Consider the following 72,089-nt stretch of genomic DNA (forward strand, 5'->3'; position numbering starts at 1 on the left):
AAACTAATGACTAAAGGGTTTAGACTTGTTAAAATGAAAATATTAATCAAAATAAAAAAACTTAAAAAAGAAAAGCATTTAAGCCTTGGGCTAACAAACCAAATATTAAAAACATCGCAATATCGAAAAACAAAAGAATTCAAAAATATAAAAACTAACTACAAAATAAAGAAAACAAAGTCTTAGCCGTTATAGTCATCATGTTTTTGTTTGTTAAACTCAATTTTGAATCTGATTACACTCGCCCTCTTGTATTTTTGCAACCAAAAAAACAAGGTGATGACTAACAGGTTTAGACTTTTTAAAATTAAAATTGTAACAAAAATAGGAAAACATGGTAAAAATCAACAAAAAAAGCTATAAAGCGTTGGGCATGTAAACCAAATATTAAAACAAAAAAACTCACAATCATTAAAAGAATACATGGTGATGATAACAAGTTTAGACTCTTTAAAATGAAAATTGTAACAAAAATAAGAAAACATGGTAAAAATCAACAAGTTTAATCAAAATGAAAAAAAAAAGCTACAAAGCCTTGGACATGTAAACCAAATATTAAAACAAAAAAGCTCAGAATCATTAAAAGAATACACGGTAGGAATTATTAAAAGAATACATGGTGATGATAACAGGTTTAGACTCTTTAAAATGAAAATTGTAACAAAAATAGGAAAACATGGTAAAAATCAACATGTTTAATCAAAATGAAAAAAAAGCTATAAAGCCTTGGATATGTAAACCAAATATTAAAACAAAAAAGCTCAGAATCATTAAAAGAATACATGGTGATGACTAACATGTTTAGACTCTTTAAAATGAAAATTGTAACAAAAACATGTTTAATCAAAATGAAAAAAAAAAGCTATAAAGCCTTGGGCATGTAAACCAAATATTAAAACAAAAAAGCTCAGCATCATTAAAAGAATACATGGTGATGACTAACATATTTAGACTCTTTAAAATGAAAATTGTAACAAAAATAGGAAAACATGATAAAAATCAACATGTTTAATCAAAATGAAAAAAAAAGCTATAAAACGTTGGGCATGTAAACCAAATATTAAAACAAAAAAGCTGAGAATCACTAAAAGAATACATAATTATATGGAAACAAAGTCTTAACCGTTAGAATCATCATGTTCTTGCATGTTAAGCTCAATTTTGAAACTTATTACCCTCACCCTCTTGTATTTTAGCAACCAAAAACAAACTAACGACTAACGAGTTCAAAATTGTTAAAATGAAAATATTAATCAAAATAATAATACTTAAAATAAAAAACATTTAAGCTTTGGGTTAACAAAACAAACATTAAAAAAATCTCAAAATCAAAAATCGAAAAACAATAAAACATATAAGCCTGGGGCTAACAAACCAAATATTAAAAAAATCTCAAAATCATGTTTTTGTTTCTTAAGCTCAATTTTGAATATGGTTACTCTCGCCCTCTTGTATTATTGCAACTAAAAAAACAAAGTGATGACTAACAGGTTTAGACTCTTTAAAATGAAAATTCTAACAAAAATAGGAAAACATGGTAAAAATCAACATATTTAATCAAAATGAAAAAAAGCTATAAAGCGTTGGGCATGTAAACCAAATATTAAAACAAAAAAAGCTCAGAATCATTAAAAGAATACAGAATTATAAGAAACAAAGTCTTAACTGTTAGAATCATCATGTTCTTGGTTGTTTAATTTAATTCTGGAACTTATTACACCCACCCTCTTATATTTTAGCAACCAAAATAACAAACTAATGACTAACGGGCTTAAACTTGTTAAAATGAAAATATTAATCAAAATAATAATATTTCAAAAAAAAACATTTAAGCCTTGGGCTAACCAAATATTTAAAAAAATCTCAAAATCGAAAAACAAAAGAATTCAAAATTATAAAAAGACTAACTACAAAATACAGAAAACAAAGTTTATAGTCATCATGTTTTTTTGTTAAGCTCAAATTTTGAATCTGATTACCCTTGCCCTCTTGTATTTTCGCAACCAAAAAAACAAAGTAATGACTAACAGGTTTAGACTCCTTAAAATGAAAATTCTACCATAAATAGGAAAACATGGTAAATATCAACATGTTGAATCAAAATGAAAAAAAGCTATAAAACGTTGGGCATGTAAACCAAATATTAAAACAAAAAAAGCTCAGAATCATTAAAAGAATACATAATTATAACAAAAGAAAGTCTTAACTGTTAGAATCATCATGTTCTTGTTTGTTAAGCTCAATTCTAGAACTTATTACCGCCACCCTCTTATATTTTAGCAACCAAAAGTAAAAACTAATGACTAACGGGTTTAGACTTGTTCAAATGAAAATGTTAATCAAAATAATAATACTTCAAAAAAAACATTTAAACCTTGGGCTAACAAACCAAATATTAAAAAAATCTCAAAATCGAAAAACAAAATAATTCAAAATTATAAAAGACTAACTACAAAATAAAGAAAACAAAGTCTTAGCCGGTATAGTCATCATGTTTTTGTTTGTTAAGCTCAATTCAGAATCTGAATACCCTCGCCCTCTTGTATTTTTCGCAACCAAATAAACAAAGTGATCACTAAAAGGTTTAGACTCTTTAAAATGAAAATTCTAACAAAAATAGGAAAACATGGTAAAAATCAACATGTTTAATTAAAATGAAAAAAAGTTATAAAGCCTTGGGCATTTAACCAAATATTACCCCCACCCTTTTATATTTTAGCAACCAAAAGAACAAAACTAATGACTAACGGGTTTAGACTTGTTAAAATGAAAACATTAATTAAAATTATAAAACTTTAAAAAAAATCATTTAAGCCTGGGGCTTACAAACCAAATATTAAAAAAACTCAAAATCGAAAAACAAAAGATTTCAAATTTATAAAAAACTAACTACAAAATAATAAAAAAAAGTCTTAGCCATTATAGTCATCATGTTTTTGTTTGTTAATCTCAATTCTGATTCTGACTACCCTCATCCTCCTGTATTTACGCAACCAAAAATACAAAGTAATGACTAAAAGATTTAGACTATTTAAAATGAAAATTCTACCATAAATAGGAAAACATGGTAAAAATCAACATGTTGAATCAAAATGAAAAAAAAAAAAAAAACTATCAAGCCTTGTGCATGTAAATCGTTAGAATTATCATGTTCTTGCTTGTTAAGCACAATTCTGGAACTTATTACCCCCACCCCCTTATATTAAAATAAAAAAAGACTACCGGGTTTAGACTTGTTAAAATAAATATATTAATCAAAATAATAATACTTAAAAAGCATTTAAGCCTTGGGCTAACAAACCAAATATTAAAACAAAATCTCATAAGATAGAAAAACAAAAGAATTCAAAATTATAAAAAACTAACTACAAAATAAAGAAAACAAAGTCTTAGCCGTTATAATCATTATGTTTTTGTATGTTAAGCTCAATTCTGAGTCTGATTACCCTTACCATGTTGTATTTTCGCAACCAAAAAAACAAAGTGATGACTAACACGTTTAGACTCTTTAAAATGAAAATTCTAATAAAAATATGAAAACATGGTAAAAATCAACATGTTTAATCAAAATGAAAAAAAAGCTATAAAGCGTTGGGCATGTAAACCAATTCTGAATCTCATTTCCCTCGCCCTCTTGTCTTTTCGCAATCCAAAAAACAAAGTGATCACTAACAGGTTTATACTTGTTAAAACGAAAATATTAATCAAAATAATAATACTTAAAAAAAGCATTTAATCCTTGGGCTAGCTAAAAACCAAATATTAAAAAAATCTCAAGATCGAAAAACAAAAGAATTCAAAATTATAAAAAACTAACTACAAAATAAAGAAAACAAATTCTTAGCCGTTATAATCATTATGTTTTTGTATGTTAAGCTCAATTCTGATCACCCTCGCCATCTTGTATTTTCGCAACCAAAAAAACAAAGTGATGACTAACACGTTTAGACTCTTTAAAATGAAAATTCTAATAAAAATAGGAAAACATGGTAAAAATCAACATGTTTAATCAAAATGAAAAAAAGCTATAAAGCGTTGGGCATGTAAACCAATTCTGAATCTTATTTCCCTCGCCCTCTTGTCTTTTCGCAACCAAAAAAACAAAGTGATGACTAACAAGTTTATACTTGTTAAAATGAAAATATTAATCAAAATAATAATACTTAAAAAAAAAGCATTTAATCCTTGGGCTAGCTAACAAACCAAATATCAAAAAAATCTCAAGATCGAAAAACAAAAAAATTCAAAATTATAAAAAAACTAACAACAAAATAAAGAAAACAAAGTCTAAGCCGTTATAGTCATCATGTTTTTGTTTGTTAAGCTCAACTCTGAATCTGATTACCCTCGCCCTCTTGTCTTTTCGCAACCAAAAAAAAAAAAACAAAGTGATGACTAACAGGTTTAGACTTCTTAAAATGAAAATTTCTACCATAAAAAGGAAAACATGGTAAAAATCAACATGTTGAATCAAAATGAAAAAAAGCTATAAAACGTTGGGCATGTAAACCAAATATTAAAACAAAAAAAAAAGCCCAGAATCATTAAAAAAATACATAATTATAACAAAACAAAGTCTTAACTGTTAGAATCATCATGTTCTTGCTTGTTAAGCTCAGTTCTTGCTTGTTAAGCTCAATTTTGGAACTTATTACACCCACCCTCTTATATTTTAGCAACCAAAAGAACAAACTAATGACTAACAAGTTTAGACTTGTTAAAATGAAAATATTAATCAAAATAATAATACTTAAAAAAACATTTAAGCCTTTGGATAGCTAACAAACCAAATATTGAAAAAATCTCAATATCGAAAAACTAAAGAATTCAAAATTATAAAAAACTAACTAAAATAAAGAAAACAAAGTCTAAACCGTTATAGTGATCATGTTTTTGTTTGTTAACCACAACTCTGAATTTGATTACCCTCGCCCTCTTGTCTTTTACCAACCAAAAAAACAAAGTGATGATTAACAGGTTTAGACTTTTTAAAATGAAAAATTCTAACAAAAATAGGAAAACATGGTAAAAATCAACATGTTTAATCAAAATGAAAAAATGCTATAAAGCATTGGGCATGTAAACCAAATATAAAAACAAAAAAAAACTCAAAATCATTAAAAGAAAACATAATTATAAGAAAAAAAGTCTTAACCGTTAGAATCATCATGTTCTTGCATGTTAAGCTCAATTCTGGAACTTATTACCCCCACCCACTTATATTTTAGCAACCATAAGAAAAAACTAATGACTAACGGGTTTAGACTTGTTAAATGAAGATATTAATCAAAATAATAAAACTTAAAAAAAATAATAATAAATAAATAAATAAACATTTAATCCTTAGGCTAACAAACCAAATATTAAAAAAAATCTCAAAATCGAAAAAACAGAATAATTCAAAATTAATACAAAAAAAACTAACATAAAAATATAGAAAACAAAGTATTAGCCATGATAGTCAGCATGTTTTTGTTTGTTAAGCTCAATTCTGAATCTGATTACCCTCACCCTCTTGTATTTTTCGCAACCAAAAAAACAAAGTGATGACTAACAGGTTTAGACTTTTTAAAATGAAAATTCTTACAAAAATAGGAAAACATGGTGAAAATCAACATATTTAATCAGAATGAAAAAAAGCTATAAAGCATTGGGAATGTAAACCAAATATTAAAACAAAAAAAGCTCAGAATCATTAAAAGAATATAGAATTATAAGAAACAAAGTCTTAATTGTTAGAATCATCATGTTCTTGCTTGTTAAACTCAATTCTGGAACTTATTACCCCACCCTCTTATATTTAAGCAACCAAAAGTACAAAGTAATGACTAACAGGTTTAGACTTGTTCAAATGAAAATATTAATCAAAATAACAATACTTCAAAAAAGAAACATTTAAGCCTTGGGCTAACAAACCAAATATTAAAAAAATCTCAAAATCGAAAAACAAAAGAATTCAAAATTGTAAAAGACTAACTAGAAAATAAAGAAAACAAAGTCTTAGCCGTTATAGTCATCATGTTTTTGTTTGTTAAGCTCAATTCAGAATCTGAATACCCTCGCCCTCTTGTATTTTTCGCAACCAAATAAACAAAGTGATCACTACAAGATTTAGACTCTTTAAAATGAAAATTCTAACAAAAATAGGAAAACATGGTAACAATCATCATGTTTAATTAAAATGAAAAAAAGATATAAAGCCTTGGGCATGTATATCAAATATTAAAACAAAAAAAGCTTAGAATCATTAAAAGAATATATAATTATAAGAAACAAAGTCTTAACCGTTAAAAGGAAAACATTAATTAAAATAAGAAAACTTAAAAAAAGTCATTTAAGCCTGGGGCTTACAAACCAAATATTAAAAAAATCTCATTATCGAAAAACAAAAGAATTCAAAATTATAAAAAACGAACTACAAAATTAAAAAAAAGTCTTAGCCGTTATAGTCATCATGTTTTTGTTTGTTAAAGCTCAATTCTGATTTTGATTACCCTCGTCCTCCTGTATTTACGCAACCAAAAATACAAAGTAATGACTAAAAGGTTTAGATTCTTTAAAATCAAAATTCTACCAGAAATAGGAAAACATGGTAAAAATCAACATTTTGAATCAAAATGAAAAAAAGCTATAATTCATTAAAAGAATACATAATTATAAGAAACAAATTCTTAATCATTAGAATCATCATGTTCTTGCTTGTTAAGCTCAATTCTGAAACTTATTACCCCCACCCCCTTATATTAAAATAAAAAAAGACTACCGGGTTTAGACTTGTTAAAATAAAAATATTAATCAAAATAATAATACTTAAAAAATAGCATTTAAGCCTTGGGCTAACAAACCAAATAGTAAAAAAAATCTCAAAATCGAAAAACAAAAGAATTCAAAATTATAAAAAACTAACTACAAAATAAAGAAAACAAATTCTTAGCCGTTATAATCATTATGTTTTTGTATGTTAAGCTCAATTCTGATCACCCTAGCCATCTTGTATTTTCGCAACCAAAAAAACAAAGTGATGACTAACACGTTTAAACTCTTTAAAATAAAATTCTAATAAAAATAGGAAAACATGGTAAAAATCAACATGTTTAATCAAAATGAAAAAAAGCTATAAAGCGTTGGGCATGTAAACCAATTTTGAATCTTATTTCCCTCGCCCTCTTGTCTTTTCGCAACCCAAAAAACAAAGTGATGACTAAAAGGTTTATACTTGTTAAAATGAAAATATTAATCAAAATAAAAATACTTAAAAAAATAGCATTTAATCCTTGGGCTAGCTAACAAAATATTAAAACAATCACAAGATCGAAAAACAAAAGAATTCAAAATTATAAAAAACTAACTACAAAATAAAGAAAACAAAGTCTAAGCCGTTATAGTCATCATGTTTTTGTTTGTTAAGCTCAACTCTGAATCTGATTACCCTCGCCCTCTTGTCTTTTCGCAACCAAAAAAAACAAAGTGATGACTAACAGGTTTAGACTTTTTGAAATGAAAATTCTACCATAAATAGGAAAACATGGTAAAAATCAACAAGCTGAATCAAAATGAAAAAAAAGCTATAAAAACGTTGGGAATGTAAACCAAATATCAAAACAAAAAAAGTCCAGAATCATTAAAAGAATACATAATTATAACAAAACAAAGTCTAAACCATTAGAATCATCATGTTCTTGCTTGTTAAGCTCAATTCTGGAACTTATTACCCCCACCCTCTTATATTTTAGCAACCAAATGAACAAACTAATGACTGACGGGTTTAGACTTGTTAAAATGAAAATATTAATAAGAATAATAAAACTTAAAAAAGAAAAAGCATTGAAGCCTGGGGCTAACAAACCAGATATTTAAAAAATCTCAAAATCGAAAAACAAAAGAATTCAAAATTATAAAAGACTAACTACAAAATAAAGAAAACAAAGTCTTAGCCATTATAGTCATCATGTTTTTGTTTGTTAAACTCAATTCTGAATCTGGTTACCCTCACCCTCTTGTATTTTCGCAACCAAAAAAACAAAGTGATGACTAACAGGTTTAGACTATTTAAAATGAAAATTCTAACAAAAATAGGAAAACAATATAAAAATCAACATGTTTAATCAAAATGAAAAAAAACAAAGCTATAAAGCCTTGGGCATTTACACCAAATATTAAAACAAAAAAAGCTCAGAATCAATAAAAGAATATATAATTATAAGAAACAAAGTCTTAACGGTTAGAATCATCATGTTCTTACTTGTTCTTATATTTTAGCAACCAAAAGAACAAACTAATGACAAAAGGGTTTAGACTTGTTAAAATGAAAATATTAATCAAAATAAAAAAAAAACTTAAAAAAGAAAGCATTTAAGCCTTGGGCTAACAAACCAAATATTAAAAACATCTCAAAATCGAAAAACAAAAGAATTCAAAAATATAAAAGACTAACGACAAAATAGAGAAAACAAAGTCATCATGTTTTTGTTTGTTAAACTAAATTCTGAATCTGATTACCCTCGCCCTCTTGTATTTTTGCAACCAAAAAAACAAGGTGATGACTAACATGTTTAGACTCTTTAAAATGAAAATTGTAACAAAAATAGGAAAACATGGTAAAAATCAACAAAAAAAAAGCTATAAAGCCTTGGGCATGTAAACCAAATATTAAAACAAAAAAGCTTAGAATCATTAGAAGAATACATGGTGATGATAACAGGTTTAGACTCTTTAAAATGAAAATTGTAACAAAAATAGGAAAACATGTTAAAAATCAACAAAAAAAAGCTATAAAGCCTTGGGCATGTAAACCAAATATTAAAACAAAAAAGCTTAGAATCATTAGAAGAATACATGGTGATGATAACAGGTTTAGACTCTTTAAAATGAAAATTGCAACATAAATAGGAAAACATGGTAAAAATCAACATGTTTAATCAAAATGAAAAAAATGTTATAAAGCATTGGGCATGTAAAGAAAATATAAAAACAAAAAAAAAACTCAGAATCATTAAAAGAATACATAATTATAACAAAACAAAGTCTTAACCGTTAGAATCATCATGTTCTTGCTTGTTAAGCTCAATTCTGGAACTTATTATCCCCACCCTCATATATTTTAGAAGCCAAAAGAACAAACTAATGACTAAAGGGTTTAGACTTGTTAAAATGAAAATATTAATCAGAATAATAAAACTTAAAAAAGAAAAAGCATTGAAGCCTGGGGCTAACAAACCAAATATTTAAAAAATCTCAAAATCGAAAAACAAAAGAATTCAAAATTATAAAAGACTAACTACAAAATAAAGAAAACAAAGTCTTAGCCATTATAGTCATCATGTTTTTCTTTGTTAAACTCAATTCTGAATCTGATTACCTTCGCCCTCTTGTATTTTCGCAACCAAAAAAACAAAGTGATGACTAACAGGTTTAGACTATTTAAAATGAAAATTCTAACAAAAATAGGAAAAAATATAAAAATCAACATGTTTAATTAAAATGAAAAATAAAGCTATAAAGCCTTCGGCATTTACACCAAATATTAAAACAAAAAAGCTCAGAATCATTAAAAGAATATATAATTATAAGAAACGAAGTCTTAAAGGTTAGAATCATCATCATGTTCTTACTTGTTAAGCTCAATTCTGGAACTTATTAACCCCACCCTCTTATATTTTAGCAACCAAAAGAAAAAACTAATGACTAAAGGGTTTAGACTTGTTAAAATGAAAATATTAATCAAAATAAAAAAAAACTTAAAAAAGAAAAGCATTTAAGCCTTGGTCTAACAAACCAAATATTAAAAACATCTCAAAATTGAAAAACAAAAGAATTCAAAAATATAAAAGACTAACTACAAAATAAAGAAAACAATGTCTTAGCCGTTATAGTCATCATGTTTTTGTTTGTTAAACTCAATTCTGAATCTGATTACACTCGCCCTCTTGTATTTTTGCAACAAAAAAAACAAGATGATGACTAACAGGTTTAGACTTTTTAAAATGAAAATTGTAACAAAAATAGGAAAACATGGTAAAAATCAACATGTTTAATCAAAATGAAAAAAAAGCAATAAAGCCTAAACCAAATATTAAAACAGAAAAGCTCAGAATCATTAAAAGAATACATGGTGATGATAACAAGTTTAGACTCTTTAAAATGAAAATTGTAACAAAAATAGGAAAACATGGTAAAAATCAACATGTTTAATCAAAATGAAAAAAAAAAAAAAAAAAAGCTATAAAGCCTTGGGCATGAAAACCAAATATTAAAACAAAAAAGCTCAGAATCATTAAAAGAATACACAGTGAGAATTATTAAAAGAATACATGGTGATGATAATGGTGATGATAACAGGTTTAACTTTAAAATGAAAATTGTAACAAAAATAGGAAAACATGGTAAAAATCAGCATGTTTAATCAAAATGAAAAAAAAAAACCTATAAAGCCTTGGGCATGTAAACCAAATATTAAAACAAAAAAGCTCAGAATCATTAAAAGAATACATGGTGATGACTAAGAGGTTTAGACTCTTTAAAATGAAAAGAGTAAATTACTGAAATCGTCCATGTGGTTTGGTCAAAATTGCACGTTTGGTCCCTAACTTTTTTTTTGCACTCGGATCGTCCCTGTGATTTGCTTTTGTTGCGTTTTTCGTCCCTATGGTTTGGTAAAAGTTGCATGTTTGGTCCTTAACTTTATGTATGTAAGGGGCGAAAAATGCAACAAAATCAAACCATAGGGACGAAAAACGCAACAAAATCAAACCACAGGGACAATCCGAGTGAAAAAAAAAAGTTAGGGACCAAACGTGCAATTTTGACTAAACCACAGGGAAGATTTCAGTAATTTACTCAAATGAAAATTGTAACAAAAATAGGAAAACATGGTAAAAATCAACATGTTTAATCAAAATGAAAAAAAAATAAAAAAAGCTATAAAGCCTTGGGCATGTAAACCAAATATTAAAACAAAAAAGCTCAGAATCATTAAAAGATTATGGTGATGACTAACAGGTTTAGACTCTTTAAAATGAAAATTGTAACAAAAATAGGAAAACATGGTAAAAATCAACATGTTTAATCAAAATGAAAAAAGAAAAAAAAGCTATAAAGCCTTGGGCATGTAACAAAATCAACATGTAAACCAAATAAAAAAAGCCTTGGGCATGTTTAATCAAAATGAAAAAAAATAAAAAAAGCTATAAAGCCTTGGGCATGTAAACCAAATATTAAAACAAAAAAGCTCAGAATCATTAAAAGATTATGGTGATGACTAACAGGTTTAGACTCTTTGAAATGAAAATTGTAACAAAAATAGGAAAACATGGTAAAAATCAACATGTTTAATCAAAATGAAAAAAAAGCTATAAAGCCTTGGGCATGTAAACCAAATATTAAAACAAAAAAGCTCAGAATCATTAAAAGAATACATAATTAATATGGAAACAAAGTCTTAACCGTTAGAATCATCATTACCCTCACCTTCTTGTATTTTAGCAACAAAAATAACAAACTAACGACTAACGAGTTCAAAATTGTTAAAATGAAAATATTAATCAAAATAATAATACTTAAAATAAAAAAATATTTAAGCCTTGGGTTAACAAAACAAACATTAAAAAAATCTCAAAATCAAAAATCGAAAAACAATAAAACATAAGAAACTAACTACAAAATAAAGAAAACAAAGCCATAGACGCTATGGTCATCATGTTTTTGTTTCTTAAGCTCAATTTTGAATCTGGTTACCCTCGCCCTCTTGTATTATTGCAACTAAAAAAACAAAGTGATGACTAACAGGTTTAGACTCTTTAAAATGAAAATTCTAACAAAAATAGGAAAACATAGTAAAAGTCAACATGTTTAATAAAAATGAAAAAAAGCTATCAAGCTTTGGGCATGCAAACCAAATATTAAAACAATAAAAGCTCAGAAACAATAAAAGAATACATAATTATAGGAAACAAAGTGTTAAACGTTAGAATCATCAAGTTCTCGCTTGTTAAGCTCAATTCTGAAACTTATTACCCCCACCCTCTTGTATTTAAGCAATCAAAAAAACAAACTAATGACTAATTGGTTTAGACTTGTTAAAATGAAAATATTAATCAAAATAATAAAACTTTAAAAAAGAAAACTAAATATTAAAAATATCTCAAAATTGGAAAAAAAATCAAAATTATAAAAAACTAAATATAAAATAAAGAAAACAAAGTCTTAGCCGTTATAGTCATCATGTTTTTATTTGTTAAGCTCAATTCTGAATCTGATTACCCATGCCTTCTTGTATTTTTGCAACCAGCAAAACAAACTAATGACTAATAGGTTTAGACTCTTTAAAACGAAAATTTAATAAAAATAAGAAAACTTAATAAAAATGAACATGTTTAATCAACATGAAAAAAAAGAAGCTATAAGGCCTTGGGCGTGTAAACCAAATATTAAAATAAAAAAAAATCTCAGAATTGGTAAAAAAAATACATAATTATACGAAACAAAGTCTTAACCGTTAGAATCATCAAGTTCTTGTTTGTTAAGCTCAATTCTGGAACTTATTACCCTTTTATATTTGAGCAACCAAAAGAACAAATTAATGACAAACGGGTTTAGACTTGTTAAAATGTAAATATTAATCAAAATAATAAAACTTAAAAAAAAAAAAAGCATTTAAGCCTTGGGCTAACAAACCAAATATTAAAAAAATCTCAAAATCGAAAAACATAAAAATTCGAAATTATAAAAGACTAACTACAAAATAAAGAAAACAAAGTCTTAACCGTTATAATCATCATGTTTTTGTTTGTTAAGCTCGACTCTAAATTTGATTACTTCGCCCTCTTGTATTTTCGCAACCAAAAAAACAAAGTGATGACCAACAGGTTTAGACTCTTTAAAATGAAAAAACTAACAAAAATAGGAAAATATGGTAAAAATCAGCATGTTTAATCAAAATGAAAAAAAAAAAGCTATAATGCGTTTGGCATGTAAAACAAATATTAAAACAAAAAAAGCTCAAAATAAATATTTTTATATATAATTATAAGAAACAAAGTCTTAACCGTTAGAGTCATCATGTTCTTGCTAGTTAAGCTCAATTTTGGAACTTATTACCCTCACCGTCTTATATTTTAGCAACCAAAAGAACAAACTAATGAGTAACGGGTTTAGACTTATTAAAAGAACAAACTAACGACTAACGGGTTAACTAACCAAATATTAAAGAATCTCAAAATCGAAAAACAAAAAAAATTCAAAATTATAAAAAACTATTTACAAAATAAAGAAAACAAGGTCTTCGCCGTTATAGTCATCATGTTTTTGTTTGTTAAGCTCAATTTGGAATCTGATTACCCTCGTCCTCTTGTATTTTTCCCAACCAAAAAAATAAAGTGATGACTAATAGGTTTAGACTTTTTAAAATGAAAATTCTAAAAAAAATAGGAAAACATGTTAAAAATCAACATGTTTAATCAAAATGAAAAGAAGCTATAAAGCGTTAGGCATGTAAACCAAATATTAAAACAAAAAAAGCTCAGAATCATTAAAAGAATACATAATTATAAGATACAAAGTCTTAACCGTTAGAATCATCATGTTCTTGTCTGTTAAGCTCAATTCTAGAACTTATTACCCCCACCCTCTTATATTTTAGCAACCAAAAGAACAAACTAATGATTAACGTTTTTAGACATGTTAAATGAAAATATTAATCAAAATAATAATACTTCAGAAAAAAAAAACAAAAACCGAAAAACAAAAGATTTTAAAATTATAAAAGACTAACTACAAAATAAAGAAAACAAAGTCTTAGTCGTTATAGTCATCATGTTTTTGTTTGTTAAGCTCTGAATCTGATTACCCTCGCTCTCTTGTATTTTTTGCAACCAAAAAAACAAAGTGATGACTTGTTTAATCAAAATGCTAATTCTAATAAAAATAGGAAAACATGGTAAAAATCAACATGTTTAATTAAAATGAAAAAAAGCTATAAAGCGTTGGGCAAGTAAACCAAATATTAAAACAAAAAAAGCTTAGAATCATTAAAATAATACATAATTATAATAAAACAAAGTCTTAACGTTAGAATCATCATGTTCTTGCTTGTTAAGCTCAATTCTGGAACTTATTACCCCCACCCTCTTATATTTTAGTAACCAAAAGAGCAAACTAATGACTAACGGGTTTGGACTTGTTAAAATGAAAATATTAATCAAAATAATAATACTTAAAAAAAAAAACATTTATGCCTTTGGTTAACAAACCAAATATTGAAAAAATCTCAAAATCGAAAAACAAAAGAATTTAAAATTATAAAAAACTATTTACAAAATAAAGAAAACAAAGTCTTAGCCGTTATAGTCATCATGTTTTTGTTTTTTAAGCTCAATTCTGAAACTGATTACCCTCACCATCTTGTAGTTTTCCCAACCAATTATTCAAAGTGATGACTAACAAGTTTAGACTCTTTAAAATGAAAATTCTAACAAAAATAGGAAAACATGGTAAAAATCAACATGTTTAATAAAAATGGAAAAAATCTATAAAGCGTTGGGCATGTAAACCAAATATCAAAACGAAAAAAGCTCAGAATCATTTAAATAATACTTAATTATAACAAAACAAAGTCTTAACCGTTAGAATCATCATGTTCTTGCTTGTTAAGCTCAATTTTGGAAATTATTACCCCCACTGTCTTATATTTTAGCAACCAAAAGAACAAACTAATGACTAAAGGGTTTAGACTTACTAAAATGAAAATATTAATCAAAATAAAAAAAACATAAAAAAGAAAAGCATTCAAGCCTTGGGCTAACAAAACAAATATTAAAAACATCTCAAAATCGAAAAACAAAAGAATACAAAAATATAAAAAACTAACCGTTAGAATCATCATGTTCTTGCTTATTAAGCTCAATTTTGGAAATTATTACCCCCACTGTCTTATATTTTAACAACCAAAAGAACAAACTAATTACTAACGAGTTTAGACTTGTTAAAATGAAAATATTAATCAAAATAATAATACTTACAAAAAAATCATTTAAGCCTTGGGTTAACAAACCAAACATTAAAAAAATCTCAAAATCGAAAAACAAAAGAATTTAAAAAAAAAGCTAACTACGAAATAAAGAAAACAAAGTCTTAGATGTTATAGACATCATGTTTTTGTTTGTTAAGCTCAATTCTGAATCTGATTACCCTCGCTCTCTTGTGTTTTCGCAACCAAAAAAGCAAAGTGATGACTTACAAGTTTAGACTCTTTAAAATGAAAATTCTAACAAAAATAGGAAAACATGGTAAAAATCAACATGAAAAAAAGCTATAAAGCCTTGGGCATATAAACCAAATATTAAAACAAAAAAAGCTGAGAGTCATAAAAAGAATACATAAGTATATGAAACAAAATCTTAACCGTTAGAATCATCATGTTCTTGCTTGTTAAGCTCAATTCTCGAACTTATTACCCCCACCCTCTTATATTTCCGCAACCAAAAGAACAAACTAATGATTAACGGGTTTAGACTTGTTAAAATGAAAATATTAATCAAAATAATAATACTTAAAATAAGAAAACATTTAAGCCTTGGGTTAACAAACCAAACATTAAAAAAATCTCAAAATCGAAAATCGAAAAACAAAGTCTAAGCCGTTATAGACATCATGTTTTGGTTTGTTAATCTCAATTCTGAATCTGATTACCCTCGCCTTCTTGTATTTTTCGCAACCAAAAAAACAAAGTGATGACTAATAGGTTTAGACTTTTTAAAATGAAAATTCTAACAAAAATAGAAAAACATAGTAAAAATCAACATGTTTAATCAGAATGAAAAAAAGCTATAAAGCATTGGGAATGTAAACCAAATATTAAAACAAAAAAGCTCAGAATCATTAAAAAATACATAGTTATAAGAAACAAAATTTTAACAGTTAGAATCATCATGTTCTAGCTTATTAAGCTTAATTTTGGAACATATTACCCTCACCCTCTTATATTTTAGCAACCAAAAGAACAAACTAATGACTAACGAGTTTAGACTTGTTAAAATGAAAATAATAATCAGAATTAAAAAAAAAAAAAAAAAAAAAAAAAAAAAAAAAAAAGCATTGAAGCCTGGGGCTAACAAACCAACTAATGACTAAGAAGTTCGAACTCGTTAAAATGAAAATGTTAATAAAAATAACAAAACTTGTTAAAAATCAACAACTTTAATATTAAAAAAAAAAATCTTCGAATGGGTATGTATTCAACTACATTATTGAAAGAAACAATAAAGAAAAGAAAGTCATAGCCATTAAATTCATTATGTTCTTAATAATTAAGCTAAATTTGAAATGGATTTACCCACGCCTTTGTGTACTTCCACAACACAAAGAACAAACTAATGAACAATGGAGTCAAACTTTTTAAAAAGAAAATCATCAAATTTGGTATAAAACAATCTGGTTGAGTAGAATGAAAAAACTAAAAAAACAAAAAAAATAATAATAATAAAAAAAAATAACCAAGTTCTTAAGAAGTTCTAAAGTCATTTCAGCAGCTTCCCGTAGATGCCAATGTTCTTTTGAATTTCCAAACTAAACTCGAAAAAATTTGTGAAGAAAAAAAAAAGTATTCCATAAAGTCGTCAAGAAGGTGCAAAATTAAATCAACCGAAAACTCTTGCAATGAACCAAGCTCAATAAAATTGTAAAATAAAATGAAGATTAAACTGTTCTAAAAAAGGGCCCAAATGAGTTTTAAACAAATCCATTAAATTGAAAGAAATAGATGTTAAGATTCTTTCCATTATCCCTAAAATCAATTTAACAAAATCACAGAATCCTAATCTGCTAACAAACAAATTAAATATTCTAAGAAATCAATGGCGCATCAAAAAGGTAAATCTCTAATTTAAATGATGTTAAGAAATCCATTATTCAGGAACTTCAATGATTTATGTATTATATCCCCTTACCAGAATATGGCACGATAAATGAAATCAATTAAACAAAATGTGTATTGAAATAAAGATATAACGTTTTTTCGCATTAAATCCCTAACAGGAACTTCCTAAACCCTAAATTCTGGAATCACATCAAGAATATTGTGGGGAAACATAAAACAATCAAACCTTTTCAACAAATCATTTCAAGATATAAAGGCTGGTATTTAACAGATAGTTCCAATTATGAATGGGTATTCCACAATCTAATTCATCATAATCATAATGAAGTAAGAGATTAGGAAGAACTTACCTGTTGTTTCCATAGCAACAAGAATGGAATCGCTTGATACTGCCATGGCCGTCGACTTCCTTCCTCCCTGCTTCCCACTCTGTGTAACTCTTCTTTTTTGAGTAAACTTTGTGAAGATTTTCCAGAATCACAAAAAGAAAATTGGGGGAATTAGTGTGACCCAAATGACTATCTAGCAAATATACTAAAATCACATACAAACACGAAATAAACAGACCATTCCCATAAACTATTTCAACAACACTGGGTATTTAGTTCATGATCTGTATTCGACTATCGATTGTATCACACTAAAAAATAACTAAAATAACAGGAAAAAATTACCTCTAAAAACTCTGGGCTGTTTCGTTTGACAGAGGCAGGCGATGATACGAAGTCGGTGGGAAAACAGTTGGCCATTCAAATTTCAAGCACGTAATCCAGATGTTGTTTGTGAAATTCTCGACGTGGGAGAAGAAACTGAACGTCACTGTGATGTCCAGGCGGAGGATGTTTTCGTTTGAGCCGGTGAATTGGTGAAGTTCTTGCCGGAGATGAAGGCGAGCGTTACGGGGGAGTGAGGGAGAGAGAGGAACGCTCAGTCGTTAAGGGGTTTTTTTGACCGTTGGAGCCTTGGAGGCCACGTAACTTTTGAGTTTCCATTTAATAAAATAAAAATATTTAGAATAACGGTGTCATTTATTGCGATATTGGTCAAATCTTTTAGCCAATGGTCAATGCTGAGACTTATTTAGAGTGTTATTTATTTATTTACTAGGTTACAACCTGTGGAAATCACGGGTAAAATATTTACAAAATTTTATTAAACTAATAAGATATAACTCTTGTTTAAATTTTTATATTGATCATTTAAAATTAATATATAAATTTATTTGAATATTTGAAAACATGTTCTATATGTAAAGACATTTAACTAAAATAAACGAAAGATAGTTATAATCATAAATTTGTAAAATAAATAAATAAATAAATAAGTATATATAACATTGAGCTAAAAATAAAATTCTGTTATTGTTTGAGTTAAAATATAAGTACATTTCCTTTTTGGATTTAAAATAAAAGCATATGCTTGTTGTAACTAAAGGATATAAATATATTGTTCTTTTTAATTGAAAGTAAAAATTTGTAGTTTTTTTAGTTACAAACAAAAGTATGTTACTATTTTCAGTTGAAAATAATATATGGTTTATATTTTATTAATCACGTTTGCAATATGTAAAAATAAGTATTTGATTATAATTTTAATTGTTTAAACTTCACCAATACCACTGTTGAATTACTTAACGATGCATTGTCCATTTGAAGCATATACATACTGAGTTAACATAAGAATAAAATATGTTTTTAAAGAACACAAAGAATACTTGGTCCTCAGACCTAAATAAAACCATATTCATAGTTGGTATATTCCTAGTTATTTTAAACATTGCAAGATCCCAATTCACTAATCTCTTCGGTTGCTAAAAAAGCATTCACTTATGATCCCACCACAAACTTTTTTTCATATAGAACTCTATAATACCTAATAAATAAAATTCTAACAATAAGAAAATTTAATAATAAAAAATTAAACCTTAATCACTTTTAAAACCAACACCACATGCTTAAGAGTTTGATTGTCTAAACCAAAAATATGCTCTGTAGGCGCATTTGAATCCACTACGTCAAACACTACTTAGCAATGATGATTTCCTGAACTTGATAACAGACCAAAGGTTCTGTTTTGAGCACTATCATTCATCCTTTATTTCTAGCGGCAACAAAGTTTCAATCTTTCCTCACCTCCTATCAAAGTAAATCAGTAAAGCATAATTTATTCTCTATTTTTTTAATCTCCAGGTGAGAATACAAAAATATTATCAAACAAAAAGAATAAAACATGATGCGACAAAAATAATATTAGACAAAAAGAATAAAACATGCATGATACCATGGCAGTCGAACAAAAAATGAATGAGTTCAAATATCATAGTCTTCATTTAGACATTTGTGATATATTTAGCTATAATATAACAATCAATAGGAAAAAAATCACTATTAAACTAAGTTCAACATAAAAAGAAGAATCACTCATAACCTATTTCCAGTGGTTGCTTAGCAAATATATTTTTAGGTTGTACGATACCCCCAGGATTGATGCAACATAGTAACAAAAGATAGCTTTTTACAGTATGTATAATTTAAGAATATTACTTTAAAATATAAGCTTATTATTATGACATCCTTTGAACAAAATGAGAAACTTCATGTAAGAAAAAACATTACCAATAACAAAATCATGATGCATACCTGATTCTAGAAACAACATGCCACAAAATGCCATCTTACCAGCAACATAGAGAGGTAAGATGACACTATCAACAACATAGCAATGTAGTATCACACTGTTAACCTTCATTTCAAAGAAGAAAAACATTAAGATTCAGTAAAAAGACATAAATATGGGTATAAAATGAAGAAAGGACTTCGTATGTATGTATGTATGTATGTGTGTGTGTATATATATATATATATATATATATATATATATATATATATATATATAATGAAATTAGACAAAATCAAACATTAGATTAGCAAAAACAGAGAATGATGAAGTTATGACAATGGTGGTGTAGGTCGATTTCAAAAAAGCAATATATTTATACATTTACATATACCCAATATGCCGCTTCCTGCTGCCATTAGGGTATCTGGACATATCAGATAGAAACAGATGGTGAGATGGTTAAGGGGTTACATGGTGTGCTAGGGTGTAGTGGTGGTTACGGTATCAAGCCAGTGGTGATTGTTGATTTAGGATTGTAAGATTTAGGGTTTTCGTTGGAGATGATGGAGACGGTGGTATGGAGACCAGCGGTTCAGCTTAACCCACCTGTAGTTTTGTTGGGTTTAATCGAGAATCAATTCAAAATGAAAACCAAAATTGCAAACTATTAAAGAAAACATACCTATCTTCGATGTATCTGCTTCAAATCTTTGAGGAAGCAACATTGGTCGTTGCTTCATCCTGTAAACGAAGAGGCGCGGAAGGGAAGAGAGGGAGACGATCGATGTTTTTTCGATGTGATTTTATTGAATACCATAAAAAGCTGCTATTAATCGGGTATGTATTTCAAACATGGACAACTGTTATGTTTTAATCTAATGACGTGATTTTATTGAATATAGCTGAAATAAAATAGGGGCAAAAAAGATATTTAACTTTGGAAGAAATGAGTGTGTTTGAACGTGGATTATGGTTTCTTTTATTAAGAAGGGAGATTTATTTTTATTTTTATTGTATTGTTTGTTGTCTATGTGAAAAAAAAAAAAACTTCCAATTAAAAATAAAATATAATTGATTAAAGGCACATTAAAGAAGAGAAGAAAAGAACAACTGTATATTCAATTTCAGTATAAGATTTTATTAACTTAATGTATAAAAGAATCATGTTATAAATCTAGAATCAAATAAGATATCATTTACGTAAAAACAAAAATCGACTTGGCAATCAACTCAATATTATCTTATATTCGGTTCTCAAATTTCATCTTTAGATAAAATATTTAGTATAAACGTTTTAATGAATTAATGCAATGTCCTAACAAACATACAAGGTGCATTTAAATATTGCTTTTTAGTTGAAAATAATCAATTAAAATGTAACATTTTTTTATAAATAACATTAACTCCATCTCAAGTAATCGACACAATCAATGTAGTAGAACTCATGCAAGCCAAGCTAAGTACTCGACGAGTTAGTCGAACTTAGGCCCCGTTTATTAGACATCTTTTTAGGTCCAAACAGATTTTTCAGGCTGAATGGACCGCAAAAACCGTTTGATATGCACAAAAAATAGGTTTTTCCCGATAAGATATGTCTTTCTCAGAAAGCTTCAAAACCATATCTTTTTGGTTGATTAGGCTGGAAAGACAATTGTGCCCTAAACTTTGTCTCTTTCTTTTTTGTATTATTAATTTCTTTTAAATAGTTTCTTAAATTTATTTTTTATTGAATTATTATATATTAATAAATATTATTTTTAATATATAATATTTATGTATTTATTAACATTATTTTATTGGATTATTAATTTATTTTAAATAATTCTTTTTTTATTTCTTTTTAATGGATTATTATATATTAAAAAATATTATTTATAATTATATAATATTTACATATTAATAAATATTACTTTATTAGATTATTAATTTCTTTTAGTTAATTTTTTAATTCATTTTTATTGGAATAATTCTTATTGTTATTCTTATTATGGTTATTATTATTATTATTATTGTTATTATTATTATTATTATTTTGACAACACTACCATCATTCTAATATATTTTGAAAAAAAAATTCGTCCATTCCTCCACTATCGTACATAAACAGAGTCAATAATCACACGTTGAGTTTAGAAAATATTTAAATTTCTAGAAAGAATAACGGCGTAATCTTGTCATTTTTCATTATTCATTTTTCATTATTCTATGACAATTTATATGTTTTTATAATTATTCAGCAACTTCATCCATCACAGTATAGAACAACAGGGTAATCTTGTCATTTTTCATTATTCAACACAGTCAATTAGATGTACAATCAAACAACGTGGTTTCTTTTCCAGACAGAAAACTTTCTCATACAACACTTTTCCAGATATCACTTTCCCGAACAAAAACTATCAAACGTGGACCCCTTTATCTAGGGAGTTCTATTAACTCAGCAAAAACTCAAAAATCATTCAAACTTAATCCAATTCAAACCAAATAATATTTTTATTAAATGACTACCTTAACCATCACTTAATCAATCTTGATTTTAACCAAGTATTTCACGTTTTAGGATTGATAAAGCTTGAAACCTAAATTTGCAGAGAGCAACCCATGAAACCAAACGGGGACGGATGCTTTAAGGGGTCAGGGAGACCATGTCTCCTGTTTTTTAACCTTCTAATGACGAACACAATTTATTATGGTGAGAGTCAAATGGTGATACATATGAGAAGAAAAGAAGTTAGAATTTGGTAACATAAAGTGATAAAAATAGGAAACTATTTGGTGCTGGAAAAAATTTGACAAATTTAACGATTAGTTATTTGCGATATTTACAAAAGGTAAATTGAAGATATTTTCAACACCGTTGGTAAAATTCACCGATTTTAAGAAACCCTGCAATCTGCATCCTTTCTTTGATCTTTTGCTCCCTCCATCCCCATGTACCAAAACAACAAAAAAAAAATGACAGTTATGTATTTGTATTTTGTAGTGGGTTTGTATTCCTGAGCTCTTTGGGCTAATTCCATTGATTCTAGTAGTGGGTTACCATTGCTTTATTAGATTTTGTTTTAAAAAAGCTTTTTTTATGCTTAATTTAATAAGTTACCTTATTTTATTTTTATTTAAAGGAATAAAGGCTATTTGTTTTACGTTGGTTAATTTTTTTCGTTTATTGTTAGTTCATTTGCTTTATTTTTAAAATTTTTAGGAGTTATTAAAAATAATTTGTTTATTATTGTAATTAGGAACACAACACATATAAATGTTTCTAGAAAGTTAAAATACACTTGCTCACCGTTAGAAAAAAAAATCTCCTTAAATCAAGTTTGAGTTTGTCTCTTGTTTTAACAATTGGTATTTATGGACGAAAAAATGCATTATATATATATATATATATATATATATATATATATATATATATATATATATATATATATATATATATATATATATATATATATATATATATATATATATATATATATATATATATATATATATATATGAGAGACGTCAGTTTTGCGGTTTATTTTATTTGTTTATTATTTTTTTACGAGGAACCCGGAACAATAACAAAGTATTTTGTGTTTTGAGTCATGGATTTTGACTGAAATAGAAATTGTAATTTATTAGATTATTCCAAATCAGATTTTGTGTTGTAACATGCTATAGAGTCGAAATTACACATATTAGAAAATACATGCACATAATTCTTGTTATATCTATTGATCTTCTAACATAAATTTGAAAAGTACTTTGAAGTCCTTTGTGTTAGCGTATGTTTTATGATCCATATGCTTTGTATGTATAGATTCGGTCTATCTCATGTTTGGCATGTTTTTTGTTTTGTATTGTACATGTATATATACATTGGCTATATGGAATGAAAGGTTTTGAGGGGAAAATACGAAACATTACATGGTATCAGAGCATAATAAAGTCTGATTGCCATAAACCCTAGCCGACGTCTCTCTTCTCATCATCTTTACGTATCTGATCTTTCTTTCAACCTTTCCTCTTGACTTTTCTTTCTTCCCCCCCTCATCATGTCAATCACAGACAAACCCTCCTCTACAATTAATATCAAACACGCAGTCCCATTCTTTCTAGATTTGGATCAAATGAATTACGATATTTGGCGAGAACTATTCGAAATTCACTGTATCGGGTATGGTGTCGATGATCATCTCAAGTCCTCTGCTCAAATAACGACTGAAAAAGAAAAAGAAAAAGACAAAGCAACAGAAGAATCAATGTCTGCGAAGGATGCATGGGTTCGCAAGGACTCTATCGTAAAATCATGGCTATATGCCACTCTCTCTATCCCTCCTCTCAATATGATCTTTAAGAAGCAAACAACAGCTTTTGAAATATGGGAAAATCTTGAAAAAGTTTTTCGAGATAACAAAGCCTCGAAAATCATTCAGCTTGATCGAGAATTGAAAAACATCTCTCTTGGTAACTCTTCCATCATAAAATACTATAACAAATCAAATCCCTTGTTGATAGATTAGAACACATGGATGCTAAGGTCTGTGAAACTAACCTGGTGGCATATATGATCAATGGACTTTCTAAGAAATTTCAGTACATAGCCATTAATATCCGACACAGGGACCCACCTCCATCTTTTTGGGATGCTAGATCCATTCTCCTTTGTGAAGAGCAACATATGCTTCTCGATGAACAGAAGGAATCTCTCCACAGACATGCCGACAGTTCATCCTCCCCACACGCTCTCACTGTTCAGAACTCAAACACCAGCTCATCTCAATGGCGTAATAACTTCACCAATAGTAGTAGTAATAGAGGCGACTATCATGGGGGACGCGGTGGCCGTCGTGGTGGTCGGGGAGGAGGGCGCTATGGCGGTCGGTACAACAATGGCGGTGGCGAAACTTTTTTGAGTGGAAGTCAACAACAACAACACAATCAGCGATAGGGTAATTGGGTGTAGACCTATGCCCCTCAACCACATCACATATTAAATCAGCAAGGCCTCCTGCCAAGCCTAGGTGTTTTTCAGAATCACGAAAATGGGCCCAGAACACATCCAGCTCAACAGAACAATAACCAACAACATCAGTTTTTTTTCACAAGCCCAACAGCCTTTTTCTCACCAGCAAGCATATCAAGTTCAACAGCAAAATACCGAGCACACTGCACTTCCACAAATGTTCAATACTATGACATTAAATGATCCGGGCTTAGCTGAATGGTACATGGACACTGGTGCAACCTCGCATCTTCACTCAAATGCAGGTATACTCAAGTCTGTCTCAGATAAAATTAGTAATTCTTCTTCATTTGTATTAGTTGGTGATGGATCTTTAATACCTGTGACTAAAACTGGTCACACTACTCTTGTACTTCTTAATCCTTATCGTACTTTGACTCTTCGGAATGTTTTATTTACCCCCTCTATAATTAAAATTTTAATTTTTTGTTCGTGAAAATGATTGTTCCATTGACATTGACACTTTTGGTTTTTCTGTGAAGGATTTTCGCACCAAACAAATTCTAATCCGATGTGATAGCCACGGTGATCTATTTCCCGTCACTTCTCCAAAAAATCAAGCCCTCGTTTCTGTTGCTCCATCCATTTGGCATCAACATCTTGGCCACCCCGGTCACCACATTTTCAAGCATTTAGTTCACAATCGCTATATTTCGTGTTCATCTAATAAAACCTATACTTTATGTTATGCATGTCAACTGGGCAAACATGTTAAATTGCCTTTTAGTTCATCTATTTCTGTTTCTCATTTTCCTTTTGAATTAATACACTCTGATGTTTGGACTTCTCCTATTGAAAGTTTGAGTGGTATTAAATATTATGTCATATTTTTGGATGATTTCTCTCATTATGTCTGGGTCTATCCTATTCGTGCCAAATCTGATGTTTTTGACAAATTTGTGCATTTTAGGAATTTTGTCAATAATCAATTTAAAATTGATATCAAGTCTTTTCAATGTGATAATGGAGGTGAATATGACAATCAAAAAATTCATCAACTTTTCTCTCAAACGGGTATCCAATTTCGGTTTTCGTGCCCTTACACATCATAACAAAAAGGAAAATCCGAACGCATGCTCCGTACTTTAAATAACGCCATTCGTACTCTTTTATTTCATGCTCGGCTTCCTCCAACTTATTGGACCGAAGCTCTTCATATGGCGACTCATCTTCTAAACATTCTTCCCTCTACCACCCTCAATAATGACACCCGTTTTTTTAGATTACACAATAAACACCCGTCTTATGACCACCTTCGTGTGTTCGGTTGTCTCTGTTTCCCACATATTGATGCTCATCACAAACTTTCCCCAAGATCAACTCCATGTATTTTTCTTGGATACCCAACCAACCACAAAGGGTATCGTCGCCTCAATCTTGACACAAATCAAATCATCATATCTCGCCATGTAGTATTTGATGAAACTATTTTTCCATTCGGGTCAATGACACCAAACAAAGCTCCTTCCTACACATTTCTTGATGATCTCGACTCCTCTCACCCTCTCACTTCAACACCCGTTCCAACTCATATCGGTCCGACCATGGCCCCCCCTATACTGTCACATATGAACCCACCACCCCAAAGCTCTCCTCACCTTCAATCCTCAGACCCATCTCCTCCAACACCCACAAGCTCATATCAACCTACTTCACCTTTCTCTATCAGCCCTAACAATTATCATGACTCTCCTTCTTCCCCTATATCGCCGACCATTCCTCAAACCTCTACTCACTCACAGCATCCAATGCTTACTTGTGCTAAACAAGGCATATTTAAACCCATTCGAAAACTAAATCTTCATGTTGACACCACTGCTTTAGTTCCCAAACATTATTTACAGGCTTTTAAGGATCCCAACTGGCTTAATGCAATGACTGATGAATATATTGCTCTCATCTCTAACAAAACTTGGGTACTTGTTCCGAGACCTCCTGCTGCTAACATCGTTAATTGTATTTGGTTGTTTAAAAAGAAACTTAATGCAGATGGGCCATTATCGCGCTACAAGGCGCGTCTTGTTGCTAATGGTACTGTGACGAAACCTTTAGTCCAATTGTGAAGCCAGCTACTATCCGTATAGTCCTCAACATTGCCATCACCCATAGGTGGCCTATCAGACAACAAGATGTGAAGAATGCATTTCTCCATGGACATTTGCATGAGACAGTATATATGCACCATCCACCGGGTTTTCGGGATCCTTCTCGCCCTAATTACGTTTGCGTACTTCAACGATCGTTGTGTGGTCTCAAGCAAGCACCAAGAGCGTGGTTTCAACGCTTTGCCACTTTTATCTCACATATTGGCTTTGCTCATAACAAACATGACTCCTCGTTATTCATATACATACAGGGCACTCATATAGCATATATGTTACTATATGTAGACGACATTGTTCTTACAGGATCCTATTCTCAGCTTTTGGCTCACATCATTTCTCTATTAAGTGCAGAGTTATCTATGACCGATCTTAGGGATCTTCACTATTTTCTAGGTATCTCTGTCACTCATTCGTCTGACGACTTGTTTTTATCTCAACACAAATATGTCATTGAGATTCTTGATCGGGCATCTATGAAAAATTGCAAACCTGCATCTACGCCAGCCGACTTTGATGGGTTTTGGTCATAAGACATCCTATGTGCTCATACAAACCCTAATGCTTGGATCTAGGTTTCTCTATTGTACATACTTTGAATCCAAGACTTTGAACCCTAATTCTAGCATATGGAAATCAGAATTCACATGTAATTAGGTTTAAGAACATACCTTGATTGTTATATAGCAATAACAATCCAATTCCTCCTTGAATTGACCTTGGAAAGCTGAGAGTCACAAGTGTCACTCCTCTAATGGCTTACAAACACCATAAGCAAGTGGAGAAGGTATAAAGAGAGAGGAGAGAGGTTAGAATTCGTCCTTAGGACTTCTTGGGAAGGGTTCCACGAATTCATGAGCCAAGGGGTGTTTATATAGGTGTAGAGATAGGGTTTCAGTCATTATCCTTATCTAGTTGCTTATCCACAAAGCAACCTATAAGATAATCCTTGAATCCTTATCATACTCGAATTCTAAGGCTCTATATCCTTAAATTCGTCCAAACTAATAATAAGATAACTCTTACCATATTTTATAACTATCACATAATTACAAATCAACCCCTCTAGTTTAATTAATTACACTTGATCACAAAATTAATTCTTAATTAACTATTGACCAATATTAATTAAACAAATATGATTTCTCCTTTAATATATTATTCTTATAACATATTAATAAATCATAATAACCTCTCTCTCTTTATTTATTTCTCCAATCAAGTTGCTTTGGTGAAGGCAACCCAAAAGGACCATGCACCATCGGGTCAAGTACATACCAAAATAGTTATGGACTTAGACACTAATCCAACAGTCTCCCACTTGGATAAGTCTAACAACTATTATGCGTATGACTTTGGATCCCGATCTGCAATCGTAGCTTTCCAAAGCCGCTGTCAACTCTGATCATATCAAATACGTGTGTCCTTAGATAAGGGATCATATATTCCTCCATTCTAGATATCATATGAGATATGATTTCAAATCATTCTCTTTGTACTATATCTCGATTTCCGATTTATGACGACTGACTAATTGAACAAATCAAATTAGCCCTAGCCCGGCCGAGCATTTACGTTTGTCATCACTAAACCATTGAGGGGCCCAAAGATATCGCTTTTATCCTACTTTGGATAAAAGGAACGGATAAACTTTGATACAATGCTTGCTTGTACTCACGCACCAAATCACACACAACAATATGTTTTATAACACCAAGTTACTGGTGTGTTTACATATTATCAATGTGCAACCGATTTGCAAGATACAACTCACACATCTCGGTCTCAAGAATATAAGATGTTATCGTCTCACCAATCACTCGTGATACAATCCATGGGGTGATCCAAGTGAGCGTGGGTTTAATCCAATGCTCAAATCATATTCGTAAGCACTCATGAACGTTGCAGCAAACATTTGCTTATGTCTAATACTTTTCTAGACATTCCACACACCAATTCATGACAGTCTTCATTCATATCTACTTCCAACATATGAACGACTGTGGCCCGTTCGAATAATTCGATTATTCTTAATAAACTCAATTATTCTGGAAGTCAAAACATGCAAATGTGAAACACAAGAATAATACTAATCCCATATGGCCTCAACCCTTTGAGCATAAATAAAACACCTTTTATTTATCACCATATTGATTACTCATTATTTGTAGTTTCGGGTAATCAACTTCTTACTTGAATTACAACACTTGTCCCATGCTCCTAGCATGCACACAATGTTTACCTATGGTTCTTACTTTGTGAAATAGATCACACATTTCCAATCATTCTCATTTCACAACTCCAAATCCTTTTCATAAGTGAAAGAATATCAAATTCTTGCTACTTATAGAATATGCTAGATTCTAACATTTTATGCAATGATCTCTTTTGTAATGTCACTACACCAAAGTCACAAAGACTGTTGCCAATGATATTACAAAGTCTTCTATCGGAGATTGTTACAAGACAATTCCATAGATGTGATGTCTCTCACTTAAAGTACTTTCTTTGAACATCCTTTTGCATAGAAGTTTCTAATCTAGTCATAGATTTCTCAATATTCAATTCCCAATATGGACACACTTCCATATGTTCCATATGACAACTCATTCTTAATAGAATCTTATCTATTCGTAACGATGTCGATATAGTCCATCCAATATGGAAACATTTCCATATTTTCCAATACTATACTTCCAACTACTCACAAGCGACCAATCCTCGTCGAACTTGGATTGTCCTTTGATAGTTGTTTAATTATTTTAGTCCAAACCGATTCTAGTCCTTTTTCCCTCTAAATGTGCTCGACATTTGGAAAATTTTAGAATGGTCAAACATTAAAGCATTTGCAATCGATCCTATACCCGAAGCGTATGGGACACGACGCATAATGTTTTATTTGCTATGTTCTCAAAATTCGAATTGTGAAGAGGGATGCCGTAATCATAATCGAATTTTTAAGAACACACTTTGTACCTTTGACTAAATTTTATTAACATTTCTCAACCTAAACCTTTAGATTTGAAATGAAGCATAATATTCTCTCCCTTAATTATAGCAAAACAACTCTTCAACTATTGCGACTTTGCAAAGTATGACTCTTGTTTTCTATAATTAATATTGCTAATCTTGCAATACTTTCCTTAATAATCATACAATCATAACTTTTATGCTCCCACTATCTTGATGATTATTATAAAACATAACACTTATGCTCCCACTAGCTTCGACATGTATTCATAAACATCTTAACTTTCAGAAAAACAATGCTTATTGAATTTCTTAAGTTCATGTTTCTAATACTTAGTGCTTTGATAATCTTTCATCAATGTTTCTTGAACTTATACACATTTGCCTTTGATAGTTCATATGTGTGTCTAAACAATTAAGACTAATTGCCGAACCTCACAATTCAAATTATGGAAAGGGATGCCGTAACCATAATTGAATTCGAGAATGCAATTTTACAATCACTATCTTCTTAAAATCTGTCTTAGTGAAAGCATTTCCTCACAATCATTTTCATGAAGGAGGAAATCTTATGACACTTAGATTTAAACAGTGTATTTGTTCCTATCCATGTGAATTTGTCAAAACCAAGGTTTACGAAAAATTCAAACTCTTATGGATCGAACTTTCTTGATCTCGATTTCTTGCCTTTATGGTAGCACAGCTGCCCACCATGTCTTGCAAGTAGTTAAGCAGCTCACCCTTTCCTATCAATGTACCTTTCATTGATTAAGGTGCTTTGCCTTTTATGCGTTCAAAATGAGAACTCATAGAACTCACATGCATAATTAACTCGATTGGATTGGCACAGAATCAAAATAATGTCAACACGATAGGTTGTAAACCTCAACTCGTGTGCTAGTGATGATCGATAAGGTTTATTTGATTTGTTCTTGAAACCTTTCAAGACCATTAAGACTCCCACTGACTCCTTGACATATAAGATTCTCTTGTCAAAAACCATTTATTGACAAACAAATATTCAAGAGTTAGTGTAGCTTTTATCAAAAGACTTCATAAATTGGTCCTAGTTGGTCTTTGTCTTATCCAAGACATCACAACTTTCCACATTTAATGAAAGTTACAAACCTTCTTAATACCTTTCACTCAATGTCACAATCTTAACTTTAAGACTTGTTATTGGAACGAAGTATGATTGACTTATTGATTTAACCATTTCTTCAATTCTTGATTCCTCTTCTTAGACATTCAATTGTACTAAGACTCGCTTAGAGGATCAATTGAGATATGGTTCTTAATCATTAAGACCTATCATAAAGCATAGAAGGTACTCTCCCATCTTCTTAGAATGGAGAAACTTTTATCTTTCTGCCTACTTGATTCTTCTTATTCGTTCTGCTATTGATCTAAACCCTTTAATCAATTCAAAATTACACTTAATCTTGTAAGTATAATCATATTTACTAAACCTTTAGTAAATCATGACGAATATCATTGTTACTCTTATGGTGGTCTTGATCAACACGCAACATTGTGTGCTCGATCTCGTAGTCCTTCACTTGACGCTTTGTCAATGAACTTGTCTAATTTCCAAATATGAAATTTCTCATTCATCGTGCAACCAAGTTGCGTGATTCCAAATTTCTGTCCAATTGAAACTTTGGGCGATGAGAAACTCTCCCTATTTGGTAAATTCGTGATTTTTCCATAAACACCATAAATAAGAATCATATCCGTTTGTTGTAGAAATATTCAAACACCAATTTTCATAACGATTTTATTGCAAGGAGATAAACAAATAAATAAATAAGTCAAACGAAAATTTATTTTATTTATAAAAGCAGCGGAAAACATTTGTCCTTACAATGCAAAATCCATTGAAAACTATGTATTTCAAAAGAAAATTTCTAACAACTCTATCATAACTATCTAAGCTCAAAATCTAATCTTCAAGTCCATGCGATCAAGATCCATTCCTTGTGATTAGATTCATCTTGTTCTTTCACCAAGCTTCCTTTCTTTTCACCGATCCTGTAAAACATTCAAATGCAATCTTATAACATTATGTATCAATGAATAGGAACTTAATGGAGTTAGATAGTGGATTTTACCTGAAGCACAGCCATACTCTTTGACTCTCCCATCTTCTGGACTCTTCAGGCTCTTTGGGCAGACTTGTATCCAACGCCCTTTCTTTTGGCAGCAAACGCAGGTCAGTTCTCCTAGAACGTCCTCGGAAGCATGGTTGGTTGACCTTTCCAACAAATACGCTCCATTGCTTCGCCAAATCATTTCTGATTCAGCAGCAATGAGCATGTAAGTTAGGTCAATGAGGTTGTCGTCATGATTCATCATATAATACTTTCTTTTGAACTCATTATATGATTCAGGAAGTGACTGCAAAACCCAATTCACAGCCAACTCATCTGGGAATGACACACCCAACATTATCAACCTATCAATGTGTGATTTCATTCCTAGAACGTGGGCACACACGGGTTTACCATCTTCATGTTTCATTTCCAATAGGGCTTTAGTGATATTGAACCTTTCAATTCTTCGATCTTGTGGGTTGGGGAGAACAATAGAAGGAGGAGGAGGAAGTGAAACATGATTTCTTGTTCCTCGATTGAATCGTGGAATACCATCTTCATGTGGAAAGCTTGTTCCACGGGATTTGGGAAAACCATAGTTGTCGAACTTTGACATCTAATAAATGGGAGAAAACGAATTCAAGTTAGTTGATAGATTGAGTCCTTAGTAAATCATCCAAATGAGATACTAAGGCTAGGACCCAACACAATATTCTACAACTCGGGAGAGGGATGCCGTAACCCAAATTGCAGAACATTTGAAGGTAAGTGAATGACGATTCACTAATTTCCACCACGAAAAACGAAAAGACATTTAAGTTTTAAATCTATGAAAACTCCTAGATCCTTTGAGATACCTTGAACTTTCAATGACATGTTTAAATCTCGATATGCCCCTCTTGTTTGTGACTGGGATGCCGAGGATCACAAAGCGGGTGTGAATAACCATGCAAACTACATGGTCCCCTCACATGTTACAGTCACCTATTCGATGTGCCGGTAAACCACACACGCTCCACCGAACTATGACAAACATTGAGTCACCCTTTGCTACCTTTGCTTAGACCCATTTAGTGTGCCGGTAAACCACACACGCTCCACTAACGTCTTCGCAAGGGCACAAAGTGTAATTTCATGGAATTGCATCAATTCACTTTTGCCTAAGTAACTAAGATTGGGAATTTTGAAAAACATTTAGTTACTTTTATAATTCATTATACTTATAATGGAAGGTTTCGTCCTATCCTACCCGTTCGGCTAACGACCCTCCACTAGTCAAGAGTGCGGTGGGTAAGAGTGGATACCCATTCAATCGCCATTTTATAGGCAATTTCCTTAAACACCCCTTATAGACCAGCTTCGTGAATGAGGCCTACTAACGGTAAGACTGACTTTTACTCATACATATATATAATGTTAGACTTTTAATGTTATATATATAGTATAGGGTGTATTTTAACACTTTTAAAATACTATGTGGTCTAATTTAACAATTATACTTTTAATTCAATTAAATTGTAAACCTAAACTTTTATGGATTTATTAAATCTCTTTTAATTATACACCTTAATTAATTAATAAAACCATAAGGGTGTGATTTGAACTTTTTCAAAACTATACTAGAGTTTTAGAATTTAACATTCCTAATTAAACTTTTAATCAACTTTTAAATTCCAAAACTTGAGGGCAAGTTTTTAAAACATTTCAACACATTAGGGTTTAGAATTTAAATATACATCAAGATTAAACTATTTAATCAAAATTTAAATTCCAAAATTTGAGGGCAAGTTTTGAAACCTTTTTCAAAACATTAGGGTTTCAACTATTTAAATTTCAAAACAACAAAACTTTTGGGGTTCAAATTTAAAACTATAAAACCTAAAGGGCCAAATATGAAACTTTTCACAACAACAAGGATCAAATAACAAATAATTCAAATTAACATTTAATCACATAATTATCCATATTTGATGATTTCTTGCAAAATAATTTATCAATTTACTTAAAATAATTAATCAATTATCTTATAAGGAAACAATTATCTTATTAATTGATAAATATCTTCAATTAGATTAAAAATATAGTCAAATATATCATATAATCGGATTAATATTAATCTAACATGATAAGGTAATTATCCCAATGCAAAAACAGCAAGAAATCCCGAGATAAGCACTATCTGACGCACCGACTCGCCGAGTCACCCTCTGGAACTCGCCGAGTAGGGCTGACTTGCCGAGTCCAAGAGTGACTCGCCGAGTCAGGTCGAACAGTGAGGCCAAAACACGATTTTTAGTTACATCAAGCATCAATACAATAGAAACCAATCATGGCTCTGATACCACTGATGGGTTTTGGTCATAAGACATCCTATGTGCTCATACAAACCCTAATGCTTGGATCTAGGTTTCTCTATTGTACATACTTTGAATCCAAGACTTTGAACCCTAAATCTAGCATATGGAAATCATAATTCACATGTAATTAGGTTTAAGAACATACCTTGATTGTTATATAGCAATAACAATCCAATTCCTCCTTGAATTGACCTTGGAAAGCTGAGAGTCACAAGTGTCACTCCTCTAATGGCTTACAAACACCATAAGCAAGTGGAGAAGGTATAAAGAGAGAGGAGAGAGGTTAGAATTCATCCTTAGGACTTCTTGGGAAGGGTTCCACGAATTCATGAGCCAAGGGGTGTTTATATAGGTGTAGAGATAGGGTTTCAGTCATTATCCTTATCTAGTTGCTTATCCACAAAGCAACACATAAGATAATCCTTGAATCCTTATCATACTCGAATTCTAAGGCTCTATATCCTTAAATTCATCCAACCTAATAATAAGATAACTCTTACCATATTTTATAACTATCACATAATTACAAATCAACCCCTCTAGTTTAATTAATTACACTTGATCACAAAATTAATTCTTAATTAACTATTGACCAATATTAATTAAACAAATATGATTTCTCCTTTAATATATTATTCTTATAACATATTAATAAATCATAATAACCTCTCTCTCTTTATTTATTTCTCCAATCAAGTTGCTTTGGTGAAGGCAACCCAAAAGGACCATGCACCATCGGGTCAAGTACATACCAAAATAGTTATGGACTTAGACACTAATCCAACAGACTTGTCCGCTAAGTTTGATGGAGCTGCTCCTCATGTTAATGACCCTACCTTATATCGCAGTCTGGCTGGTGTATTACAGTACCTTACATTCACTCGTTCGGATATTACGTACGCTGTTCAACAGATATACTTATACATGCATGATCCACAAGAACCTCATTTCACTGCTCTCAAGCGCATCTTGCGATATCTTCGAGGTACCACTACGCATGGTCTACACTTATATACCTCTCCCAATCGTTCCTTCATTGCCTACTCTGATGCTGACTGGGCTGGATGCCCTGTCACCCGACGCTCTACATCTGGTTATTGTGTCCTTTTAGGACCCAACCTTCTCTCATGATCCTCCAAACGTCAGAATACGACTTCGCAGTCCAGTGCCGAAGCCGAATATAGGGGAGTTTGCCAATGTTGTTGTGAAGCATGTTGGATTCGTATTCTTCTTCTAGAACTTCACTATGTCCCTGCCAAGGCTACTATTGTTTATTGTGATAATGTAAGTGCAATTTATATGTCATCCAATCCTATCCATCATCAACGTACGAAGCACATAGAGATTGATTTGCATTTTGTTCGAGACAAAGTTGCTACGGGTCATGTGCGTGTTCTTCATGTCCCGTTTTCTTCGCAATATGCATATATTTTTATGAAGAGTTTTCCGTCATCATTGTTTCTTGAGTTTCGAACCAGCTTGAACGTTCATGACTCTCACCATGTTCAACCTGCGGAGGGCTGTTAGCGTATGTTTTATGATCCATATGTTTTGTATGTATAGATTCGGCTCATCTCATGTTTGGCCCGTTTTCTGTTTTGTATTGTAAGTGTATATATACATTGGCGATATGAGGGGAAAATACGAAACATTACACTTTGCCTCTCTGAATGGAAAAGTACTTTGAAGTCCTTTGCCTCTCTAAGTGGAAATGATCCGATCATAAGTAATCAATGGTTTAACAAGAAATTTTTATGTTCAATTATGAAGACCAAATACAATAATTATAAAAAGGATCAACATTTTTGGAAAGAAAAACGTATTTGTGAGTAGAAAATGATTGGTTTGTATAATTATTGTATTGAGTTTTTAGGTAAAAATTGCAAAAAAATAAAAAATAATAACAAATAAATAAAACATACATCGCCGGATAAAAAATATTCCTATAACTTCATTTATATATTTTTTTGAAGTACATTATGATATCCAATATTGAATCTCTATAATCTTCTATTGATCTTACATAATAAACGGAAAACATCATTTTTATGGAAGAATAATAAATATAAAATTTATATGTCCGACTAAAAACATCGGGGTGGTGGCGCAGTTGGCTAGCGCGTAGGTCTCATAGCTAATATTGAGTCATCCTGAGGTCGAGAGTTCGAGCCTCTCTCACCCCACTATTTTTTTTCATACAATTAAGGGAACCCATTTATATCTATTTATAACTTTAGTAATTCTTTTTGGTTTTACAAACAGCAACAAGTTATCGTTGTTCATAAATTTTATACAAGCGGACACATGGTTTAGACCCACTCATTTGGTTGTAATTTTATCATAAATACCATGTAGTATTTATTTTTTTTTGGCCCAAAAAAATATTGTTGTATAGCTTATTAATTTGTGGAGTTTTACAATTCCTTTGAACAACGAAACATGTAGTATTCTGTATTTCAATATGTAGCAATTCTTTTAGACTGTTTAATTCACAAGTGATCATCGTTAGCAACAAACAAACAGCCAACTAAACCATAATAAACTAACAAACAAGACCTTGAACAAACAACCATAAACACTGCATAATATGAAATTTGAGAATTATTATTGTAAAACATTTTAAAAATATTGTTATAACTTATATCGATACCTTCCCTTATGGGATTTCCTATTATAACGCACGCCCCTATAATTAAAATATCATTTTCTTTTTTAAAATATCGACTTTAAAGCATTTGATTATCAACAAAATTTCAAGATCTAATTTTAATGGGATTCCTATTATAACACACACTCCTATAATTAAAATATCATTTCCTTTTTTAAAATATCGACTTTAAAGCATTTGATTATCAACAAAATTTCAGGATCTATTTTCAAAAACTGTGCCAAAAAGCTTCGGTAGAACATATTACAAATGCATCCCATACACAAAAAGTAAAAGATTAAAATTCATTCAGAATACTTAGAACATTTAGCAAATGAAACTAAATTTAAAACATGACAAAAAAGAATCTCATAAGAATTAAAAAGGGAGAAATTAGAAGCCAAATGCAACCGGATTCTCCTAATAAAAATAGAAACAAAGACAATCAGTCTGCAAACACTCACTGCTGTTGTTGTTCTTCACTTTGCTTTGGAGCTGCTTCCTTAATCTCATCAGCTCCATCCTCCTGCATCAAAACAAAACCAATTCATATATCAAAATTGTAAAGATTCATAAAAACAACTGCATAATGTAAAGAGAAGGTGTATTATATACCTGCATATCAGAGGTCCAAAGAGTGAGGTTATCACGGAGGAGTTGCATGATCAAAGTGCTATCTTTGTAGGATTCTTCACCCAATGTGTCCAACTCAGCGATTGCTTCATCAAAGGCCTGGAAAGGGAGTTTTAGAGTGAAAGAAGTTGAAAGGATCTTCATGAATCATGATATGAAGTTTTAAAGCTCATGCTCATACCTGTTTCGCAAGGTTACAAGCTCGATCTGGAGAGTTCAAAATCTCATAATAAAACACAGAGAAATTGAGAGCCAGTCCAAGGCGAATCGGGTGTGTTGGGGCAAGTTCAGTGTTCGCAATATCCTAAAAATTCAATTCAGATCATTAAATCAACTCAACAAAATAATTGAATCTGTTTCCAAATCCACATAACACTCAACAAATTCAAAAAGAAGAAATTAACCTGAGCGGACTTGTAGGCAGTGAGAGTGCTCTCGGCGGCTTCTTTACGTTCACCGCCGGTTTTAAACTCAGCAAGGTAACGATGATAATCTCCCTTCATTTTAAGATAAAACACCTTTGAATCGCCTGAAGATGCCGAAGGAATGAGTCTCGAGTCAAGCAGCTTCAAAATACCGTCGCATATTTTCGAGAGCTCCGCTTCGATCTTCGATCTGTAGTCCTTGATCACAGTCACGTGATCCTCATTACCACGCGACTCCTCTTTCTGCTCGATCGACGAGATGATACGCCAGGAAGCACGCCGAGCGCCGATCACATTCTTATAGGCAACGGAAAGGAGATTCCGTTCTTCGACGGTGAGTTCATCGGTGACTTTCTCCATGAATTCAACCATTTCGTCGTACCGTTCCGCCTGTTCTGCGAGCTTGGCCATGTAGACATTCTGGTCACGCGCCGACAACGCCATTTTTCCGATGAGCGATAGATAAATCAGAGAGATCTGGTGAGGGTTTGAATTGAATTTAGGGAGAGAACGGGAATGGGAGAGAGATTATTGAGGGAAAAAGCAGAGGATGAGAGAGATTAGTGGAGAAAAAAGGGCTTTTCTTGAACAACGGTTAACCATATTAGGAGCATGCTATAATCACTTGTACTTTACATTATAGCTTTTGTACCATTTAAATACTCAGGATCTCGGGTATAATAAAATAGCAATACAACGTAATCGATAAACAAAAAAATTTTTCTCATTATAATTGTGAGAAATTAAATATACTCTTATTTGCTTTCTATAAATACTTGAGTTAAATATATGATATATGTCATATTAATATATTAAAGTATTTAAATAAGTATTAAATATTATACATATCACTATTTAATTGGATATCATAAGAAGAAAAAGTAGAAGAATATTTAATTTTTCTTATATTATTATCTTTGGTTGACTTGAAAAATCAGAATTGGTGTATCTTCCGTGACAAAGGGTTTTGTACATTTTAGGGAATAATTAATTATCTTTTTATTTTGTTATATTGCGAAAAAAATTACACAATTAACTAAGTAATGAACTTTTTAAAATGTTAATATATAATTATTATAACCGACCATAAAAAAGGAAAAGCAAAAAAATTATATTTATATGAACAAAACAAAAGAATAATTATATAGATAAGTCTTTTTTTTTTTAAAAAAGTAGTCGATTTAAAGTAATCGATCATAATCTGCAAAATTAATAAATTCAATTAAATTACTTTAAAACAATATTTATGTCCATTTAAGTTAGTCATGATATGTTAATAGCCCTTTTTGAAAGCATAATTATCATATATATATATATATATATATATATATATATATATATATATATATATATATATATATATATATATATATATATATATATTCTTTTTCAATTTATTGGTCTAATCTCTCATACTTTTAGTCTCTAGTAGATTTTAATTTTTATATTATATTTTAAACAATAAAATTTTATAAAATGACAATGTGTTTTTCCCTCTCAAATTTGGAGTTTTTTTTCTTTTATCAAAATAATGTATTTTAAAAAGATATTTACCAAAATGGTATGATTTTAAAGAAATTTATCATTTATGTTAAATTATATACCAAATCAAAATTAGAAGGTAAAAAAATTAAATTATCAATGTAGTTATCTTTTCGTTTTGTTTGCATTTGGATAACTTTTTTTCGTACACGTTTAGATAACAAATTTATTGGAAGTGTATACATATGACCATTATGATTGACTTTAATTACTATGGTTGGTCATAATGGTTATATGTAAACACTTTCAACAAGTTCGTTATCTAGATGTTAAAAAATAAAGCAAAAAAAGTTAGCTAGATATGAACAACACGAAAAAGTAATTACCATGATAAGTCATATTCTCGTTGTTTTATAAGAGATAAAAGCATGCAGTTTTCAGGCCACATTTATAAAGAAATTAGGTGGATCAAATGTTTGTAGTTTGTAAAAAAAAAAAATTAATGTCTACAGACTACTGAAATAAAATAAAATGCAAATAAAATGATTTTCAAACTTAAAAAAGTTAATTGACACCAAAATTTAAATAATTATAGTTACAATACGAAAATATAATCCATACAACCATAATAATAGTTTTTTAAAATGTTCATTGAATGTTTTGCATTAACTGCTAAGTAATTTCATCATATAACTTAGTCATATATTTTTAGTCCGCTACACTATAATATCCTTCGAATAAATAATATTTTAAGAAATTTAAGTGCACCCGTATCAAATAATTAATTAAGTAAAGTAAGGCTAACAAATAATTAGTGTTTAAGTTTTAGACAAAACTACAAAAATGGTACCAGTGGTATATATTTTTTTGGGTCTTTAGTCCAAACCATGACTTTTTTGGATTGGTGGTTATTTTGGCCATGTTTATATGTGGAAGTAGTCCCTCCGAAAATTGAAATGGCTAAATTGCCCTCTTGATATTATAACATCCTTATTTAAGTCGATTCATATTAGGGACCGTGACTCGAATATATGTTACCAGGAGGCTTCAGACCTTAGGGAAGAAAGTTTTAGACTCATTTAAGTGTGGTTAATATAGATTAGATGATCAAAGAGTTTGGTTGGTGTTTTTGGAGACCAAGTGTATATCGGTAAAGTGGCAGTTTGGGCCTTTTATGGAATTAGATTTTTGTTCGGAAAGTTTTGAGGCATGGATGAGTTGATAAAAAGGTAGAGCTCTTCGAGACTTTTCCGTGGATATAAAGAACGTCAAAATCTGAGTTAGAACGAAGAAGTTATGATCGTTTGAAGTTTGGTCGGTTTTAGGTTATGCTGAGTACGCTGGGCGTACATAGGGGAGTACGCTGGGAGTACTGAAGCACCCTCAAGAATATTGGGTGTACCAGAAGTACGTTGGGCATATGCAATCAGTGCCCAAACCCTATTTTCGTGGTTTAAGCCTTATTTAAGCTCCTTAACTTCCCCAAACTCACTTTATTCTCACCATCCACCCCTCCAACACCCCTTTCATGAAACCCTAACCTTAGATGAGCCTTTTGAGCTAAAAGAAGGTGATTTTGAGTGCTTTGGAGTATGCATGGTGCACCTTGGGGAAGAAGGAGCTTCTTGTAGAAGTGTTGGTTGCATTGGAGCTTGTAGATCTGGACTTTGTTCACCTTGATCTATCTTCTAGAGGTATAAAGTTTGAATCTTGATGATGCATTTGTTATCTAGCTAGTTTTGGATGTTATGAGCTTTTGGTCATTTTAGTGCATAAAGTTCAGATCTTGAAAGTTTGTGACCTTGTTATGGATAAAGTTGGAAACTTTATCCATCTAAACATCATTATGATTTAGATCTGAAGGTTGGAGACTTGGACTTAATGGATTAAGTTGAAAAGATGCACTTTTGGTCCCATTTGATGCTTAAAGGCTAGATCTTAGTGGTTTAGACCATTCTAATGGATAAAGTTGGAAACTTTATCCATTATGGAGCTTTTAGGATCCATAAGAATATAATCTTGATCCTTTTATACCTTCCATGAGAGTGTCATGATGTCTTAATGGATTGATAAGTTAAGGTTTTAGCTTTTGGAACTTTTCTAGACATGGAAAGTCATAAATGTGGAAAATTTATGAATTAGAATGATGTTGTGGGACTAGATCTGAGTGTTGGATGAAAGGACTTAAGAGATTAAGCACTTAATGGAAAAGTGTCATTTGGCCGGGTACGCCGGGTGTACCTTCGAGTACGCTGCGCGTACTTGTATGGGATCCCGATTCTGGTTAGTAAGTATGCCATGCGTACAAGCTAATTACGTTGGGTGTACTCAACCTGAAGTTTGACTTGTTGACTTTGACTTCTGTTAACCGTTGACTTTTGACCAAGTTTGACCTTGGGCGAAACTTGAGGGTTTTGGCCTATTAACTAAGATTTTATTGTGTTTTGGTATTGATAACTTGGGAAGTCGGCAGGGCAGCAACTAGGGATTCTTCCAGGAAGCTTCTACAATCGAGGTGAGTTTTCCTCATTGTACTAACAGGGTCGAAGGCACCAATGTTGGCCCTTTTGGATTGTTATCATGGTTTATCGTATGCTCATATGTTGTGGTGATCTGTTAGATCGGCATCCTGGTAGATAGGATGCTGCTATGCTTAGTGATATGTTAGATCTGTCTGTTATCTATTCTTGCTATATGTTCTAGTAGCATGTGTTGATGTAGTGTTGTTGGGTTGAGACTGTGCTGCTTTGTGTTGCCTGTCAACAAACCCTGCAATATTTATATTGGTATGCTATATGTTTGCTTATTTATTATGTGTATGTCGACATGTGTGTGTGGTTGGGTTGAGGCAGTCTTGCTTTGTGCTGAAGGCCAACAGATCCAGGGCGGCCCGGATAGACCGAAGGCCCTGCGAGGCGGACTAGTCAGGCCGAAGGCCCGGCGAGCGGTCCGGATAGACTGTAGGCCCTGCGAGGCGGTCCAGTCATGTCGAAGGCTCAGGAGCGGTCCAGATAGATTGTAGGCCCTATGAGGCGGTCCTGTCATACCACTAGGCTTAGGAGCGGTCTGGATAGGTTGTTGGCCCTGCGAGGCGGTCTAGTCATGCGGAAGGCTCGAGAGTGGTCCAGACAGGTTGTAGGCCCGGTGAGGAGGTTCAGACATGCTGAAGGCTCATTATACATGCTATTATTTGTATATGTGCTATTGTTTGTATGTTGGTACTTTGGGGGAACTCACTAAGCTTTGTGCTTACGGTTTCAGTTTCTTGTTTTAGGTGCTCCAAATGTTTTGGCAAGGTGAAGGCATGACCGTACACATCCTCGTGTTTTGAACTTATGGTTTTTGGGAAACTCTGATAACGTTATTGTTTTGAAAACTATGTGTAAATGATTCCGGTTTTAAATAAATGTTCTGGAAACAACGGTTTTGTAAACACTTCTATAGAAAAAGGACTGTTTTTGGAAAGTTTAAATTTTACTGAAATTTTATGGGTGTTACAAGTTGCTATCAAAGCCTTAGTTTGAGTGAATTGGGGGAACATTCGTGTGAATCCGGTCTCAAACTATGGAAAAAGGTTTTTAAAACAATTTTCAAAGATTTTCAAAATGATTTTTTTAATAGTTTTCAAAAATACTTAAGGAGGATGCGATGTGTACGATCAGCTGGAGCTAGTAAGTAGACCCCAAAATACCATACTATTATTTGATATTGTGATATGTTAGAACAACATGCTACTGATCAGCTAGGGATCTTTAGGAATTGCTTGATAGAATTGCCTGATTATGTAACAACCAAATTTTTTTTAGATCTAACAAGGTCTAAATCTTATCCATGTACTAGTGAATTCACAGCGTAACTTGATGCAATAGAACTATGATTGTGATGAAGCACATTTATATAAGATATAATAAGTTAAGAATAAAAATAAGCATAAAAAATAAAATAATAGATAGACCTAATTCCTAAGAAGAAAATTGTAGTGATCGGGACAAGGATTCCGGAGATATAAAGTACGCCGAAATCTGATTCATAACGAAGAAGTTATGACCTGCCGAAGTTCATGACAAAACTGACACGACACCGGGAATCGTAAAAAGTGAGTTTACGATAGATTACTTTTTAGACTTAGTGATCTAAATGAAAGTTTTAGAGTACGTCTCCACCTATGCGTGGATATAAAGAACGTCAATAACGGAGCTTGTATGCAAAAGTTATGACCTTCCGAAGATACAATTCTCTGAGAGCATGACAAGCGTGAGAAACCCTAATATGACTGGACTCACGACGTGAGGATTCAAAACGCCACTTCTCAAGCTTAGAATACAGATGACAAGTCTACGTTTAAGGCTCACGGCGTGAGGAGACAAACAAACACTAATTGATGCTAGAAAACACTTAGGGAGGCTACGGGATGACTCATAGAAGCTCACAACGTGAGCATGTGAGGCTCACGACATGAGAGAGCCAAAACTAGCCTATAAATACTGATCAAAGCTCATTCAATTGTGACACATTTTCCTTTCATTCTCTCTCGTTTTCAAAGGCTGTTTCTGCTTCCCAAGCCTGACAACAACGAACCACTTACTGTTTCTAGTTAGATTCTAACCGTAATCACGCTCAAGGTACGTTCATAACCCATCATTTTTCCAAGCTTTTCTATGTTTTTTTTTTTGGGGGGGGGTGAGGGAGGGGGGGGAATACAAGTAAAACACAAGAAATCTTGTGTTTAAAGATCCTTAGCCCCCTTCTAGCCTCCTCCCATCAGCCTTCATCTCTCAAAAAATCATCGCTTGAAAACCCTAGATCCATTTTGTGATTTTAGCCTTAAAAGTGTGAGTTTTTGGTGCTTATGAAGGAAGAAGGTAGTAGAAGGCCACATTGAGAGTCCAAGACAAAGAAGATCTAAGAGTTCACCTTCCTATAGCATCTCAAGGAGGTATAAAGTCTTCATATTGATGAGTTTATGAGTAGATCTATGGATATTTCCCTTTCTTTCTTTAGATCTTGTTGCCTTGGGTTGTTGGACTTCATAAAGCTTGCAACTTTATGAGTATCCAGGCCATTTGGAATTTGGCTCTTTGGATCTAGTCTAGAATTGAGTTTGAGGGTCATGCATGAAATATTGGCCTTTTTGCCCTATTTTGACCTAATAAGAGTTCAAGACATGCATGTCTGAAAATCACCAACTTTTATGGTGTTCGAGACTCTTTTGTGGATTTGGCCAAGTAACCCCATGGATTGGACGATTATTGGTGAAGCCATGGAGTGCTTTAGACTTTAAAAGTTGAGATCTATGCATTTAGAGGGTTCTATTGGATAAAGTTGGAAACTTTATCCATATAGACCCTATTTTGGATCAGATCTGAATTGGAGACCCTTTGGAATCATATGAGGTGCGTAAATGCAGTAAGCTGCTAAAAACTCCGTAACAACGACGTTGCAAGGTCACCACGACGTGGCGGCGGAGCAGTTCGTGACTGTTTTGTCGTATCTAGAACCACGACGTGGTACAAGGGTACCATGACATGGCAGCCAAGCTAAGTTGACTTTTCTTGACCTTTTGCCCTTTTTGCTAAGTTTGACCTTAATGGTACTTTGGATATTTTGGGAATTTGATGGAAATTGGTCACTTAGTGGTTGTAGGCTTTGAGTAGAGAGTTGAGATTCGGAGTTAGAACTTGTCCGATCTGTGCAACTTGTGAGGTGAGTGTTCCTCATTACACTTATTAGGTCGAAGGCACAAAGGTCGGCCCCTTTTGGATTGATTATCCCGATTGTTGCATGATTGAGTATTATAGTGAACTGTTAAGTATGTATCCTAATAGATAGGATAATTCTATGCTTATCGATCTGTAAGATCTATCTATCTGTCGGTTGATTAATTATATGTTTATGAGTTATGTATATGTCGACATATGTGTTGCGGTTGGGTTGAGGCGGTCCCGTTGTTGCGAAGGCCAAAAAACCCAGGGTGGCCCAGATAGACTGAAGGCCTGTGATGCAAACTGATTAGGCCAAAGGCCCAAAGAATGGTCCAGACAGGCTGAAGGCCCGATGCAGCGATCTAGACATGCTGAAGGTTCTGTATGCATGTTGTTGTTGTGATATTTATGATTATGTGTTGTGGTGGTATTTTGGGGGAACTCACTAACCTTTGGGCTTACAATTTTGGATTATGTTTCAGATACTTCTGAGGATCGCGGGAAGGCGATGGCATGATCTTTCACATCCTCATGTTTTATTTCACGTTTTGGGACTTCTCTAATGATTGAACCTATTTTGAAAATAATTTGTAACAATTATGGTTTTTTATCATATTTAAAAGTTTAAAATTTTCTTGAAATTTATGAATATTACAAGAAGGTTTAGAGCACACCTAACCTTCTGGTCAGCTGGGCAAGAGCAAGTGAAGAAACATCCCCCGATTTTAGACAGCCACCTCATGACTATGATCGGATCGTGAACTCTATCAAATGTCGGTGTAACGCCCCATTTCTAGTATGTGATTTAAATATAGTATTTTCCTTCCTTAAGAGGAGCTCGACGAGTCAGTAGCCCAACTCGTCGAGTAGAGACGGGATTTGCACGCGTTTTTAGTTGGCGACTCGATGAGCCCATATTCCGGACTCGGTGAGTCCGCTTGGCTGGATGAAACCCTAAATACCAAGGTTTGTACCCTATTTAAACGTCATTATAGCCTCCTACCCCAACCTCCAACACCTTTAAAGCATTTCTCTGTAAAACCCTAGTCCCCGTTGTTGAGCTTGAGTGTTTTGTGATAGCTTGGGAGTTGTAGAAGAGAAGGAAGGAAAGAAGATCAATAGAAAAGAAAGGAGATCCAAGAACTAGCTTCCATCTGCTTCATATTCTGGTAATAAAGTTATTATCTTGTTTATTCCTCCAATAAACCCTCTTTTATGCTTGTTTATGTTTGTTTTGGAGCTTTATATGATTTAAACTCGAGATTTGAGCTCTCCTTAGGATGGAGACCATAGATCTGGATGTTATTAAGCTCCAAGAACTCTATGTAGTTACCTTTATGCAAATATTGCCTTGTTCCAAACCCTAAGTGCTTAGTGTTGGATGATTTTGGTGTTTTAGCCCCATTCTCGTGTGCATGCACGCAAAGTTGGAAACTTTACGTGTAAAACCAGCCCTAGAAGCCCAGATCTATGAATTGGATGCACTGAAGTTGACTAGAATCGACTGTATAGTAATGGCATGCAGGAGACTCGGCGAGTCCATATTCTGGACTCGACGAGTCCAAGGTAATCTTCTTGTCTCAAGAACAGACTCGTTGAGTTGTTCATACAACTCGGCGAGTCACAGACTGGACGTGTTTATATGATGAAGGACAACTCGACGAGTTGTTCATACAACTCAGCGAGTCGGATGAAGTTAGATTGGATGTTAGTATGGAAGAAGAACTCGTCGAGTTGTTGCCAAACTCGGCGAGTTGAAGCGAGTAGAGGATTAGAAAAGGTGTTAGGGACTCGGCGAGTTGGCGGCCCAACTCGGCGAGTCCGGTCAACTGAAAGTTGACTTTGACCAGGAAGTTGACTTTGACCAGGGGTAAAATAGTCATTTTACCCTCAGAATAGTTATCAATATCTGATTTAGTGTTGATAGGATTGTAGTCGGGGAGTTCCAGAGTAGCAATCAGCCAGTTTCAGATTTAGCATCTCAGCAGCCAGCATTACGAGGTGATTTTTCCTTCCAGTATGAATGGGTCTACGACCACAATGTCGACCCGTTTAGTTAGCAGTAGTACCGAACTTCGGTCTGATGCAGTTGTTCAGTGTGCTTAATGTCTTTGTGATTCAAGCATGTCTTTGTGTTACGTGTTCCGGACTTCGGTCCGATGCAGTATGTAGTTTATGTGTTATGTTAGTAGATATGATTATGCTATGCTATGTTCATTCAGTTTCCGGACTTCGGTCCGATGCAGTTTCCGGACTTTGGTCCGATGCAGTTTCTGGACTTCTGTCTGATGCAGAAGGCAAGGCCCTGGTTAGTTCCGGACTTCGGTCCGATGCAGAGGGCAAGTCCCTGGTTAGTTTTCGGACTTTGGTCCGATGCAGTTTCCAGACTTCGGTTTGATGTTGTTTCCGGACTTCGGTCTAATGCAGTGGGCAAGGCCCAGTATGTGCTTTATATGTTATTGTATGGTATGTGGTAGTTTAGGGGAGCTCATTATGCTTTGTGCTTACAATTTCAGTTTTGGTTTCAGGTACTTCTGCTAGCAAGAGGAAGAGCTCGGGATGATGGCATAGCACACACCACAATTACAGTTTTATCCTGGGAGTTTTGTTCAGATATTTTGATATGATATTGACTTCAGTTTTGATTTGATACATTTACTATGGCATTTTGGGACATACGATTCATGGTTTTATTATATAACATTTGATGTTGTAGTTTTTAGTAATATTAAAACAAAAAATTTTGGGGTGTATTTTTGGGATGTTACAAGTTGGTATTAGAGCCTTGGTTTGAGGGATTCAGACACCCTTTCGGGTATGAATGGACTCAAACTAAGGAAATTGTAAAAGGTTTTCAAACGAAAAATGTTTTCGAATGAATTTTGAAAAAAAGAAACTTAAAAATAAAAGAGTTTTGAGAAAGGGAAAAGGAAAAGGGTGTGGTGCATGCGATCAATCGAGCTCAAGTAAGTACTCCCAAATTACCCATACAAGTTTATGTTATAATTATCAATTTCAGTTTCAGTAGGACATCATGCTAGAATAGGACTAAGGATCTAGGAGGATGCCTTATGTGTTTGTTATATGTGTTTCAGCTTTATGAGAATTGCATGCTAGTATTGAGTAGACATCGGTAGGATAGCCTGTTTAGGTTATGCCTGATAGTATGATCTTAGCATTGTATGCTAGTACAGTTTCTCATTATGAGGATAGATTTGCTTGAGTAGTTTCCTGTGTCCAAATGTTTCCTGCTTCGTGCTTTGTGGGACTCTGAGTGATGGGAGTTAGCCATTAGGTGAATACGTCACGTCACATGTGATCAAGGTTGAATAATCTTAGGGTGCTGGATTTGGCTCTATTGCGTAGTTCTTGTCTGATTCTAACCGTTGTAGGGGCGAGTCTTTTACTTGAAGGATTATTTGAGCCTCGTCACATGTGATGGTATTCAGTTGATGGCTAATTGGCATTACAAGGAGGCCTTCAGCAACTGAGGACTGGTTTGGGTGGAGTCAGAGATTTCCCTAGGGTAAGCCTAGGATGAGAGTAGCAGAGATCAGTAGCAGTAGAAGTGACTTGGTGGAGTCGAGACAGTTCTTGAGGAAAGTACGGATAAATGTGGAAGGTAGTATGGGCCCGTACTACTGAAAGCAGAGGATCTGTACTTGAATCAAGGAAGGCTGAGATGAGACCAGGAAACTTGTAGTAGTAGCGATCACTCAAGATATATTAGTGTTTCTGACATTTATCATGATGTATTTTCAGAATGGTGGTTTTACGTCCTAGGCCAGTTGTCGGCAGTTCAGGAGCCGACAAGGGATCAGGATCAGGCTCGAGGGTCGAGCATCTAGATGAGCAGACCAAAGAGTTCCTCACCTCAGAGGTTACTCACACCATACTTGAGAAGATTCCTGTGATCTGCGGTTCGATCAAGGAGGGTATTCAAGAGCTGATGGACGAGAGGTTGAGCACATTCCATGCTGAGGTGGCAGCCATGATGGGGTCGTGCACACTCACTTTTAGGGAGTTCCGGGCGTGTGGAGCTCCAAACTACCATGGGGCGCGGGACCCCATAGCGAGTACTAGGTGGTTGGCAGATGTCGCCAACGCATTCCGCACCAGCAGATGTCCCGAGGGGGACAAGGTCAGACTAGCATCCTGTCTTCTGAAGGACAAGGCACAAGATTGGTGGGAGGAGATCGGGCATGTTATCGGGGATGACGCAACACTTGATGCGATGACTTGGGCTGATTTTACTACCAGGTTCAGAGCCGAGTTTACACCTGTTATTGAGGTACAACAGTTAGCCAGGGAGTTTCAGGATCTCACCCAGACTACAGAGACAGTGGCAGAGATTACCGCCAAGTTCAGGGAGAGGGCTCTTCTCGTTCCTCAGTACGCAGCTGATGAGGAAATGAAGAAGGCCTGTTATCATGAGATGTTGCAGAGTGATATCTGCCAGTTTGTGAGCCGGTCCAGCTGTAAAATGTTGGATGATATGATTGCGAGGGCTCATGAGAGAGAGAGAGAGAGAGAGAGATTTGGAGATGGAGAAGAAGAGGAAGCCAGAGGCGGCATCTGGCACAGGGAGTTCGGGCAAGAAGCCTAAGGTACCAAATCACAGATCTAGAGGACATCAGAGCCACAGTCGGTGTGGCAAGTGTGGGAGATTACACGATGGGGCGTGCAAGGCAGGTAGTACTGGTTGCTACAAGTGCGACCGGACCGGGCATATGAGTAGAAATTGTACAGATACTACCACCACCACAACATCTGATCTGATTTGCTTCCATTGCAATCAAAGGGGACATAAAAAGTCCTAGTGTCCGAGTTTAGCAGCATCAGGGAAGGTAGTAGCACCTGCCCCTACAACATTGAGGATTACAGATGGCCGTCAGGGCTGGAGTGAGATGCCAGTGGCGAAGAGTAGAGCTTTTCAGATGACAGCAGAGGAGGCGCGAGCGACTCCTGACGTGGTGACGGGTATGTATCTTTCTCCTATCTCTTTATTGATATTGATTGTTTCTCATGATTATAGGTTTTCATATAGGGTCGTTCTTAGTGAACGACATTTTAGCTATAATATTGTTTGACTCGGGGGCTACCCGATTATTTGTCTTACTACGCTTAGCAAGAGGTTTAGTAGAACTCCGGGGGAGCTGGATTGTCCACTTGAGGTTGAGATAGCGGACGATAGGACCGTTAGGGTCGCGAGACTACATAGGGGGTGTTCGCTGCAGTGATTTGATGAGCAGTTTTTAGTGGACTTGGTTCCTATTCCCTTGAGAAAGAATAAGGTTATAATGGGTATGGATTGGCTGAGCCCCAATGGGGCAGTGATTGATTGTAAGCTGCAGTTATTGAGGGTTCGCACTCCCAGTGGGGAGAGTTAGTGATTCAGGGCGAGAGGCCACAGCCCGGACCAATCCTTTGTTCAGCAGCGAGGGCGAGACGCTACGTTCAGCACGGTTGCGCAGGGTACATCGCCTATGTTATAGATACCCGGGAGAAGGGTAAGGCGACAGTTGATGATGTACCAGTAGTGCGATAGTATCCAGATGTATTCCCGGGGGACTTACCTGGGATACCTCGGGAAAAACAGGTCGAGTTTCGGATTGACCTGGTTCTTGGTGCGGGTCCGATAGCCAAGGCACCGTATAGGTTGGCTCCTCCAGAGATGTAACATCCCAAAAATACGACCCGAAAATTTCATTTTTAATATAACCAAAGATCATAAAACTGAGTATCATATAATAAAACCATACACTACGTATCTCAAACCATACTAAAATACTGTGAGAAAACTGAGTCACAACTGTATCAAAACATAGATAAGAAAACTGTATCAACTCCCAGGACAAAAACTGAAGTTGTGGTGTGTGCGATGCCATCATCCCGAGCTCTTCCCTTTACTTGTGGAAGTACCTGAAACCAAAACTGAAACCGTAAGCACGAAGCTTAGTGAGCTCCCCCAAACTACCACATACCACACAATAACAAATAAAGCACATATTGGGCCTTGCCCACTGCATTAGACCGAAGTCTGGAACTAGCTGCATCGGACCGAAGTCCGGAATTGACTGGGACCTTGTCCCCTGCATCGGATCGGAGTACGGAACTAACTACATCAGACCGAAGTCCGGAACTGACTGCATCGGACCGAAGTCCGGAACTAGCTGCATCGGACCGAAGTCCGGAACTGACTGGGATCTTGTCCCCTGCATCGGACCGGAGTCCGGAACTAACTGCATCGGACCGAAGTCCGGGACTGTCTGAACATAGCATATCATAAACACGTATTTGCTAACATAACACATATACTGCATCGGGCCGAAGTCCGGAACACATAACACAAAACATGCTTGAATCACAAAGACATCAAGCACTCTAACTACTGCATCGGACTAAAGTCCGAAAATACTGCTAACTAAACGGGCCGACATTGTGGCCGTAGAACCGTTCCTACTAAAAGGAAACTCACCTCGTAAACTGGCTGTTGTGTGTATGGCTCTGGAAGCTATCTGCTGCTGCTCCGGTATCTCCCCGGCTACAATTCCATAAACACACTCAATCAAACACTAATTACTGCATTGGGGTAAAATGACTCTTTTACCCCTGGTCAAAGTCAACTCTCCCGGTCAAAGTCAACATACAGTTAACCTGACTCGCCGAGTAGGGCCGCCAACTCGCCGAGTCTCTATTCTCACTTCTCAACCCTACTCGTGGCTACTCGTCGAGTATGGCATCAACTCGACGAGTTCCCTTTTGATTCTAAAACTCAGGCAATCTGCATCCGACTTGCCGAGTCGTATGAACAACTCGACGGGTTGTTCTTTGAGCTAAGAAGATTGCCTTGGACTCGCCGAGTTGTATGAACAACTCGTCGAGTCCCTCCATTACTGAGTCTGACCTCCAACTCGCCGAGTCCACTCTACTACTCACTGGTCCCCACTCGGCATCACTCAAAAAGGGGAAAATCGGGGACTCGCGACTCGACTCGCCAAGTCGTTCTTCCGACTCGCCGAGTCGCTTGCATGCAGCTACTCTAAACTCGATTCTGCTTGAATCCAGCGTATAAAACTTATAGATTTGGGCCCCCTTAGCTCGATTATCACGTAAAGATTCTATCTTTACGTGCCCATAAGCATCCATGAAGATAATAAGGCTCAAAAAGCATAATAAAGGCTAGATCTAGGGTTCTCATGCAAAGCATCTTCAAAAAGGCAATAGATCCGGGCTCTACAACTCCTAAATGAACAGATCTAGGGATATCTCGACCTATTAAGGCATCCATACAACTATAAGGTTTGGAAAATACATCAAACTAGCCCTAGAAGTGTTCTAATGGAGGTTTAAAGCATAAAACAGAAGGAATCCGAGAAATACCTCAATGAACTCTGATTTTGCCCTTGGATCTTTGCTCTACACCTCTTCTCTTTGGTTCTTTCTTCTTTTTCTTCTTCAAACCTTCAATATTCCACACAAAAACACTTTAATCCATCAAGGGATGGATTAGGGTTTCTCACAGCTCTCTGAGGGTGAAGGAGGCGAGTTTGGGGGCACATAACTTTGCTTAAATAGTGAGCAACCTGGGGATTTAGGGTTTCTTCCTGGCAGGCAGACTCGCCGAGTCCCGAATATGGACTCGCCGAGTCACCGACTTACACGTGCTCGAAATCCCGTCCCTACTCGACGAGTCGGGCTATAGACTCGTCGAGTCCCTCTTGAAAACTTCTAAATAAATATCATGGAAGCAACATACCAGAGACGGGTCGTTACAAGAGATGCAGGAGTTGTTTACACAGCTGTAGGAGCTGCTAGACAAGGGTTTCATCAAGCTGAGTAGTTCACCATAAGGAGCTCCGGTCTTATTCGTAAGGAAGAAGGATGGGTCGCACCATATGTGCATAGATTACCGGGAGCTGAATAAGGCAACGGTGAAGAACCGTTACCCACTCCTGAGGATAGACGACTTGTTTGACCAACTTCAGGGAGCATCTTGGTTCTTTAAGATTGATCTGCGGTCAGGATATCACCAGATGTGGGTCGGGGAGGAGGATGTGCAAAAGACCGCTTTTAGGAGCCTCTATGGTCATTATGAGTTTGTGGTGATGCCGTTCGGGCTCACCAACGCTCCAACCGCGTTGTAACGACCCAATTTTCATGACCAAAAATTTCATTTTTTTTAAAACATTACTTTAGAAAATATTAAAAAAAACTAAAAACATTGTCTGATCAAATCATAACACAAGTGAACCATGTCTAAAAGCCAATTCATACATTCAATCAAAATATCAGAGTACAAATCTCAGTGAAGCTCGTAAATGCGGAAACCGGAGAGTGTGTGTGTGACATGCTGCTACCGCGCCGGCTCCTTTCCCCTAGCTGAGGAGGTACCTGAAACCAAAACTGAAGACTGTAAGCATAAAGCTTAGTCAATTCCCCCGTCGTACCACAAACCATACAAACACGTAACATACATACTGTCAGGCTATTCTGGGGTGCCTGACTACCCGGTACGGCCGTTCTGGGGTGCCTTCCTACCCGTGTCAAGCCATTCTGGGGTGCTAACTACCCGTCGGTCCTAACAACCGACCACAGGGACTGGTCCCCTCATACAACCTCTATCGCATATAACATAACAAGCTAGCATGCAAACATATCATCATATACTGTCAGATGTATCTGGGGTGTCTGACTACCCTTCGGTCCTAACAACCGAACTCGACTACTATCACATACAACGTATCATGCTAGTGTTGGATTAGTGTCTAAGTCCATAACTATTTTGGTATGTACTTGACCCGATGGTGCATGGTCCTTTTGGGTTGCCTTCACCAAAGCAACTTGATTGGAGAAATAAATAGAAAGAGAGGTCCCAAATACGAATTCTAACCTCCCTCCTCTCTCCTTATACCTTCTCCACTTGCTTATGGTGTTTGTAAGCCATTAGAGGAGTGACACTTGTGACTCTCTGCTTTCCAAGGTCAATTCAAGGAGGAATTGGATTGTTATTGCTATATAACAATCAAGGTATGTTCTTAAACCTATTTACATGTGAATTCTGATTTCCATATGCTAGAATTAGGGTTCAAGTCTTGGATTCAAAGTATGTACAATAGAGAAACCTAGATCCGAGCTTTAGGGTTTGTATGAGCACATAGGATGTCATATGACCAAAACCCATCAGTGGTATCAGAGCCATGATTGGTTTCTATTGTATTGATGCTTGATGTAACTGAAAATCGTGTTTTGGCCTCATTGTTCGACCTGACTCGGCGAGTCACTCTTGGACTCGGCGAGTCAGCCCTACTCGGCGAGTTCCAGAGGGTGACTCGGCGAGTCGGTGCGTCAGATAGTGCTTATCTCGGGATTTCTTGCTGTTTTTGATGGGTTTTGGTCATAAGACATCCTATGTGCTCATACAAACCCTAAAGCTCGGATCTAGGTTTCTCTATTGTACATACTTTGAATCCAAGACTTTGAACCCTAATTCTAGCATATGGAAATCCAAATTCACATGTAATTAGGTTTAAGAACATACCTTGATTGTTATATAGCAATAACAATCCAATTCCTCCTTGAATTGACCTTGGAAAGCAGAGAGTCACAAGTGTCACTCCTCTAATGGCTTACAAACACCATAAGCAAGTGGAGAAGGTATAAAGAGAGAGGAGGGAGGTGAGAATTCGTCCTTAGATGCTCTAGGGATCAAGTACACGAATTCCAAGGCCTTAGGGGTCTTTATATAGGGTTGGGATTAGGTTTTCAGTCCTTATCCTTATCTAGTTGCTTGTCTACCAAGCAACCATAAGATAACTCTTAGAAACCCTTATCCTAGTCAAATTCTAAGTGATTATCACCTCAAATTCGTTCACCATATATATAAGATAATCCTTACCTTATTTTCTAACTATCACATAATTACAATTCAGCCCCTCTAGTTTAATTAATTACACTTGATCACAAAATTAATTCTTAATTAATTATTGACCAATATTAATTAAACAAATATGATTTCTCCTTTAATATATTATTCTTATAACACATTAATAAATCATAGTATCCTCTCTCTCTTTATTCATTTCTCCAATCAAGTTGCTTTGGTGAAGGCAACCCAAAAGGACCATGCACCATCGGGTCAAGTACATACCAAAATAGTTATGGACTTAGACACTAATCCAACAGTCTCCCACTTGGATAAGTCTAATAACTATTATGCGTATGACTTCAAATCCCGATCTGCAATCGTAGCTTTCCAAAGCCGCTGTCAACTCTGATCATATCAAATACGCATGTCCTTAGATAAGGGATCATATATTCCTCCATTCTAGATATCATATGAGAAATGATTTCAAATCATTTTCTTTGTACTATTTCTCGATTTCCGATTTATGACGACTGACTAATTGAACAAATCAAATTAGCCCTAGCCCGGCCGAGCATTTACGTTTGTCATCACTAAACCATCGAGGGGCCCAAAGATATCGCTTTTATTCTACTTTGAATAAAAGGAACGGATAAACTTTGATACAATGCTTGCTTGTACTCACGCACCGAATCACACACAACAATATGTTTTATAACACCAAGTTACTGGTGCGTTTACATATTATCAATGTGTAACCGATTTGCAAGATACAACTCACACATCTCGGTTTCAAGAATATAAGATGTTATCGTCTCACCAATCACTCGTGATACAATCCATGGAGTTATCCAAGTGAGCGTGGGTCTAATCCAATGCTCAAATCACATTCATAAGCACTCATGAACGTTGCAACAAACATTTGCTTATGTCTAATACTCTTTTAGACAATCCACACACCAATTCACGACAGTCTTCATTCATATCTACTTCCAACATATGAACGACTGTGGCCCGTTCGAATAATTCGATTATTCTTAATAAATTCAATTATTCTGGAAGTCAAAACATGCAAATGTGAAACACAAGAATAATACTAATCCCATATGGCCTCAACCCTTTGAGCATAAATAAAACACCTTTTATTTATCACCATATTGATTACTCATTATTTGTAGTTTCGGGTAATCAACTTCTTACTTGAATTACAACACTTGTCCCATGCTCCTAGCATGCACACAATGTTTACCTATGGTTCTTACTTTGTGAAATAGATCACATTGAACACATTTCCAATCATTCTCATTTCACAACTCCAAATCCTTTTCATAAGTGAGAGAATATCAAATTCTTGCTACTTATAGAATATACTAGATTCTAACATTTTATGCAATGATCTCTTTTGTAATGTCACTGCACCAAAGTCACAAAGACTATTTCCAATGATATTACAAAGTCCTCTATCAGAGATTGTTACAAGACAATTCCTTAGATATGATGTCTCTCACTCAAAGTACTTTCTTTGAACATCCTTTTGCATAGAAGTTTCTAATCTAGTCATAAATTTCTTAATATTCAATTCCCAATATGGACACACTTCCATATGTTCCATATGACAACTCATTCTTAATAGAATCTTATCTATTTGTAATGATGTCGATATGGTTCATCCAATATGGAAACATTTCCATATTTTCCAATACTATACTTCCAACTACTCACAAGCGACCAATCCTCGTCGAACTTGGATTGTCCTTTGATAGTTGTTTAATTATTTTAGTCTAAACCGATTCTAGTCCTTTTTCCCTCTAAATGTGCTCGACATTTGGAAAATTTTAGAATGGTCAAACATTAAAGCATTTGCAATCGATCCTATACCCGAAGCGTATGGGACACGACGCATAATGTTTTATTTGCTATGTTTTCAAAATTCAAATTGTGAAGAGGGATGCCGTAATCATAATCGAAATTTTAAGAACACATTATGTACCTTTGATTAAATTTTATTAACATTTCTCAACCTAAACCTTTAGATTTGAAATGAAGGATAATATTCTCTCCCTTAATTATAGCAAAACAACTCTTCAACTATTGCGACTTTGCAAAGTATAACTCTTGTTTTCTATAATTAATATTGCTAACCTTGCAATACTTTCCTTAATAATCATATAATCATAACTTTTATGCTCCCACTATCTTGATGATTATTATAAAACATAACACTTATGCTCCCACTAGCTCCGACATGTATTCATAAACATCTTAACTTTCAGAAAAACAATGTTTATTGAATTTCTTAAGTTCATGTTTCTAATACTTAGTGCTTTGATAATCTTTTATCAAGGTTTCTTGAACTTATACACATTTGCCTTCGATAGTTCATATGTGTGTCTAAACAATTAAGACTAATTGCCAAACCTCACAATTCAAATTATGGAAAGGGATGCCGTAACCATAATTGAATTCGAGAATGCAATTTTACAATCACTATCTTCTTAAAATCTGTCTTAGTGAAAGCATTTCCTCACAATCATTTTCATGAAGGAGGAAATCTTATGACACTTAGATTTAAACAGTGTATTTGTTCCTATCCATGTGAATTTGTAAAAACCAAGGTTTACGACAAATTCAAACTCTTATGGATCGAACTTTCTTGATCTCGATTTCTTGCCTTTATGGTAGCACAGCTGCCCACCATGTCTTCCAAGCAGTTAAACAGCTCACCCTTTCCTATCAATGTACCTTTCATTGATTAAGGTGCTTTGCCTTTTATGCGTTCAAAATGAGAACTCATAGAACTCACATGCATAATTAACTTGATTAGATTGGCACATAATCAAAATAATGTCAACACGATAGGTTGTAAACCTCAACTCGTGTGCTAGTGATGATCGATAAGGTTTATTTGATTTGTTCTTGAAACCTTTCAAGACCATTAAGACTCCCACTGACTCCTTGACATATAAGATTCTCTTGTCAAAAACCATTTCTTGACAAACAAATATTCAAGAGTTAGTGTAGCTTTTATCAAAAGACTTCATAAATTGGTCCTAGTTGGTCTTTGTCTTATCCAAGACATCACAACTTTCCACATTTAATGAAAGTTACAAACCTTCTTAATACCTTTCACTCAATGTCACAATCTTAACTTTAAGACTTGTTATTGGAACGAAGTATGATTGACTTATTGATTTAACCATTTCTTCAATTCTTGATTCCTCTTCTTAGACATTCAATTGTACTAAGACTCGCTTAGAGGATCAATTGAGATATGGTTCTTAATCATTAAGACCTATCATAAAGCATAAAAGGTACTCTCCCATCTTCTTAGAATGGAGAAACTTTTATCTTTCTGCCTACTTGATTCTTCTTATTCGTTCTGCTATTGATCTAAACCCTTTAATCAATTCAAAATTACACTTAATCTTGTAAGTATAATCATATTTACTAAACCTTTAGTAAATCATGACGAATATCATTGTTACTCTTATGGTGGACTTGATCAACACGCAACATTGTGTGCTCGATCTTTTAGTCCTTCACTTGACACTTTGTCAATGAATCAGTTTAATTTCCAAATACGAAATTTCTCATTCATCGTGCATCCACGTTGCATGATTCCAAGTTTCTGTCCAAATGAAACTTGGGCGATGAGAAACTCTCCCTATTTGGTAAATTCTCGACTTTTCCATAAACACCATAAATAAGAATCATATCCATTTGTTGTAGAAATATGCAAACACCAATTTTCATAACGATTTCATTGCAAGGAAATAAATAAATAAATAAATAAATAAGTCAAACGAAAATTTATTTTATTTATAAAAGCAGCGGAAAACATTTGTCCTTACAATGCAAAATCCATTGAAAAACTATGTATTTCAAAAGAAAATTTTCTAACAACTCTATCATAACTATCTAAGCTCAAAATCTAATCTTCAAGTCCATGCGATCATGATCCATTCCTTGTGATTAGATTCATCTTGCTCTTTCACCAAGCTTCCTTTCTTTTCACCGATCCTGTAAAACATTCAAATGCAATCTTATCACATTATGTATCAATTAATAGGAACTTAATGGAGTTAGATAGTGGATTTTACCTGAAGCACAACCATACTCTTTGACTCTCCCATCTTCTGGACTCTTCAGGCTCTTTTGGCAGACTTGTATCCAACGCCCTTTCTTTTGGCAACAAATGCAGGTCAGTTCTCCTAGAACGTCCTCGGAAGCATGGTCGGTTGACTTTCCCAACAAATACGCTCCATTGCTTCGCCAAATCATTTCTGATTCAGCAGCAATGAGCATGTAAGTGAGGTCAACGAGGTTGTCGTCATGATTCATCATATAATACTTTCTTTTGAACTCATTATATGATTCAGGAAGTGACTGCAAAACCCAATTCACAGCCAACTCATCTGGGAATGACACACCCAACATTATCAACCTATTAATGTGTGATTTCATTCCTAGAACGTGGGCACACACGGGTTTACCATCTTCATGTTTCATTTCCAATAGGGCTTTAGTGATATTGAACCTTTCAATTCTTCGATCTTGTGGGTTGGGGAGAACAATAGGAGGAGGAGGAGGAAGTGAAGCATGATTTCTCGTTCCTCGATTAAATCGTGGAATACCATCTTCATGTGGAATGCTTGTTCCACGGAATTTGGGAAGACCATAGTTGTCGAACTTTGACATCTACAAAACGGGAGAAAAACAAATTCAAGTTAGTTGATTGATTGAGTCCTTAGTAAATCACCCAAATGAGATACTAAGGCTAGGACCCAACACAATATTCTACAACTCGGGAGAGGGATGCCGTAACCCTAATTGCAGAATATTTGAAGGTAAGTGAATGACGATTCACTAATTTCCACCACGAAAAACGAAAAAGAATTTAAGTTTTAAATCTATGAAAACTCCTAGATCCTTTGAGATTCATTGAACTTTCAATGGCATGTTTAAATCTCGATATGCCCCTCTTGTTTGTGACTGGGATGCCGAGGATCACAAAGCGGGTGTGAATAACCATGCAAACTTACATGGTGCCCTCACATGTTACAGTCACCTATTCGATGTGCCGGTAAACCACACACGCTGCACCAAACTATGACAAACATTGAGTCACCCTTTGCTACCTTTGCTTAGACCCATTTAGTGTGCCGGTAAACCACACACGCTCCACTAACGTTTTCGCAAGGGCACAAAGTGTAATTTCATGGAATTGCATCAAATCACTTTTGCCTAAGTAACTAAGATTAGGAATTTTGAAAAACATTTAGTTACTTTTATAATTCATTATACTTATAATGGAAGGTTTCGTCCTATCCTACCCGTTCGACTAACGACCCTCCACTAGTCAAGAGTGCGGTGGGTAAGAGTGGATACCCATTCAATCGCCATTTTATAGGCAATTTCCTTAAACACCCCTTATAGACCAACTTCGTGAATGAGGCCTACTAACGGTAAGACTGACTTTTACTCATACATATATATAATGTTAGACCTTTAATGTTATATATAGTATAGGGTGTATTTTATACTTTTAAAATATTAGGTGGTCAAATTTAACAATTATACTTTTAATTCAATTGTATACCAAAACTTTTATGGATTTATTAAACCTCTTTTAATTATACACCTTAATTAATTAATAAAATCATAAGGGTGTGATTTGAACTTTTTCAAAACAATACTAGAGTTTTAGAATTTAACATTCCTAATTAAACTTTTAATTAACTTTTAAATTCCAAAACTTGAGGGCAAGTTTTGAAACATTTCAACACATTAGGGTTTAGAATTTAAATATGCATCAAAATTAAACTATTTAATCAAAATTTAAATTCCAAAACTTGAGGGCAAGTTTTGAAACCTTTTTCAAAACATTAGGGTTTCAACTATTTAAATTTCAAAACAACAAAACTTTTTGGGGTTCAAATTTTAAACTATAAAACCTAAAGGGCCAAATATGAAACTTTTCACAACAACAAGGATCAAATAACAAATAATTCAAATTAACATTTAATCACATAATTATCCATATTTGATGATTTCTTGCAAAATAATTTATCAATTTACTTAAAATAATTAATCAATTATCTTATAAGGAAACAATTATCCTATTAATTGATAATTATCTTCAATTAGATTAAAATTATAGTCAAATATATCATATAATCGGATTAATATTAATCTAACATGAGAAGGTAATTATCCCAATGCAAAAACAGCAAGAAATCCCGAGATAAGCACTGTCTGACGCACCGACTCGCCGAGTCACCCTCTGGAACTCGCCGAGTAGGGCTGACTCGCCGAGTCCAAGAGTGACTCGCCGAGTCAGGACGAACAGTGAGGCCAAACACGATTTTTAGTTACATCAAGCATCAATACAATAGAAACCAATCATGGCTCTGATACCACTGATGGGTTTTGGTCATAAGACATCCTATGTGCTCATACAAACCCTAAAGCTCGGATCTAGGTTTCTCTATTGTACATACTTTGAATCCAAGACTTTAAACCCTAATTCTAGCATATGGAAATCCAAATTCACATGTAATTAGGTTTAAGAACATACCTTGATTGTTATATAGCAATAACAATCCAATTCCTCCTTGAATTGACCTTGGAAAGCTGAGAGTCACAAGTGTCACTCCTCTAATGGCTTACAAACACCATAAGCAAGTGGAGAAGGTATAAAGAGAGAGGAGGGAGGTTATAATTCGTCCTTAGATGCTCTAGGGATCAAGTACACGAATTCCAAGGCCTTAGGGGTCTTTATATAGGGTTGGGATTAGGTTTTCAGTCCTTATCCTTATCTAGTTGCTTGTCCACCAAGCAACCATAAGATAACTCTTAGAAACCCTTATCCTAGTCAAATTCTAAGTGATTATCACCTCAAATTCGTTCACCATATATATAAGATAATCCTTACCTTATTTTGTAACTATCACATAATTACAATTCAGCCCCTCTAGTTTAATTAATTACACTTGATCACAAAATTAATTCTTAATTAATTATTGACCAATATTAATTAAACAAATATGATTTCTCCTTTAATATATTATTCTTATAACATATTAATAAATCATATTATCCTTTCTCTCTTTATTCATTTCTCCAATCAAGTTGCTTTGGTGAAGGCAACCCAAAAGGACCATGCACCATCGGGTCAAGTACATACCAAAATAGTTATGGACTTAGACACTAATCCAACAGTTTTTGCATTGGGATAATTACCTTATCATGTTAGATTAATATTAATCCGATTATATGATATATTTGACTATATTTTTAATCTAATTGAAGATATTTATCAATTAATAAGATAATTGTTTCCTTATAAGATAATTGATTAATTATTTTAAGTAAATTGATAAATTATTTTGCAAGAAATCATCAAATATGGATAATTATGTGATTAAATGTTAATTTGAATTATTTGTTATTTGATCCTTGTTGTTGTGAAAAGTTTCATATTTGGCCCTTTAGGTTTTATAGTTTAAATTTGAACCCCAAAAGTTTTGTTGTTTTGAAATTTAAATAGTTGAAACCCTAATGTTTTGAAAAAGGTTTCAAAACTTGCCCTCAAGTTTTGGAATTTAAATTTTGATTAAATAGTTTAATTTTGATGCATATTTAAATTCTAATCCCTAATGTGTTGAAATGTTTCAAAACTTGCCCTCAAGTTTTGGAATTTAAAAGTTGATTAAAAGTTTAATTAGGAATGTTAAATTCTAAAACTCAAGTATAGTTTTGAAAAAGTTCAAATCACACCCTTATGGTTTTATTAACTAATTAAGGTGTTTAATTAAAGAGGTTTAATAAATCCATAAAAGTTTAGGTTTACAATTTAAGTAAATTAAAAGTATAATTGTTAAATTGAACCACCTAATATTTTAAAAGTGTAAAATACACCCTATACTATATATATAACATTAAAAGTCTAACATTATATATATGTATGAGTAAATGTCAGTCTTACCGTTAGTAGGCCTCATTCACGAAGCTGGTCTATAAGGGGTGTTTAAGGAAATTGCCTATAAAATGGCGATTGAATGAGTATCCACTCTTACCCACCGCACTCTTGACTAGTGGAGGGTCGTTAGCCGAACGGGTAGGATGGGACAAAACCTTCCATTATAAGTATAATGAAGTATAAAAGTAACTAAATGTTTTCATATAATTCCCAATCTTAGTTACTTAGGCAAAAGTGAATTGATGCAATTCCATGAAATTACACTTTGTGCCCTTGCGAAGACGTTAGTGGAGCGTGTGTGGTTAACCGGCACACTAAATGGTTCTAAGCAAAGGTAGCAAAAGGGTGACTCAATGTTTGTCATAGTTCGGTGCAGCGTGTGTGGTTTACCGGCACATCGAATAGGTGACTGTAACATGTGAGGGCGCCATGTAAGTTTGCATGGTTATTCACACCCGCTTTGTGATCCTCGGCATCCCAGTCACAAACAAGAGGGGCATATCGAGATTTAAACATGCCATTGAAAGTTCAATGAATCTCAAAGGATCAAGGAGTTTTCATAGATTTAAAACTTAAATTCTTTTTCGTTTTTCGTGGTGGAAATTAGTGAATCGTCATTCACTTACCTTCAAATGTTCTGCAATTTGGGTTACGGCATCCCTCTCCTGAGTTGTAGAATATTTTGTTGGGTCTTAGCCTTGGAATTTCATTTGGGTGATTTACCAAGGACTCAATCAATCAACTAACTTGAATTCGTTTTCTCCCGTTTTGTAGATGTCAAAGTTCGACAACTATGGTATTCCCAAATCCCGTGGAACAAGCATTCCACATGAAGATGATATTCCACGATTCGATCGAGGATCAAGAAATCATGCTTCACTTCCTCCTCCTCCTCCAATTATTCTCCCTAACCCACAAGATTGTAAAATTGAAAGGTTCAATATCACTCAAGCCCTTTTGGCAAGTAAACATAAAGAAGGAAAGTCGGTGTGTGCACACGTCCTAGGGATGAAGTCGCGCATTGATAGACATGGGATCCGTTGTTAGTGAAGAGATGGCTGTTGATTGGGTTCTTCAGTCACTTCCCAACTCATATAGTGAGTTCGTAAGAGAGTACTATATGACGAACCACAACGTGACCCTTATAGATCTCACCTATATGCTTATTGCTGCCGAATCAGCAATGGTTTGGCGCAATAGAAAAGCAAGGTTGATTGGTGAATCTGCCTTCAAGAACTCTATGGATATAGACAATGGAAATGAAAGACATGCAATGATCGAAAAGTTTGATCATAAGAGAAAGGCGATGTCTGAAGTAGTTCCATGTGTTATTCCAAAAGAGTCAATTTGCTTTTATTGCCAAGAGAAAGGGCATTGGAGACGAAGTTGCCCTAATTACCTAAGAGATCTAAGAGATGGGAGAGTCAAAGGTATGACTGCGCTTTCGGTAAAAATCCACTATCTAACTCCATTAAGTTCCTATTCATTGATTCTTAATACATGATGTAATAAGATTACATTTGAGTGTTTTGTAGGGTCGGTGAAAAGAAAGGAAGCTTGATAAGAGAGCAAGATGAATCTAATCACAAGAGATGGATTTCGATCGCATGGACTTAAAGATTAAATTTTGAGCTTAGAAAGTTATGATAGAGTTGTTAGAAATTTTCTTTTATACATAGTTTTCAATGGATTTTACATTGTAAGGACAAATTTTTTCCGCTGCTTTTATAAATAAAATAAATTTTGTTTGACTTATTTATTTATTTGTTTATTTCCTTAAAATGAAATCGTTATGAAAATTGATGTTCGAATATTTCTACAACGAATGGATATGATTCTTAGTTATGCTATTTATGGAAATGTCAAGAATTTACCAAATAGGGAGAGTTTCTCATCGCCCAAAGTTTCAATTGGACAGAAACTTGGAATCATGCAACTTGGTTGCACGATGAATGAGAAATTTCATATTTGGAAATTAGACAAATTCATTGACAAAGTGTCAAGTGAAGGACTAAGAGATTGAGTACACAAAGTTGTGTGTTGATCAAAGTCCACCATAAGAGTAACAATGATATTCGTCATGATTTACTAAAAGTTTAGTAAATATGATTATACTTACAAGATTAAGTGTAATTTTGAATTGATTAAAGGGTTTAGATCAATAGCAGAACGAATAAGAAGAATCAAGTAGGCAGAAAGATAAAAGTTTCTCCATTCTAAGAAGATGGGAGAGTACCTTTTATGCTTTATGATAGGTCTTAATGATTAAGAACCATATCTCAATTGATCCTCTAAGTGAGTCTTAGTACAATTGTATGTCTAAGAAGAGGAATCAAGAATTGAAGAAATGGTTAAATCAAGAAGTCTATCATACTTCGTTCCAATAACAAGTCTTAAAGTTAAGATTGTGACAATGAGTGAAAAGTATTAAAGGTTTATAACATTCATCAAATGTAGGAAGTTGTGATGTCTTGAATAAGACAAAGGCCAACTAGTACCAATTTATGAAGTGTTTTGATAAAAGCTACACTAACTCTTGAATATTTGTTTGTCAAGAAATGGTTATTGACAAAAGAATCGTATATGTCAAGGAGTCAGTGGGAGTCTTAATGGTCTTGAATAGTTTCAAGAACAAATCAAATAAACCTTACCAATCATCACTAGCACACGAGTTGAGGTTGACAACCTATCGTATTGACATTATTTTGATTATGTGCTGTTCCAATTGAGTTAATTATGCATATGAGTTCTATGACTTCTCATCTTGAATGCATAAAAGGCAAGGCACCTTAATCAATGAAAGGTACATTGATAAGAAAGGGTGAGATGCTTAACTACTTGGAAGATGTGGTGGGCAGCTGTGCTACCATGAGGCAAGAAATCAAGATTAAGAAAGTTCGATCCATATGAGTTTGAATTTGTCGTAAACGTTGGTTTTGACAAATTCACATGGATAGGAACGTTTACACCGTTTAAAATCTAAGTGTCATAAGATTTCCTCCTTCATGAAAATGATTGTGAGGAAATGCTTTCACTAAGAAAGATTTTAAGAAGATAGTGATTGTAAAATTTCATTCTCGAATTCAATTATGGTTACGGCATCCCTTTCCATAATTTGAATTGTGAGGTTTGGCAATTAGTCTTAATTGTTTAGACACACATATGAACTATCGAAGGCAAAGGTGTATAAAGAATCCTTGATAAAAGATTATCAAAGCACTAAGTATTAGAAACATGAACTTAAGAAATTCAATAAGCATTGTTTTCTGAAAGTTAAGATGTTTATGAATACATGTCGAAGCTAGTGGGAGCATAAGTGTTATGTTTTATAATAATCATCAAGATAGTGGGAGCATAAGAGTTATGATTGTATGATTATTAAGGAAAGTATTGCAAGGTTAGCGATATTAAATATAGAAAACAAGAGTCATACTTTGCAAAGTCGCAATAGTTGAAGAGTTGTTTTGCTATAATTAAGGGAGAGAATATTATGCTTCATTTCAAATCTAAAGGTTTAGGTTGAGAAATGTTAATAAAATTTAGTCAAAGGTACAAAGTGTGTTCTGAAAATTTCGATTATGATTACGGCATCCCTCTTCACAATTCGAATTTTGAGAACATAGCAAATAAAACATTATGCGTCGTGTCCCATACGCTTCGGGTATAGGATCGATTGCAAATGCTTTAATGCTTGACAAATCTAAAATTTTCCAAATGTCGAGCGCATTTAGAGGGAAAAGGGACTAGAATTGTTTTTGACTAAAATAATTAAACAACTATCAAAGGACAATCCAAGTTCGACGAGGATTGGTCGCTTGTGAGTAGTTGGAAGTATAGTATTGGAAAATATGGAAATGTTTCCATATTGGATGGACCATATCGATATCATTATGAATAGATAAGATTCTATTAAGAATGAGTTGTCATATGGAACATATGGAAGTGTGTCCATATTGGGAATTGAATATTGAGAAATCTATGACTAGATTAGAAAATTCTATGCAAAAGGATGTTCAAAGAAAGTACTTTGAGTGAGAGACATCACATCTATGGAATTGTCTTGTAACAATCTCCGATAGAAGACTTTGTAATATCATTGGCAATAGTCTTTGTGACTTTGGTGCAGTGACATTACGAAAGGATAGTTGCATAGAATGTTAGAATCTAGCATATTCTATAAGTAGCAAGAATTTGATATTCTTTAACTTATGAAAAACGGATTTGGAGTTGTGAAATGAGAAGGATTGGAAATATGTTCAATGTGATCTATTTCACAAAGTAAGAACCATAGGTAAATATTGTGTGCATGCTAGGAGCATGAGACAAGTGTTGGAATTCAAGTAAGAAGTTGATTACCTGAAACGACAAATAATGAGTAATCAATATGGTGATAAATAAAAGGTGTTTTATTTATACTCAAAGGTTTGAGGCGATATGGGATTAGTATTATTCTTGTGTTTCACATTTGCATGTTTTGACTTCCAGAATAATTGAGTTTATTAAGAATAATCGAATTATTCAAACGGGCCACAGTCGTTCATATGTTGGAAGTAGATATGAATGAAGACTGTCATGAATTGGTGTGTGGATTGTCTAGAAAAGTATTAGACATAAGCAAATGTTTGCTGCAACTTTCATGAGTGCTTATGAATGTGATTTGAGCATTGGATTAGACCCACGCTCACTTGGATCACTCCATGGATTGTATCACGAGTAATTGGTGAGACGATAACATCTTATATTCTTGAAACCGAGATGTGTGAGTTGTATCTTGCAAATCGGTTGCACATTGATAATATGTAAACGCACCAATAACTTGGTGTTATAAAACATATTGTTGTGTGTGATTCGGTGCGTGAGTGCAAGCGAGCATTGTATCAAAGTTTATCTGTTCCTTTTATTCAAAGTAGGATAAAAGCGATATCTTTGGGCCCCTCGATGGTTTAGTGATGACAAACGTAAATGCTCGGCCGGGCTAGGGCTAATTTGATTTGTTCAATTAGTCAGTCGTCATAAATCAGAAATCAAGATATAGTACAAAGAGAATGATTTGAAATCATATCTCATATGATATCTAGAATGGAGGAATATATGATCCCTTATCTAAGGACACGCGTATTTGATATAATCAGAGTTGACAGCGGCTTTGGAAAGCTACGATTGCAGATCGGGATTCGAAGTCATACGCAGAATAGTTATTAGACTTATCCAAGTGGGAGACTGTTGGATTAGTGTCGAAGTCCATAACTGTTTTGGTATGTACTTGACCCGATGGTGCATGGTCCTTTTGGGTTGCCTTCAAGGAATGCCTCGACTCCACCAGATCCCTTTCACTACTGCTGATTACTGCTATACTCAACCTAGGCTTGCCCTAGGGAAATCTCTAGTTCCACTCTAACTAATCCTCAGCTGCTGCAGGCCTCCTTGTAATGCCAATTAGCCATTACCCGAATACCATCACATGTGACGAGGCTCAGATAATCCTTCGAGTACCCGACTCGTCCCTACAACGGTTGGACTCAAACAAGAGCTGCACAGTAGGATCAAATCCGGCACTCTAAGATTATTCAACCCTGATCACATGTGACGTGACGGATTCGCCTAATGGCTAACTCCCATTATTCAGAGCCCCACGTAGCATGAAGCAAGCAGCATTCAAATAAGGGTAACAATCTCAATTAACTCTATCTACTCTCAGGAATTGAGCTAGCATAAAGTGCTAAGCTCATACTACCAGGCATAACCTAAGCAGGCTATCCTACTTACTGTTTACTCAACTACTAGCATGCAAGTTCCCATACAACTGGAACACATAAGGCAGGCACACAAGGCATCACTCCTAGATCCTTAGTCCTATTCTAGCATGCTGTTCTACAAAAGCTGATAAACATAACATAAACTTGTATGGGTACTTTGGGGATACTTACTTGAGCTCGGCCGGTCGCGCACATCACACACTTCGTTCTTTCTCAAAACTCTTTTCTCAATTTTAGAAAACATTTTCTTTTAGAAAATCTTTTAATCCCTCGATTTGAGTTCAGACACTCCCGAAGGTGTGTCCGAATCCCTCAAACCAGGGCTCTGATACCAACTTGTAACGACCCAATTTTCATGACCAAAAATTTCGTTTTTTTTAAAACATTACTTTAGAAAATATTAAAAGACAATCATACTACCTCTATCGCATATAACATAACAAGCCGGCATGCAAACATATCATCATATACTGTCAGACGTATCTGGGGTGTCTGACTACCCTTCGGTCCTAACAACCGAACTCGACTACTATCACATACAACGTATCATGCTAGCATATAACATATCAGGTAGTAGTAAACCTAGATGATATCACAAAGACAATCATCTACCATACGTCTCCTACTGGTGGGTCGGCGTTGTGGCCTTAGACCCACCGCTACTGGAAGGTAACTCATCTCGAAGTAGCTGCTGATCTAATCGGGAACTGACTGCCTACTGCTGTTGCTGCTGCTCCGGAAATCCTCCGGCTGCAATTCCCACAATATACCCAATCAAACACTGCGCACTGACCTTTGGGTAAAAAGACCATTTTACCCCTGACCATGCTCTAAGTCAAAGTCAGAGTCAACTTTTAGTTGACCCGACTCGCCGAGTTGGCTTTCCAACTCGCCGAGTCCCTATCCAAACGACTGCCCTGAATCCTGATCCTACCCGTCGAGTTAGGCGACGACTCGACGGGTTTACCTTCTTAACCAATATTCAAGTCCTTCATCCTACTCGCCGAGTTGTATGAACAACTCGTCGAGTTCATCTTCATCCGATGAACACTGATGCTAAGATTCGTCGAGTTGTATGAACAACTCGTCGAGTCCATCTTCATCCGAAGAACACTTATGCTGAGACTCGCCGAGTTGTATGAACAACTCGCCGAGTCTGTTCTTGATCTAAGGAGATTGCCTTGAACTCGCCGAGTCAGGGCATTGACTCGTCGAGTACCTCCATAGATGAGTTAAGCTTCCGACTCACTGAGTCACACCCCGTGACTCACTGCTCACTCGACACTACGAAAATGGGACAAACTCGGAGACTCGCGAACAGACTCGCCGAGTCATATGAACGACTCGCCGAGTCGTTGCCATGCACCTACTGAATACACGGATTTGCTCGATTCCAGTCCATGCCATTCATAGATCTGGACTTCTAGGACACTAATCACACGTAAAGTTTCCAACTTTACGTGTGGATATTCACCAATATGGATTTTAGGGCTCAAAATGTCTCAAAAGGGTAGATCTAGGGCTAACAAGCAACATGGGGCCATAAAGCTAACAGATCTGAGCTCCTGGAGCTCAATCTTGCCTAGATCCAGAGGCCAAACATCTTATTACGACATATAATGCACATAAAAGCTTGGGGATTTGACCAAGAAGGACCCAAATGAAGTTTTAAGCATAGAATCATGGGGAAAATGGGTTATACCTCAAAGGAACTGCTGGAAGAACACAAATAATGCCTGGATGGCTTCCCTTCTTCTGGATCTGCTTCCTTCCTCCTTCCAAACCTTCAAAAACACACACACTAACCTCAAACTCTCAAAGAATAGCTTAGAACGAGAGATACAGGGCTTTAAGGGTCAATGGGGGCCGGCTTGGGGCTGATAAGTCCTTTAAATAGGGTGCAAACCCCTGAAACTTAGGGTTTCATCCAACAGCTATGACTCGCCGAGTCCAGGATATGGACTCGCCGAGTCGCCAACTTAAACGTGTCCTGGGTCCCGCATCCACTCAGCGAGTCGAACCTATGACTCGCCGAGTCCAAGGCTAAAAGAAAGGAAATACTCAGATAACATTTACGTACCAGGAACCGGGTGCTACAAATCTCCCCCACTTATTTTAGACTTCGTCCTCGAAGTCTGCTGCTCGATCCTGAAACAGCTCGGGATAATGCTCCATCATCTCGTCCACCGGCTCCCAAGTCCATTCCGAACCCTTGCGGTGCTGCCATTGCACCTTCACTAGCTCCACCTTCTTGTTCCTCAAATCCTTCGACTTCCTATCGAGGATTGCGACTGGGCGCTCAATATAATTCAGGCTGTCATCAACCTGAATATCCTCCAAAGGTACTACTGTAGAATCGTCCACTAGGCACTTTCGTAACTGAGAAGCATGGAAAGTGTTGTGGATCTGGCAAAGCTCGGCTGGCAGATCCAGCCTATACGCTACCTTGCCCACCCGGGCTACGACCCTGAACGGTCCGATGAATCGCGGGCCCAACTTGCCCCGCTTCCTGAATCGAATGACGCCTTTCCACGGCGACACCTTCAGGAGAACCATATCCCCGACCTGGAACTCCAAATCGGATCGATGCTTGTCGGCATAACTTTTCTGCCGGCTCTGAGTAGTCTGAAGCCTGCTCCGGACCTGCTGGATCCTCTCGGTCGTCTTGAGCACCACTTCGGTGCTCCCCATGACCCTCTGGCCAACTTCACCCCAACATATCGGGGTCCTACACCTCCGCCCGTACAACATCTCGAAGGAAGGGCGGTCGATACTCGTGTGATAGCTGTTGTTGTAGGAGAACTCGGCCAGGGGAAGATAGTTATCCCAGCTACCACCAAAATCTAGCACGCACGCCCGCAGCATATCCTCCAGAGTCTGGATGGTCCGCTCGCTCTGCCCATCCGTCTGCGGGTGAAAGGAAGTGCTAAAATGCAGACGAGTGCCCAACTCGTCATGGAATCTCTTCCAAAACCTGGAAGTAAAACGCACATCCCTGTCCGAGATCACCGATACTGGCACCCCATGCCATGCCACAATCTCTCTGATATAGATGTCAGCCAATTTCTCGGCCGATATGCTCTTCTGAATCGGAATAAAGTGAGCACTCTTGGTCAATCTATCCACGATGACCCAAATCGAATCCACTCCACGTGCGGTCCTGGGAAGCTTCGTGATAAAATCCATCGTGATATCTTCCCATTTCCACAGTGGAATATCCAACGGCTGCATCTTGCCATGCGGTCTCTGATGTTCGGCCTTGACCTTCCTGCAGGTCAAACATCGCTCGACATACCATGCCACATCCCGCTTCATGCAAGGCCACCAATAGTCTAGACGAAGATCCCTATACATCTTCGTCACCCCGGGATGAATAGAGAATCGGGACTTGTGCGCCTCGTCCATGAAAATCTGGTGCACGCCTCCGTGATACGGCACCCACACCCTACGGTGTAGTGTCAAAAGTCCTCGGCTATCATAATCAAAGGAGGAAACCTGACCCACCACATGCTCGCTCTTCCGATGCTCCTCCTTGATAGCCTCCTGTTGAGCCTCCCGAATCTGCTCCAACAGGGG

The 72,089-nt window shown here is 34.4% G+C and overlaps 2 protein-coding genes, 2 long non-coding RNA genes and 1 other non-coding gene across 6 annotated transcripts; 3 read left to right on the forward strand and 2 right to left on the reverse strand.

The window, feature by feature from the left end:
* Positions 1–18,561: 18,561 nt before the first annotated feature.
* Positions 18,562–20,353, reverse strand: LOC111910749 (uncharacterized). Of its 2 annotated transcripts, none has more exons than XR_008230945.1 (4): positions 20,172–20,353; positions 19,869–20,095; positions 19,510–19,612; positions 18,562–19,005 (listed from the first exon to the last, which is right to left on the reverse strand). It is a non-coding gene; the product is annotated as an uncharacterized LOC111910749 (long non-coding RNA). The 2 variants fall into 2 exon arrangements; XR_008230915.1 differs by having other exon boundaries at positions 19,881–20,095; positions 20,172–20,352.
* A 3,176-nt stretch (positions 20,354–23,529) lies between these two features.
* On the forward strand, positions 23,530–23,997 carry LOC128134298 (uncharacterized). Its single transcript, XM_052771877.1, has one exon. The coding sequence runs from the start codon at positions 23,530–23,532 to the stop codon at positions 23,995–23,997; it is 468 nt and encodes a 155-aa protein (XP_052627837.1).
* Positions 23,998–24,299: 302 nt separating this feature from the next.
* On the forward strand, positions 24,300–25,338 carry LOC128132672 (uncharacterized). Its single transcript, XR_008231098.1, has 2 exons — positions 24,300–24,745; positions 24,983–25,338. It is a non-coding gene; the product is annotated as an uncharacterized LOC128132672 (long non-coding RNA).
* Positions 25,339–36,117: 10,779 nt separating this feature from the next.
* On the forward strand, positions 36,118–36,205 carry TRNAM-CAU (transfer RNA methionine (anticodon CAU)). The gene is given in 2 exon segments: positions 36,118–36,155; positions 36,170–36,205. It is a non-coding gene; the product is annotated as a tRNA-Met (tRNA).
* Positions 36,206–36,949: 744 nt separating this feature from the next.
* On the reverse strand, positions 36,950–38,308 carry LOC111910757 (14-3-3-like protein). The gene is made up of 4 exons (XM_023906577.3): positions 37,707–38,308; positions 37,484–37,606; positions 37,285–37,401; positions 36,950–37,195 (listed from the first exon to the last, which is right to left on the reverse strand). Exons 1-4 carry the CDS (start codon positions 38,169–38,171, stop codon positions 37,130–37,132), a joined length of 771 nt encoding a protein of 256 aa, XP_023762345.1. The 5' UTR covers positions 38,172–38,308; the 3' UTR covers positions 36,950–37,129.
* Positions 38,309–72,089: the final 33,781 nt, after the last annotated feature.

This window comes from Lactuca sativa, chromosome 1, assembly GCF_002870075.4.
Source record: "Lactuca sativa cultivar Salinas chromosome 1, Lsat_Salinas_v11, whole genome shotgun sequence".
In the NCBI taxonomy this organism is placed as follows: domain Eukaryota; kingdom Viridiplantae; phylum Streptophyta; class Magnoliopsida; order Asterales; family Asteraceae; genus Lactuca; species Lactuca sativa.

What these genes read in the sequence shown, in the direction of transcription:
- LOC128134298 (XM_052771877.1), top strand. Translation starts at nt 23,530, where the DNA reads ATGTCAATCACAGACAAACCCTCCTCTACAATTAATATCAAACACGCA.
- LOC111910757 (XM_023906577.3), bottom strand. Translation starts at nt 38,171, where the DNA reads ATGGCGTTGTCGGCGCGTGACCAGAATGTCTACATGGCCAAGCTCGCA. An exon ending in CTGCCTACAAGTCCGCTCAG is followed by an intron (nt 37,607 to 37,706) that starts GTTAATTTCTTC and finishes TTGAATTTTTAG; the next exon opens with GATATTGCGAACACTGAACT. An exon ending in CTTGTAACCTTGCGAAACAG is followed by an intron (nt 37,402 to 37,483) that starts GTATGAGCATGA and finishes CTCCCTTTCCAG; the next exon opens with GCCTTTGATGAAGCAATCGC.